This window comes from Hibiscus syriacus, unplaced genomic scaffold (genome assembly GCF_006381635.1).
Source record: "Hibiscus syriacus cultivar Baekdansim isolate YM2019G1 unplaced genomic scaffold, ASM638163v2 tig00110271_pilon, whole genome shotgun sequence".
Lineage (NCBI taxonomy): Eukaryota > Viridiplantae > Streptophyta > Magnoliopsida > Malvales > Malvaceae > Hibiscus > Hibiscus syriacus.
This window is the reverse complement of record NW_024062657.1, coordinates 143148-214721: the sequence shown is the minus strand read 5'-3', so window position 1 is coordinate 214721 and position 71574 is coordinate 143148. Positions and strand designations below refer to the sequence as shown.

General features: G+C 33.2%; 3 protein-coding genes and 1 pseudogene across 4 annotated transcripts; 1 reads left to right on the top strand and 3 right to left on the bottom strand.

The window, feature by feature from the left end:
• Positions 1 to 12477: 12477 nt before the first annotated feature.
• On the top strand, positions 12478 to 14368 carry LOC120115793 (plasmodesmata-located protein 2-like). 2 transcript variants are annotated; one of them, XM_039136399.1, is made up of 3 exons: positions 12478 to 13534; positions 13933 to 14043; positions 14142 to 14368. In XM_039136399.1, exons 1-3 carry the CDS (start codon positions 12742 to 12744, stop codon positions 14147 to 14149), a joined length of 912 nt encoding a protein of 303 aa, XP_038992330.1. In that variant the 5' UTR covers positions 12478 to 12741; the 3' UTR covers positions 14150 to 14368. The 2 variants fall into 2 exon arrangements, with proteins under 2 accessions (XP_038992330.1, XP_038992329.1); XM_039136398.1 differs by having other exon boundaries at positions 12494 to 13534; positions 13927 to 14043.
• A 24824-nt stretch (positions 14369 to 39192) lies between these two features.
• On the bottom strand, positions 39193 to 39648 carry LOC120115740 (mitochondrial import receptor subunit TOM9-2-like). The gene is made up of 2 exons (XM_039136356.1): positions 39618 to 39648; positions 39193 to 39533 (listed from the first exon to the last, which is right to left on the bottom strand). Exons 1-2 carry the CDS (start codon positions 39646 to 39648, stop codon positions 39256 to 39258), a joined length of 309 nt encoding a protein of 102 aa, XP_038992287.1. The 3' UTR covers positions 39193 to 39255.
• Positions 39649 to 41209: 1561 nt separating this feature from the next.
• On the bottom strand, positions 41210 to 43332 carry LOC120115795. The gene is made up of 4 exons (XM_039136400.1): positions 43078 to 43332; positions 42659 to 42887; positions 42179 to 42331; positions 41210 to 41981 (listed from the first exon to the last, which is right to left on the bottom strand). The coding sequence occupies exons 1-4, from the start codon at positions 43297 to 43299 to the stop codon at positions 41275 to 41277; spliced, it is 1311 nt and encodes a 436-aa protein (XP_038992331.1). The 5' UTR covers positions 43300 to 43332; the 3' UTR covers positions 41210 to 41274.
• A 1755-nt stretch (positions 43333 to 45087) lies between these two features.
• Positions 45088 to 47093, bottom strand: LOC120115787 (annotated as a pseudogene).
• Positions 47094 to 71574: the final 24481 nt, after the last annotated feature.

Sequence of the window (71574 nt, the reverse complement as noted above, 5' to 3'; positions counted from 1 at the left end):
GAAAACAAAATCTTATTAATATAATACATGTTACAAAAAGCTAAACTAGAGGACTACTAATATAGTCCTTTAAATCAATAACAAGGCCACCTTCCTTTAAAGAAATCTCCACATATGAATTTGAGGAAGAGCCTATATTAGTCTTATCTAGAAAATAGGGCTTCCAATGTTTCTTAAAATTTTCTCAAGTCGTCCCAGGCGTTACGGGATCAAAGGTTAAATTCATCTCATAAAATTGGATTAAAATAAAACAATAAGAAAGAGGAATGAAAAAGGGTGACCTAATTCACCCATTAAATAAATGAATAACCAAAGTCTATCAGTGGTCACAATTCATGCCTTCTAGTCCGTTAATCATGGGGTGACATCTAGGTAAATGCTCTGAAGATAGAAAAAATATTGATGACGACCTTTAATAAGTGCTCAAAAAATATTGATGACGACCTTTAATAAGTGCTCAAAAAATATTGATTAATGCTGCTCTGTTTAAGTCTCAAGTCAAGCTAATTTATGACACTCCCTGATCATGGGGGACAAAATGCTACAACTCCTTGGGAAATACAACTTCTCCATTCGTTTATGATGACCATCTTCGAAGAAACTCTCCCACAAGCTCTCTTATATATAAATCCTCTGGAGATATAACTCCCATGTCCACTTACTAAGATCACATCCGGAGGGACTCCCCCACAAAGGAAGCTCTTGGATCAACTAAAAACCCTTGAAAATATTTTTGGTGAAACTAAGAGAATTTTCAAGGCCAATTCAATTAACTGGCGAGTTTATTTATATATTTTATTGGCCTACGTCTAGGTAATGATGATTATAGGTCCGACATCAGCATGTAAGGTCATTATATAAATCTCTATACACCCAAAGAAGGCGACCTTCTTCGGATCAATTCACTCATTCTCTCTCAGATAATTTCTTTTCATCTTCTCTTTATTTACATCACCAATGAATCGCCGCAAACTCACACCTAAATCAGGGGAGTAAACCGCCAACATTCGACATAAACATCTTGTTCCATCAATAATTATATTAAAAATTAATCATGGAAACTTTATCGGAGAGGTGGAAAAATGTTTAGTAATTAAGCGACAGAACAATTATAAGAAAGCAAAAGGAATCACCAATCAATCGACTATATATGTTTGATAATTAACCTTAGAAAAGATGGAGAGGTTCTTAGCAGCGAAAAGACAAGAAGAGTAAGGAAGTTGCACGGATTTGTATAAAATCTTAATCACATGGAGAAGGCACTTATGCTTGTTGATCCATAAGAGACTTGGCTCTTCCTCTCCTATCACCCCTCTATGTGTTGCAACTTCATTTGTCGCTTCAAGGTACTTTGGTTCGCAGTACGGACAGAGGGAGGACTGCCTCATGATTCTATTATTCATTTCTATAAAGAAGGTTGAAGTCCTAAGAAAATATTTCAATTTTTAACTTATTAGATAATAATTCAAGTTCTTTTAATTTAATATTACGACACAAGGATTTTTCATCGCGATGGGTGTTAATGTTTTTCTTAAAGTATGTTGTTTCTCAAGAATGGAAGAGAAATAAAAAAATATTAAGATCCAACCTAATTTTTAAGTATCATGTATATAATTGTATATAATTAAAATTTAATATTTATCTTCGAAAAATTATAAATGTCTAAATTCCAACTTTAATTTTACTTTATATTATTAAGTAAAAATTAATATTTAATCTAATCGAATCAAAATTCAAATATTAGATATGTATAAAGATAAATGCATAATTTTATTTTAAGAGGTGAACTTATAAAATTTTAAAAGGAAACAATATATAAAATTATAGAAACAAAAGTAAATTATCGATAAAATATATTTATGTTATATAAAAATTAAAATTTTCAAGAGAATCCCTTTTGTTCCCTTCCGTCCATACGTGGATATGATAAAAACTCTAGGGATGGAGTGTAGAACTGAGATAAAAAGGGGGAAAATAAATACCTTTTCAACCATTAAAACATTATGGGAGTGAAGAAACATTCTTTCCCTATGTTTCTCTTTAAAGATTTAACAAAGAAAAATTACCGAAAAGTTAAATTCTTGAAAACCCTAGCTTTTGACTAAAATATAACATCTGCAACAGTGTTATAAAAGAAATGATAATTAAATAAATAAAAAGTTTGATATTCTTTTCCAACCAATGATTTCTCAACAGCCATTTTGCTGTCTCATCTCCCTATTCCTTAAAGCAGCACTTCCAAATCCCAAAACATCAATGGATTTGTTCCTCATTCCTTAGTTCAAACCAGTACTCATCACTGTTACAACTTAGATTCCGAAAGAATATATGTATGAGAATCTTTCAGTCAAACTTGTTCTTTAAGCATATATTGTTTTAACCTACATTTCCTTCAACTCTCCGCTTAATTTTGAACACCTGATTCTAGTTTTCCTTTCGCTATTGCATTGACTTGATGGTCGTGTTCATCGAGATTGCACAAAAAATAATGACCATAACCTCGGTTTATCAGTAATCCAATCTGTTGATTAATAAAAATTAGGGTAAAGTATATTATATAAATGATCTCAATTATAGGAGGTTGTTTTGTTGAGTCCCAAATTATTAATAGTTATAAAAAAATTCACGACTATAGTATTATTTTGTTAAGTCACGACAATTAAAAATTACAAAATAGTCACATGAATATTCATATGTTCTAAACTCAGCTTTTTTTCGTTAAAAAAATTATTGTCGTTTGAACTAGACGTTAACCTACTGACTGGGATATAGTAAAATTATATTTTGATGATGTCTACTGACGTTGTTGTTGCTTTCAAGCACTAACTCGACGGTATAATATTTTGAGCACTGGCTCGACGACATAATGTAAATGGAGGGTTGATCTACAAAATGCAACTCAAATGGTTTTACTATTATATTATATTATATCCTAGTCAACATGTTTACGTCTAGTTGAGACGATCACCAATTTTTTTTAATGAAAAAGGATAAGTTTGGAATATATAAATAGTCAAATGATAATTTTATAACTTTTAATAGTCAAATGACTCAACAAAGCAATATCTGGTATTTTACCCCTTAAAATTAAAGTGATTTATTCACTTGTAATCTTAAACTCCTTGAGCAATGCAAGGGAATCTACGGGTCAGATAAATCATCAGGCATCTGTATTATTTTGCAGACAATGTTCCATTTCTTATAAATCAGAATTCATACATACATATGCGCGAAGGAGACAGACATTGACATGCAATCTAAAATGTATATATACCAACTTAACATCATTTTTTTTGCAGGGAATAGTATATATTTGTGTTTTTTCTTAGCTTGATGACCAGACGAAAGTTGTGGGTTGAAAAGCAGTATATAGTCAAGATTCTGAATTTCTGATGAATTGGAATGTCTCACTTTTTTAATGCAAAGAAGTGAGGAAACTGGCCAATTCACCTTTAAAATATTCTTGTTTGTGTCTGTTCAATGTTGTTCCTGATGAGGGTAAATCCCCATATTCTCGAAGGAAATGACTTTGTAACCATCGCTAAGGGCACTCGGTTACCGAAAAACAAGTGGGGAAATTCAACCGCCATGTGCATAACCCACCTCAATCAGGAACCAATCTCATATCAATCCTTTAAGCCATCAACCTTAGCTACTGAAAACTCTAAATAAGCTATACATAGTGTTTAATCACGAGCTAGAGCTTAAAAGACACACATGTCTTTCTTATAATGAGCAAACTATTAAAACCCTAGGCTTGCGCTAGCCCATCATGATGCAACTCTCATACGTTACAACATAAGACAATAGTAGCTTCCTTCATTTAATTCTTGTATCCATGTCGTGGTGTCTCCTCGTCCCACTGTGGTGCACTCTGACAATAGTTATACTTCACTTTTCTCCTAATCGCATTAATGCCTAACTCATACTTACACTCCAAAGAGTTTATTTTGCCCAGGTTGATAAAATGCTACAAAATTGATATAAAACGCATTCTAATCCTGAAAAGTACATTTCCACGCCTTATGATGCATAATGATGTATAAACATGGCGCGTATTTAGGCCATGGCCCACCATCCTCAAAAAAAGATAAATTATTTATTTAGCCACCTACTTATTATTTAATTTCTATTTTGATCGTTCAACCATTATTTATTTTAAATTATACCTAACAGTATGTTTTGGTCACTCATTTTTTTTTTCAAAAATTAACGATGATATTGACGTTCATAAGATAATATCACATCAGGATTGAAAAAAAATTAGAAAATATTATGTTAGTATCGACATGTGATCAAAACAGAAACACAATGCTAAACATGATTTTGAAAAAAATAATAGTCGAATGATTAAAACATAAATCAAGTAATAGGTAAATGACCAAATAGTTACCCTAAACGAAAAAATGTATGAATTATGTTCAAAAAAAATTATATTGCTCCGGTTAATATTTTTTATAACTTTAATCTATGTATATATATATATATAATATTATATTTTAAATTTTAAAATATATAAATTATATTAGATAATTATTTTTATTATATTTATATTTACTCAACCCACAAAATTTGTCTGAATTCATCACTATGTGTAAATTTCTTAAGAATTAAAATTAATAAAAACTATTTAGGGAGTAAAATGAGTTTTTTTATTCGCCTGTCCCACCCCCACCCCCACATTCAAATATTTTCTTATCCTCAAGCAAATCAACTTTCCCACCCCCACCCCCACATTCAAATATTTTCTTATCCTCAAGCAAATCAACTTTAGTATGAAATGATTATAAGGTAATATCTGTTTGAAATACTCACAATCATTTGATAATAAAAAGTCAAACACCCCTATAAATAATGTGCTCAAATCCAAAACCTTTAGAAGTATAATAAACACTCTTTTAATCACTTACTAACGTCTTCTTATCCACCATCAGCAACCTTTGCTTCTTGTTTTATTTCTAGACCTTGAAATTTGATCCGAATCTGATTACTCGAATCGATTTATCTGGCTCGATATTAACCCGAGTATGATAATCAATTTGATCCGATACCTGATCCGAACCATACCCGGTCTAAAATTTAGCAAAATTGAAATCAACCAAAACCGAAATTAACCCGAACTAAAAGCAACCCGAACCGAATTTAATCTGACCCGAAGGCAACTCGAACATATTGAAATTGATAAAAGTTATTTTCAATAATAAATTAATTTAAATAAAAAATGATAATTTATTAAATTATTATATTTATAATAAAATAATAGAAAGTTTAAAAGGAATATAAAAGTAAGAATCTAATTGTAAGATTGAAAACAATAATAAATAAAGTTTACTTATCTTACTTGTTATAAAAATATTATATTTATAAATAATAGAAAACAACTAAAACTTAACAATATAAAGTTTACTTATGTTACGACTAAAACTTAACAAATAAAATTATGTATTATTTTTTAAATTTTAATAAAAATATTAAATTTATAATTGGATATAGAATTTTTAATAAAAATTATTTCTTTATCAAATAATTCTCATTATAAACTTTTCATATAAGATCAATATAAAATTTTGATAACAAATTCTAACACGTATTATAGGATCGTATTTGTGTCAAATTATCGATTTATCATATCTAAATGATGTTTAATTCAAAATATTGAACGATTGAGAATTGAAATTAAACCTAAATAATAAAATTAACAAATAAGGAGACATATTTTTACAAGTATATATCAATTATTCTATATATACTTGATTTTGATTAGATTCATAACCAATTCAACCCGAATTGACATGATCTAAAGTTTGACCTAAACCGAAAATCAACCGATCCGATATTGACCCGACCCCAAATCTAATCGATCTAGTATTAATCCGACCCAAAAATCAACCAACATGGTATTGACCCGACCCGATCCAAAAATCAACCGATCCGATATTGATCCGAACCGGAAAACAATCGATCCAATAATTACCTCTATTTATTTATTTCTTTGGTCTTCCGACCTCCAGGTGGGCCGTTGTTGTTCTCTTATTTGGGCCCCTTTGTTGACTTGGGATTCTTTTGGTCACTGCATGTTCTCTATGTATTTGTTTATTATGAATGAATGTATTGGATTTTGATATTATCTGCTTGCCATGTTGTTCGATTGTTATTACCGAGTTTGTTGCTGAACAACTCGGCTTTGGTTTTATTGATTTTACTTCACTTTTTAAAATTTTAAAACGATACACTAGAAAACATATTCTTATAAAAATAAATCGGAAATCAATAAACGAGACACAAAAAAGAGAGGAAATTTTCTATAATTTTTTTTCTGATCGAGAGAATATAAATTATTGTCTTAGATTAAGATAATTTTTCCCTCTTGAATCGTCGAAAATATCGTATCTGGTAGTTGGAAAAGTTCTTATAGTCCTACCGAGATTGTCCACGCAAGTTTACTAAGAATGTCTACCACCTTATTTCATTCTCTCATCACATGTGTTATCGAGACATGCAATTCCATTTTTAACTAAGAGAGCGTCAAGTTACTGTAGCAAGTGAGTCATCTTCCTCTAAAAGCCTCGACTACTTGACAACTTGATCATTGTCTGTTTCAAGTATATCTATCCTTTCTCCGAATTTTCATGTACCCCAGAGACCTTTGTATATTTCTCAAAGTTCTGCGTCAAGAATTGTACAAGAACCAATGTGTTTTTTCTTATAAAATTCCCACTTCCAGCAGTCATGGTTATCACAGATTACTCCTCTGTAGGTTGTGTTCTTTGTTGGGAGACAATGTGTTCTGTCAGTATTGAGCTTACACCGTCTTGAATTTTAAAATTATTGTTTTGATTACTAAGCTTTTAAAAGTTACAAAATGATCATCATGATGTTATAAATTTGATAATTTTAAATATCAGTTTATAATAATTTAATGGCCATTTATAACATTTGATAAATTCATTGATTATTTTATAACATTACAATATATTAGTGACAATTTTATAATTTTTACAACTTCAATGACTAAAACACCTATTTTTAACAAAGTTCAGTGACCTCTGATATATTGTATCCTTAAATAATTTGTAATGTTGATAAGATTTGAATCTGCACCTTATAACTTATTTATTAAGAAATAATATATCATCAATGTAATTTGACACTCAATTGATAAAAAACATTTAAACTTATTTTAATAATATTGGACAACGACAACAACAATTTTGTAGCCTGATTAATTTTAATATTTTCAAGAGGAAACTAGGCAGAACAACTTTCACATTCAAGTGACTTATATACTATTATAAATTCTTATTTGAAATTTTATCTATTTAATTTTTTTATTATACGAGCTATTGTTATTTTAATTTAATTTATATAATATAAAATTTTCATTTCTTTAAAATATTTTTATTATTATTACTACTAATTTTTAAACATTATATGTATTTTATCATTTTATATTTAACTTGAATTACAGTTTATATAAATTTAAATTATAGTCATTTATTTTTATATTATAAATAAATAGATAAATTTTAATAAATATCAAATTAAAATTTATATTCATTTTTTAAGTCTAATAAACACTACAGTGAGATAGGTTTTAACGGCGTTTTAAAATGAAACGCCACTAAATTTGAACATAACGCGACATTTACGGTTAGAACGCCACAAAACAAAGACATTATTGACGTTTACGATTTAGCGCCGCAATAGTAATGTACCTATGGAGTCATTTTTATTAAAAACGCCGCTATTGACTCTTATAAGGCGACAATTTTGGTAAACGCCTTATAAGGCGACAATTTTGGTAAACGCCACTACCGACGTGTATTTTAGTGGCGTTTGTGTAATAAATGCCACAATATGCATGTACCTGAGTGGCGTTTGTGGCCTATACAAAAGTTGTAAAATGTCCCACCTAGAATGCTCAGGTATCAATAGGAAGATGCAGTCAGGTTTTGAAGTTTAAAAAAAAGGAGAGGTATTATGAACTTTGAAAAGTAATATTATGTCACTATAATTTTGACTTTATAAGTCATGTAAATTCAAATTTTAGGACTGAGAGCACATTGGTATTGCTAGCAGACAACAACAAAAGTTTACTCACACAGTTGTATTAAAGAGCTTTGCTCATGTAGCTAATAAAGAGGTATTCTTTTTTAATTATAATTATTCACCTAGTGACGAATATTTTTCCTATTATTTATTACTTTTTTGTAAGTATTAATTTATATTATACATTGTATGAAATTACGTCTGGCAATAAAGTTGGACAAATAAAGTTATTCAAAATGACACTTACAAAAAAGAATGACTCTCCTATGACAATAAAGTTGGATAAATAAAGTTCTTCAAAATTTATATTATAATATTTTATTTTAAATAATATTAAAATTCATTCTAAATTCCTAACTGATTATTAAGAAAAATTGAGTGATAAAAGGATGAAGATGAAGCTATGGATTCATCTCATGATTCCATTAATGTGGACGAGATTGAAAAATAAGTTATTGAAAATGTTTTCGGTCCCAAAAGTTATGGTCGAGTTCATTGTCAGGGATCATTTGTTACTCCATCCAAATATTTTAAATATAGTTCGTCTCAGTACATGTCATCACAGAGCGAGTCTTCTCAATCAGAAGTATTCAATTAAAACAACAATTAGCTGAAGTGGATGAAAAATTTACTCAAATGAAAGTCGAAGCTGAATCGAGAGAAGCAGAGAAGCGGAGAGAGAAGTAACATATAAAAATACGATGAACTTCAAAAACAACTTGAAGCTGTGAAGCATATGATGCAGCAAAATCAAACCATTCACCACCTGTATGTACTTATTTTCGTCTGGGAACATTAAATAGTTATATAGGTCATATACATTTGAAATATATATAATGTATATTTTTTGAAACACGAGTTTTTAAAATATATATGTAATATATGGTTTTTAAAATATATACATTTGAAATTATACTTTATATATATAGTTTTGAAATTATAATATATATAGTTTTAAAACGTATATATAATATATAATTTTGATAAAAAAAAATATATATATAATATATTGTTTTGGAAATTATAATGGTTTTTGAAATTATAACATATAGTTTTTAAAACGCATATATATAATTTTTAAAACTTATATATTTTGTCAAACATATATCTATATTTTTATTTCTTTTTCATTTTATTTTTATTGTTATGTTGCAGGTCCAAATAATGTTTTGTCCAAAAGAAGTCCAGTATGGGTAATAGGTCAAATCCAATCTTCTTGACCCAGCAAATTAGGGTATGATATCATAAAGTCCAGCAATCAAGGAGCCCAAAACCTGCAAGGCAGCCTGATCCAACAAACCAAGGGGGCTATTAAGGTTTCCCATTTTAGTAGTGGCGTCGCACAAACAAGATCCATCATATCCGAGGGTGAATGAATGGTTCAAATTTCATCAGAGGATCACCAAACATCATCGGTCATTTGATTATCGGCACGTGGTCTTCATGCGTGTCGACGAAACAACACCATACGCACTGAATCAAAGCCATTTCCAGATTTTTGGCAAGAAATCAACACCAAACCGTGCCAAAATCACGGCTGAATCTCAAGAAAATAAAGCAACAATTAGACTAAAATAAATGGAAATAAATTGACATGTATCGCAACCAAATCCCAAAAGGCTAAATAAAAAAAAACAACAGAATAAAAAAAAGCAATATATCATTCTTTTGTGAAATCCATTAATTTCGAGATTGAGTGGGATTTTCAAAGATCCCATATTCGTAGGAGGGAGATTCCTTCACCAAGCCTATAAAAACCCGGTAAGATGAAAAAGAATGAGGATGAGTTTGAACCATTGAAAAATCGAGAAAATAAGAGGGAGAAACACTCGAAAATACCCATAAAAACACAAAAAAAAATTAAAAGGGAGGAGCACTTAGCTTTCGGATTCACAGGAAGGACAAACGACCGCCGATAAGTTAATGGAGCATCGATGAAAACAGTAAGTTTCGAATCATGCACAGTTAGATCCACTATATTTGAGTATGATCTACTATCTGTATTTGTAATTGTCGGTGAAATGGTAGAGACAACCATCAAACAAGGGAAGATCGAGGGAAGCAAGTCTCATAGGAGGCCATCCTTAAAGATTAAGGAATGGGAGGTCAACAATGTGAGCGTCATTAGTTCTGGAAAGGGTGTCACAGTCTCAAGGCCAAAGTCAACAGCACTATCAGGCCAGATTGACCCAATACAGCGGCCGGCGAGGCGGTAGCCGCCGGATTCTGGATTTTGGAGTGGCCGTGTTTGAAGAATGAGAGAATTTGGGGGGAGGGACCTTTCAATCGGTTTTGTGGGGTGAAATAAAATGAAATTGTGTTATAGGATTGGGTTTTATACCCAACCCGTGGAAGACCCGCCGACCCGATCCATAACACTCTGACCCGCGTGTTTTAAAAAAGGGTGAATTACATTTTTGGTCCCCCCGTTTTTTGAAGCTTTGATTTTGCCCTTTATATTTTTTATTTCATCTGTTTTTTATTCTTTATTTTATTTTATTTATTTTCATCACCTTTTTTTTCTAACACGTTTCTCGAATTTTTAAGAGTATACTTTCGAATCGATCAAAGGTAAGTAATTTGGATTGTTATTTTACCTTTTACTTTAACTTATCACTTTCTTAATTAAAGACAACTGAAAATTAAATAGTACTGAAAGGACAGTTTAAGGGTGCTAACCCTTCCTTGACTGTAATCGTCTCCCGAATCTGACATATCTTTGGTAAGATGTAGATCAGGTAAGAAATCGAGGTATCTGATCAACCTATTTGTTTTTAAAATAAATGATCGGTGGCGGCTTCAACACATTTCATTCAAGTCGAAGCCCAATTCCGGATCCACCCGAAAGACGGTTCCGACAATCCTAATACCTGAATTTCCGAACATATTAGGTGATATCTTGCATTGAGAAATAACAATGATTGTAAGAAATCTTTTTTTATTATCAAGTTAAAATTATATTTAAAAAATTTAAAATTAAAGAATCTAAAAATAAAAAAATTAACCAATTAAAACTTAATCAGACATAGAAGTAATTGCACCGGGAATTTATTAATGTCATCTAAATAGTACAAAATTATATCCTTAAATTTATTCGATTCTTATTGAACATTATAGAATGCTCTACTTGTAAAGGTTTCTTTTTGACGGTACGTTGATCATGTAAATTGTAAATTGTAAATTATAAACATTTAACTACATGTCGTGTCATAGCCTATTTTTGTTTACCATAATCTATATTTGATTACGTAAATTAAAAAAGAATTTTATATATAATCAATAACTAATTTTTAGTGTCTAAAGGAAAATAAACATTAAACTAATATACTTTAGTTATTACCCGAGGAGCTTGAGACCCGAGCTAACCTTGAAGATATCCTTGCTCACGAGGAGGTCCTATGGTAACAAAAATCTAGAAGCGATTTTCTTGATGCAGCTTGAGTTGTATCACCATAGAACCAGTAGTTTCCCTTCCCCCCACACCTATAAGAGATCTAACTAATATACTTGCATTCGCTTGACTGCTTTTTGGAAAACGTGATGCAGCTTGCTATGAGAGGAGACAAATGAAGAGGATCTACTCTCCCCTTTTGGAAGGAATATTGGCCTTTACCTGGGATTCGAATGGATCGAGGTAACATTGTTGTTGCATTATTGATGTAGTTGGAATATTCAACTAAACCATTTTTATAATAACTAAACCAATTTGGCATTTTCAAATGCTGCTACCACCTTGGACAGACAAACAAACAACATTCTTGCACCGATCAGCACACACGGCAAATACTCCGCCACCATACCTGGATATGGTCTTTAGAAGATACACGACCACCGGAAAAGGTTATGCTATTCAGTATGATCCTAACTGCTCTTGAGTAGCTATGCTTAGCAGCAAATCACTAACAGTTTAGAAGAAGAAAAGAGGACGACGAGTCAAACGGTCGGTCAAATATACTGAGTCAGCTGGTTTAACGTACCACGTCAGCATTTCGTTACTGCAGTAATGATTGTTAGCAGATGTTAACTTCAAGTGACTATTTTATAACAAACGATAACGTTAATGACCGATTTGTGACTTTTGAAACATCAGGGTGAAAACGAATTTTAACCTAAATATTAGTGACCATTGATGTAGTTTACCCTAATAAATTTTAATTTAATTCACTTATAATAATTTAATTACTTATTTTTATATTAAGACTTTTAAAAAATATTTTCAAAGCTGCGGTAAAGTGAAATGTGCTCGAGTCAATCTTCAATGCACTGTCCTGTTTCCTCACAAAATCATACTCCCACATTCATACCTCATCATCATTTTTTACACAAAGGGAATATTGTTAAGACCTTCTCTGCCTTTTTTTTTTTAAATGGTCATTTTGTTCTCGTTCTCTTCAAAATATTAAACACAGTTGTTTAATGACATGTCTCTCTCTCTCTCTCTCTGTTTTATCATTTCTTTTGTGCACTGTCCTCTCTCTCTTTATCTCTCATGTCTAGTGAATAGCAAAAGATAAACCTTTGTCTATCATCTCTCTCATTTGTTTGAGAAAAGTAAAGTTAGAAATCTCAAATCCCTTTTCTCAAAGGGTGAGTGATTCTGGGGGAAAAAAACCTCATCAAGCTCATTTAGATCCCTACCAAATCTGCAACCAAAAGACCATGATTTGATCCAAAAAAACCCACCCCAAAAAAATGGGTTTTGGTTTCTCTTCAAAACCCTTTTTCCTTTTCCTCTCATTCCTCCTTTTCTCTTCTCTTCTTCACCTTTTCCCCCCAGTCGAATCAGCTCCAGACTACACCACACTAGTCTACAAAGGCTGCGCAAAGCAGTCCTTCACAGATCCAGCCGGGATTTACTCCCAGGCCTTATCGGCCATGTTCCAAACCCTGGTTTCACAGTCCATGAAAGTGAAGTTCTACAAGACAACCACCGGCACTGGCCAAACCACAATCACCGGTCTCTTCCAATGCAGGGGAGACCTCAGCAACACCGACTGCTACAACTGCGCCAGCAGGCTCCCGACTTTAGCCGACAAGCTTTGCGGCAAGACATTAGCTTCAAGGATCCAACTTTACGGATGCTACATGCTGTACGAAGTCGCCGGCTTTACTCAAATCTCCGGCATGGAGATGCTATTCAAGACTTGCGGCGCCACCAACGTCGCCGGAACGGGCTTTGAAGAGAAGAGGGACTCCGCCTTCTCGGTGTTGCAAAGTGGGGTTGTCAGCAACCATGGATTTTACGCCACAAATTACCGATCTGTTTACCTCTTGGGGCAATGTGAAGGAGATGTGGGGGATTCGGATTGTGGGGAGTGTGTGAAAAGTGCTGTTCAGAGAGCTCAAGTAGAGTGTGGGAGTTCCATTTCAGGTCAAATTTATCTCCACAAGTGCTTTATTAGTTACAATTATTATCCTAATGGGGTCCCTAGAAGGTCATCATCTTCTTCTTATGCACATTCATCTTCATCTTCATCTTCATCAGGTAATTGTATTTCATTTCTTTTGAATACCGATGGATGCATAAATTTTGGGTATAAATTATTTTGGCACACCAAAAGTAGCCCCTAATGTTTACTAAAATAGTCATTTTGATCCTTATTTTTGGAGCATTTTAAAAATGCTCCTCCATGGATATAAACCATTAATTAACAATCATTAATTCTCCAAAATATGACATTTTTCCTCTAAAATGAAATTTTAGGACCATAATACTTCTGAATAAAAGAATAAGGTTCAAAATGACTATTTAATCAAATATTATGTACTTTTTAACCAAAAAAAATAAGATGTTGGGATCAGGATGCTCCATAAAAAAGAATAGGGTTCTGATAGTTTATTTTGAGATTGTGCCAATTATGTATTTGATTGGTGTAGGAACAGGGCAAAACACAGGGAGGACAGTGGCTATAATCTTAGGAGGGGCAGCAAGTGTGGGATTCCTTGTCATTTTGTTGATGCTTGCAAGGAATGTCATGAAGAAGAAACATGATGGTATGTGCAAACTTTGATCTCAATATTGAAAAAAAATTGTTTTTTGTGTGTGTGTGTGTGTGAGAGAGATTCATGATTTTTTTCTTCTTCTTCTTCAGATTATTGAATTTTGAAATGGGTTCCTCGTGAGGAAAAAGAAGCATATTAATTGGGGGTCTCACCTATCAAATTGAATTTGAAGATATGAAAATTTTTGTTATTTTCAATGAAAATGTAAACATGAATTTTTTTTCCACAAAATGTGAAAAAGAGAGGATATATCGTAAAACTACTGTTGTTTTGTTTTTCCTTCTTCCTAATTTAGCAGCTTTTTATTTCCTGGCCATGTGGGTGTTTGTTTTTTCTTTCCACCCTCCATTTTCTTCATGTCTTTATATGCTTTCCATGAAGTACTTTAGCCATGGTGCTTCCTTTTTATTTTGATTAAATTATACAATCTTTTCATGAAAATGTTGCCCTAGATTGAACCAGTATTTTTCTTTTCCTATTTAGACTGAAATATTTAATAGTACTGCTGCACTATATTTTACTTAATTTTGATAGTCATTTTCATATTGAAAATCTGAAGACTTCGAAAGGAATGGTAGTTGTGATTTGCAACCTTGTAATTTCTAAGAACTTAAATTTTACAAGTAAAGAGATGGCAGAACTGAAAACTTCAAAAACAATAAAAATTTAGATATGCGCTCAATTTCATAGTTGTGATAATTAATCTTATCATTGTTTTTATCTTTCTTTATTTAACTATTTGTATCTAATATATTATTCGATAAATAACCTTTCGAGAATAGAAAGTGTAACATCCTAATTCGATCTAACTTAAAATTCGAAGGATTTGAATTTTACACGAAATCATCGAGGTGACTAACCATTTTTTCTTTTAAAATCAATTAACATTGTAAATCATTCATCAAATAAAATGATAACGTAAACGTAGGTTTAAAGCATGTATTCGTACCGTTCACAAAATAGGAGCCCTAAATAGTATATTTAAAAATAAAAAAGATATAAAAATGTAGTTTACGACTCAAAATACATCACCAACCTTAATGGGTTTCAGCTTTTAAAATACTTTAGGGGATAATTACCTCTCCAATTCTCTATCTTTTAAATCCACTTCAAAAATACACTCTTTTAGGCCCAACTATGCCTAACAATTCTCAACAAGGACCCAAAGCTTTTAAATCCACTTCAAAAATACACTCTTTTAGGCCCAACTATGCCTAACAATTCTCAACAAGGACCCAAAGCATCTTGGTAGACACTTAGACTTACCTATACTAGCTTGGAATGACTCGAAACTACTAACTTGAAAATCGAGGCGTTACAGAAAGAAATTCGAAGTACTCACATTTGTGAGCTTACTCCACCTGCATAAACCCAAACTTCTTTTTATATTTTTGAACCATCTCGGTTTTATTTTTTTTTGAATTTGAGTGTCTTACTTATTATTTTTATATTTAACATTTCTTTATTTAATGGTTTAAATATAAATTAATTATGTGCAAAAAAACATTTGGTTAGTTGGTTAAATTGTTCATCTTTATTCTCTCATATTCCTTTAGGTCATAGGTTCTAAACCACTAGGAACACTCACCTTCCTTATCTTAAAGTCCTCTTTTCCTCTGCTCTAAGTAGGATTAGATTTAAAAATTGTCAAATAAAAAATATATATTAATTACGTAAACCCATATAATTTATAAGGGTGATAAAGTTCGTATTTAACGACATTAAAATCCTAAGGTTTTATACTTAACACTTTTTCATCAAATGAATGTTCTTTGGTAGAATAAAATTTTCAGCCCCTAATTTTATCAGTTTAACCATTTTAGCCTTTAAAGTTTTATTGTATCTCTTTCGGCATTGAACAGTTATTTTATTGCCAAATTGACCCAAATATGATAGGACAGTAACAACTTCGTTAGGATGATATTAGTTATTTTACTCATTCTTCTGTCAACAACAAATTTAAAAATAATTTTATAATCTTTATAACAATAAAAGTTTGAAGAAGCTTTTACATCGATGAGAATATCCTTTATGCTTAATTATACTACTAAATTGATATTAAAATATTATTTAATATACTTGTAATAACTATAAAATAAAAATAATATTAATTAAATTAATTAGATAAACAAAATAAAGTTTTTTTTTTAAATAACATCATTACAATGAAGTGCATCCGGAAAAAGAATATTAGAGATACACATTGGAAGTCATAAGCAAAAAAAAAAAAACATGACTAGATAAAGAAAAAGCATATTGTGCAATACCATGTGCTGCATTATTGGTCGAGAGACGGATGCAACGAACACTAGAATTACACTTTTATTTTAAGTTATTGAAATTTATAAACAAACAATATATTAATATAAAATGTATTAATTATTTTTAATTACAAGAAATAAACATATATATATATAATTAAATAAAGTAAAAATTAAATGTAAAAATACACGTGAAGTGCACGTGTCAAAAGAAATTAGGGTAAACTACCAAAATGGTCACTTGCCCTTTTACATTTATACACTTTTACTCATCAAATTTAAAAAAAATTAATTTTTGTTGAAGTATGAATAGCATGAATTGATGATGTCATGCTAAAGTCATTGGTGTGTGTAAGTAGTATTTGTTATAAAGCTTTTAGGATGTGTTTGGTTAGGGGAATGTGAGATTCTCATGGGAATGAAATCCATATTCTCCCGTTTGGTTGGCCGGGAATGTCATTCCCAGTAATATTACATTACCAATAGTGAATTTTTTGGGGGTATATTACCGGGAATGTCATTACCTCCATTTCCTTAGGTATTGTTGGATTACTGACGTTTTGGACTAAAATGCCCTTAAATATTTTTTCAAAAATATCCTTATTCTGTCATTGAATAATAAAAATTTTACGAAGGTTAAATTATAAATTTATCCTTAAACTATTTTAAATTTACAAAAAAAACTATAATTAAAATTTTATATGAAGTTTAGGGGTTAAAATAAAATTTTACCCTTAGATTAAACCTTTTTATATTTTCAATTTTGTAAAAAAAAATATAAATTTTATGAATTTAATTTTTTTAAAGAAAATATATAAATATTTTTCAACTTGTTAAAAAAACAAATATATAATAAGGACAATATGGTCAGATATAAATTCTAATAATCTTTTATTTCTTTAACCAAACACGGTAATTTTACATTTCTGCTAAACAACCAAACACAAAATACAACATTCCCATTAATCCTATTCCCTGATAATCTTACATTCTCACCGATAATCTTACATTCCGTGAACCAAACGTATGGTTTATTGTGTGACGTGTCCATGCAGTTACAATTCCTTTGTGTAGGCATGTGTGTTATAAATAGTTGGGTTTGTAGTCATCCTATTTACACCTTTTGCGTAAATAAAAGCTTCCTTATTTTTCATATTTTCTCTGTCTAACATGGTATTAGATGTCTATGATTATGTGGTATTGGTGTATGCGATGGTCACGGTTGTGTACACTTGATTAACAGACTACCCACTAGAGTGTTTCAAGGTGTTTCGACGTTTCAGTGGTTGTTTAAGCAGAGCCCATCGCATGGTTCGAATATTTGGTTGCAGGTGTTTTCCTCATTTACATGACTTTCAGTCTCATAAACTAGCTCATCGATCACAACATTATGTGTTTCTTGGGTACAGCACTCAGCACCATGGGTATCAATGCTTGGCGTCAGATGGGAAGGTATATGTCTCGAGGAATGTCATTTTTTATGAGCACGAGTTTCTTGCTATAGAATCATAGTGTCTTGAGTCTTTGAAAGATCCAGCGTATAAAGCAACATCAGTGTATATGGTTCCTGAAGCGAGTCAAGTGTGTGGTGCATCATCGGATATGCAAACTACTCTACGAGTGATGTAGGAAGAGACGCATCAGCACGAACCTGGTGCTAGTGTTAACTGCTCCAGTCTTGCCTAGCACTCAACCTGCTAGCAGTGGTAGGATTGTTCCTAGGTCTACGATGGGTGCATCAAATCAACTGGATGTTCTTGTTGATATAACTTTACCTGAGGTTGAGCATGATAATCCGGTTGCTAACTTGAAAGAACCAGCAGTTAATGCTGATGTTGTTTCTTCAACTGGGCATCCATTGGTTACTCGTAGTAAACGAGGTATTTATAAACCAAGGATTTTTATTGCTCAGAAGCAAGTTGATAGTGATGAACTAAGTACATTCGTTCAGGCTCTTTGGCATCCGCTTTGGAAGGAAGTCGTGTTAGCCGAATATGATGCTTTGGTACAAAATGGCATTAGGTGTTTGAGCCTCTATCACCAGGTCGCACAGTCATTGGGTGTAAGTGGTTGTTTAAAGTAAAACGCCATGTGGATGGGTCAATTGCGAGATACAAGGCTCGTCTTGTGGCACGAGGATTCTCTCAGGTTCTTGGTTCTGATTTTAAAGACACATTCAGTCCAGTGGTTAAGTTGACCACGATTAATGTTGTTCTTTCACTGGTTGTTGCTCACGAGTGGAATTTATGACAGGTCGATGTGAATTTTCTCAATAACGATCTCGGTGAGGAGGTGTTCATGACATAGCCACCAGGGTTTGAGCAAACAGCTACTGACGGTTCTCGTCTTGTAGTCCGTTATAGAAAGCGTTGTACGAATTATATCAAGCACCTCGTATGTGGTACTCTAAGCTTCGACAATCCTTGTTGAGTCTCGGGTTTGTTGGGGCCTCAACTGATACCTCTATTTTTGTTTGATTGAGTCAAGGAGCTCGCACGTTTGTGCTCGTGTACGTCAATGACATTATTGTCACAGGGGAATCTCAGGCTGCTATTGATGAAGTTGTTCGGTTATTGAGTCAGTGGTTTTCTCTGAAGGATCTCAGTGAGCTCAGTTATTTTCTGGGTATAGAGGTTCAACGAGGACCTGGACAACTTGTTTTACGCTAGAGGTAGTTTGTTCATGAACTTCTAGAGCGTACATGCATGGTTGGTGCAATGCCTACCCCAACTCCGATGGTTGTCCCACCAAACTTAACTCAAGATGTTGGGAAGCCACTTGTTGATGCATTAATCTATCGTAGTATTGTGGGATCGCTACTTTATCTGTGTCACACGAGGTCCGATATTGCGTTTAGTGTTAATCGAGTTGTGTAGTACATGCATTGTCCGTGTGAGGGATATTGGATCGCTATTAAGCGTATTTTAAGGTATCTTTTTGGCATCATTAATCATGGTCCGGTGTTTCGCTCAAATGCATCCACTGATATTTCATCTATCACTGCGTTTGTTGATGCAGATTGGGTTAGTAATGTCGATGATAGGCGATCAGTGTCCTGATGCTGTGTGTTTCTTGGTTCCGATCTGATCTCGTGGAGTTCTCAGAAAAAAAAACTGTTGCTAGGTCTACTACTGAGGCGGAACATTGCAGTGTTACGGATGCGGTGTCTGAAGTTGTCTGGGTCAAAACGTTGCTAACTGACATGGGTGAATCACTTAATTGTGTACCTATTGTCTGGAGTGACAATACGAGTGTGATTGCCATGAGTGTAAACCCGGTATTTCATACACGTTCTAAGCATATTGAGCTGGATATATATTTTGTTCGGGAGAAGGTTCAGGATGAAATTGTTCAAGTAAACTATGTTGTAGCAGAATATCAGGCAGCGGATGGGTTGACCAAACCTTTTTCGAGGTCATCTCATGAATTGTTTCAGCAAAAAGTTCTTTTTGCTGAGGTTGAAGAAGAACGGATCAAGAGGAGTCGAGAGAATGTTGGAGTATGAATAGCATGAATTGATGATGTCATACTGAGGTCATTGGCGTGTGTGAGTATCTTGTATTTGATTTACGTAATGTAAGATTATCATTGTGAATAAAATATTATCAGGGAATAAGATTACTGATAATGTTATATTTTGTGTTTGGTTCGTTCTAGGCCTATAAACGAACCGAATGCACACGAACGGAGGTATGTTCATGTTCGTTCATTTAATAAATAAACGAACATAAACGAACACGAACATAAACGAATAATTTTTTTTTGTTCATGTTCGTTTATTAAGGAATATAACTTGTTCATGTTCATAAATGAACACGAACATAAACGGACATAAACGTTGGAGACCCTACCTTCCATTGTTATTTCATGAAAAATAGTCGACAATGCAAATCAACCAAATCTACGTTATTATAATAAATTTGTCGGATAAAAGTTTTGTGACATCAATGTCATACTTTAGTGAGGTTTGTTAATAATGGTCATTTCCGTTGGCAGAGTAGAAAATTTAACAGCATGAAGATTTCGAACGGTACAAATTGGACTACAAGGCAATAACATAGATCCGAAATCCCTTCGACGCTACATATCGTGACTGATATTATTACTAAACCACCATTCAAAATTTTAACGTACCTAAAGTCTACTCCACAACTAAAGGTCATACAAAAACTATGAAAACAAAAGTTCATTGTCAAAGTGTATTTTCAACTTATTAATGAGTTCTTCCTGGAAAACTCATTACTTCCGCTATTACACTCTTTTTCAGAAATTGAATAGAAACCTTTGTTTTGTTTTCTGACAAATTCTATTATATTTTTCTCTTTACTGATTCTCATATACTTCCGATTGTTACCTTTATCTTCCCATCTAATTCTAGAAAGAAGTATGACGTTTTCTTGAGTTTTAGATGTGAAGATACCCACAATAAATTTACATATCAACTATTAAGCCAAATAAAACAGAGAAAGAGATGAAAACAGACCTGTAAACTTCAAATTGCACTATAATATAACTTGTTTTGAAGTTTTCAACGATCGTCTCTACTCTTTAGTGAATAGGGATGGCAACGGGCCGGGTTCGGGCCGGGTATTGGTCTCCCCATCTCCGTCCCCGTTTAAAAAACCGGTATCCGTCCCCGTTTAAAAAACCGCGGGGATTTAAACGGGGATCTCCGTCGGGTAATCGGGAAAAACCGCGGGGAAACGGGTATCCCTGTTTAGCACAAACGATTATTTAAACGGGTATTGGGCCAGATATTGGGTCGGGTATTGGGTCGGTATTGGGCTGGGAATCGGGCCGGGTATATATATATATATTTAAATTAAATATATATTTTTTATTTAAATTAAATTTATTAATATTATATATATATATATAAATAATTATTTTTAATATTTATCGGGTCGAGTATCGGGGCGGGTAATCGGGTAATCGGGGCGGGGATTACCAAACCCGTCCCCGTCCCCGTTTAAAATAAATGAGTTTTCCCCGTCCCCGTCCCCATCCCCGTCCCCGTCCCCGTCCCCGTTTATCATCCCCGAACCCGACCCGTTTAATTCGGTTTTCGATTTTCCCCGTCGGGTTCGGGTTTTTTTGCTATCCCTATTAGTGAATATTAGGGTTTGAGGAAAAAAAGGGGAAAATGAATATAGGTACGAGGTGCCTCACGGGTTGACATATTGGATTTGATCTCCAAATAAAATTGGGTTAATTATAGAGTTGGTCATGAGAATATCAGATTAATTAATATTTTTATGATAGTTACAAATTGGTCACCAAAATTGATTTAAGAAGATTGGGTTAAACATAAACGAACGAACATAAACGAACGAACATAAACGAACGAACATAAACGAACGAACATAACCGAACGTTCACGAACGTAAATGAATGAACGAGACCTATGTTCATGTTCGTTCATTTAATTAAACGAACACAAAATCTTGTTCATGTTCGTTCATTTAATAAATAAACGTACATAAACGAACTTCCCGTCGCACGGTTCATGAACGGTTCGCTGAACGTTCAGTTCATTTACAGGCCTAGTTCGTTCAACAAGAATATAAGATTATCGTGTTTGGTTAAAGAAATAAAAAATTATTGAAATGTATATTTTACCAAATTATCTTTATTTTATATTTGTTTTTTTAACAAGTTGAATTCTACTATAATTTTACTATAATTAATTTATATATTTTCTTTAAAAATTTTAAATTCATAAAATTTATATAATTTTTTTTTACAAAATTAAAAAGATAAATAGATTAAATGAAAGGCTAAAATTTTATCTTAACCCTTGAATTTTATATAAAATTCTAATTATGGACTTTTTTTTGGTAAATCTAAAATAGTTTAAGGATAAATTTGTAATTTAACTTTCGTAGAATTTTTTTATTCAACAATAGAAGAAATATATTTTTGGAAAAAAATTAAAGGCATTTTAGTCCAAAACGCCGATAATTCAACAATATCTAAGAGAATAGGGTAATCATATTCCTAATAATATAATACCTCACAAAATCCACTGTTAAGTCTAAAAAATTATCGAGAATAAGATTATCGATCAACCAGAAATAAGAATTTCATTTCCCCCGAAATCATGAATGCCGTGAATCAAATGGCTCTTTAGGGTTTGTTGTGTGACGTGTCCATGCAGTTACAATTCCTTTGTGTTGGCATGCGTGCTATAAATAGTTGGGTTTGTAGTCATTCTATTTACACCTTTTGCATAAATAAAAGCTTTCTTATTTTTCATATTTTCTCTCTGTCTAACAAGTGTTGATCACTTACGATAGCATTTTATTATTTTTTATCATTATTACATTGATTGTTATTAATAGGATGATATGACAAGTTAGTGAAAGAGTTTATTTTTTATTTTAACCGTTACACTTTAGATAAAATACTAACTATGAATCTTTTGGGATAAATATTTTATTTTAACTTTTTTCAATAAAAGTTTAAGTGTCAAAAAATATAATGAAAATTTAAGAGCTCAATTGATTAAATTGGTAGAGTTGGAGGACCAAAAAATTATTTTGCATTCTTTTATATTGAATGTCTCATTCATTCATCAAATTTGTATTGTTTCATCCCGAAACAAACACCAAATAATCTAGCATTTTGTCTCAAGCATTGTCTTAAAACTGCACATTTTTACCTTTTTTTTTTCTTCCAAAAGGAAAATTATCTCACTTTTCCCATTTTCCAGTTTCAACTGAAATTATTGAGTTAAAATGGGTAAGACTGTATTTTGAAAACATGAATATAATGAGATAGTCTTTTTTTCTTTTTCTTTTTTTTTTCTATTGGTGAAATTCCATTAAGCTCTAAGTTTAGGTATTAAATTTTTATGTGTGCATGGTGCTATTTGTTTTTGCAAAGGTAAAAGGTTTGCAGTCTGCGGACCACATCTGCAGCATCTACAGCAGAAGAAGTAGACCAAAAGTTTGCAGTTTGCAAGAAGAAGACTGTTTGTTTTTTAACGTCTACAAACTGCTAAAATAAACTGATTTTTTAAACTTAAAAGAGTTTTGCAATACTGAAATTTAAATCATTTTAGTTTTACAGCGATCAAGGTTTTTTTTAGGCGAGAGTTTTTGTTTTTAATGTTCTTTGAAGAGGTTGGAAGAGTTTTGAAGACACAAGGCTACGTCTGCGCCAAGAAGAGGACGCGCAGATGTTTTTAGAGCTACTGTCTTTTAAAAAACAAACGGTCTGTGAAGCCCAATGTCTGCGCGAAGCAGACATAAGAGCTTTGAAGACTTTTTTTTAGAAAAACAAACACCACATTAGTGAAGTGGTAGCTTCGAGTAGCCAATTGGAGAAACCACAATCACTGGTGTTTAGGGTTACACCTTAAATCAACCCTCTTTTAATATTAAAGTTTTATTTTAAGCCTTTAAATCCTTTATGGAAAATCGCATTCCCAACCCCTTCCAAAAAATAATTATTTAATTCGAGTCCTTTCAAACCAAATTTTTTAGCTTTGCCCCTTCCAAAATTTTATAATGAATGTGTTCTATGGGTAAGACCCCGTAGAGATAGGCTAAGTTGGGATTGCTTATTTATGTTCATTTGTATCAGCCAGTGTTCCATCTAAGATTCCGCCAATAGATAGCAACATACTTATCAACTAGACTGTAATTTCACAAGGAAAAAATCCATTATCTCGCGTGTTAAAATAGAAAATATGAAATACGACATGTAGTCTAGTTTTATTACGAGTGGTTAAAATAGTGACAACAACCCTGATCATTTTTTAAGAATTGGTTCAATTCTTCTTCTTCCTGCAATGTCTGAATTAAATGTTCATCCTTTTTTCACCTTTTTTTTTGGCTCCATTAAGGACGTATAACAACCAAATCTTGCTTCATCCTTGTACTTCATTTTTGGTTTATTTCACGGTTTTACACCATCCTACACATCATCAATAACATTTCCAAATGACGGCTTTTATGTAACCTAGATTCATGTTTCATATCAGAATTAGTTTTTGTACTATCTCGTAAATGTGAGACGAATAGTTTTCTTACGTCATTCGATTTTGATTTAAGATTTATCGGTGGTCTTTCATTAGTTTAATCTTCTTTTATGATTTTTTTGTCATTGTAATAAGATATGTTTGTATTTATCTTTTTGTTTGAGTTTTTATTTTTTTATTTTGTTAAGTCTTTTAACATTTTCCTTTGATGATCATTGTGTGATCTTATGTGAATAGTTTCTTGTGTTAATGATTATAAGAAAATATCCTTATTATGTGTTTAGCTTACGGTTATGATTATAAACCTTCATTGTAATTCTAGATATTTTCTCATATAAAAACTAGTAGCTTATAATAATAATAATAATAATAATAATAAAGAGAATGCTAGTTGGAGGTATAGAATTCACATTGGTGATTGAAGCAATAGATAGAGTAGTATTTTGAACAACTGATACTGATTCTAGAAATTCTGGGAATCCATGCTCCTGGATCATTTTTTTATCTTTAAAACTAACATTGGTTGACTCCATGAAAGTCCTTAATTATAAGAAGGTTGAACAAGCAATAGGTCTTACTACTATCCAAGGAAGATTCATTCATCACTATAGGTTTTGAATTTGTCTCTATACTCCATATCATTAAGAATAAAACATGTTGGCATAAAAGCAACATACAATGGTGTTCTTCCGTCTCCATAGCTCAGAAGGTGTGAACTTTGTTCTTGGTATGTGTAACACACGATTGATCATATAGCATCTACTTCTCATTACCTCTGCCTACAACTTGATTCTTTTTTATCTCATGAAATGTACAATTCTTCCTCTCTCCACTCCCACTTACCAATCAAGGAAGCCACGCTCCTCCCCCCTACCGCTCGTACGGCTCCACATCCACCGTACACGGGCAACAGAAAAAATGGCAGAAAGCAAGTAGATTAGAATTGTTTCGTACTCGTGTAAAAAAAATCGAAAATGGTTATATAAAAACCGAACCAACAGTTTGTAAAAAAAACTGTTAAAAATCGGTGCACATGACACCGAATTATTTTGTCAAAGGGGGCACCGAAAGGTGCAGCAATTATTGATTTTCAACAATGGTAGAATTTTAATTTTAGTCATTGTAATTTATGGTATTTACAAATTAGTCTTTAAGCTTCAACTATAAATACCCTAGCTCATTTAGTTTCATAACAATCCTAAATCATTCTAGCTTTCTCCAATACTAGAGAATTTAGAGAGTTTCTTGAGAGTTGTTTTCTCCTTTTTTATCAAGAGAGAATTATCATTGTTTTCTCCTTGGTAGATCGAGAGAAGTTGTAATTCCTATTTTCTCATAGTGAAATTCTTTTACCGTTGCCCATGGTTTTTACCCTATATTATTTAGGGGTTTTCCACGTAAATTTTGTGTCTCTTTTATCTTCATTTTTATTTTCTCAAATTATCAGTTGCGATAGTATTGCATAACAAGTAAGCAACACCGGTTGAAATTCATTACGTCAAATTCTAGAGGCAAAAGTGTTCTAGAATTGGTTCACTCTGACGTATGGCAAACACCATTTACATCCCTAGGTGGAGCAAAATACTTTGTCTCATTTATTGATGACTACTCCAGGAGATGTTGGGTGTACCCTATTAATAAGAAGTAAGATGTGTTTTCAACTTTCAAAAACTTCAAAACGCTGGTGGAACTTGATTCTGGAAATAAGATCAAGTGTTTCAAAACAGATAATGAAGGAGAATACACAAGCAAAGAATATGATGACTTTTGCAGGAAAGAAGGCATCAAAAGACAATTCACAGTGGCGAACACTCCTAAAAAAATGGAGTGGCAGAGCGGATGAACAGAACCTTGTTAGAAATAACAAGAGCATTGTTGAGGGATGCATGCCTAGAAAAATCATTCTGGGCAGAAGCAGTCAATACCACCTGTTATTTGGTGAATCGAGCTCCATAAACTGCAATAGAGCTGAAGACACCAATAGAGATGTGGACTGGTAAACAAGCTGATTATTCAAACCTCCATGTATTTGGAAGTATTGTGTACGTGATTTACAACTCCCAAGAAATTTCAAAGCTGAATCCAAAATCTAGGAAATGCAAATTCTTAGGGTATGCTGATGGTATAAAGGGGTATCGCTTGTGGGATCCCACTGTCCGCAAAGTGATCATCAGCAGGTTTGTTATCTTTGTAGAAGATAAACTACAAAGAAAAGAATACGATGATAGTGCTGAAAAAGTCAGAGACTACACAGATATATGTGGAAAAGGAGGTTGAACAAGGAAATTCTTCTGAAGTAGAACCAGCACATGATGAACAAGAACCAAAGAGTTCTGAAGCTCCAACAACTCATCAATCAGATCGTGTGAGAAGACGTTCCAATTGGCACTCAGATTATGTTATAGAAGGTAATATTGCATATTGTCTTTTAACAGAGGACGGTGAGCCATTAACATACCAGGAGGCAATAAACAACTCAGATGCTTCACTATGGATGATGACGATGCAAGAAGAAATTGAAGCCTTTCATAAAAATAATACATGGGACCTTGTGCCATTACTACAAGGAAGGAAGCCAATTAGTAACAAATAGGTCTTCAAAATCAAGCGAAATGGTGACGATCAAGTGAAGAAGTATTGTTGAGTTAATCGATCGATGGAATCGGCCAAGAGGGGGGGTGAATTGGCAATAAAAATTTTGGTGGAAGCTTTTGCAGAAAATTGAAAGTAATTGCACAACGATTTACAGTGGTTCGACTTTATCAACCAAAGTCTACGTCCACTACCTTAGCTATCCACACTAAGGATTTTCCAATAAATTCACTAATTTGTTCTTTCTTTTGAGGCCAAAGAGATAACCTTACAATTCCCTCAAGAATATACCTCAATTCTTGAGAACACTCTTTTCTCAAAGAGAAGATTACAAATTTGCAAACTTACAAGAAAAACCTCACAAGGAAAATATGTTTGCACAATTCTAGAACAAAGAAAGAACACTCAAGAATAAATACAATTGAGCACAATAAGTGTTCTTGAAAGTAAAATGAATATTGAATGAAAAATAGACTTGAAATGCTCAAACTTGAGGTTTGATGCTTTCTCTTTGATTCTCTCTTGATTCTAGTTGCTTGATGTTTCTTGTTGTTGATCAATGGCTTCTAAACTTGTTTAAATACACCTTGAATCACTTATGAACGTTGGGGATCATTAATGAAGTTATTGGAGCCGTTTAAGTGTGAAAACAATTAATATTTCTGCTTGGAGCGCGGGGGGAATCGGTTCCTTAAGTGTAAAATTCAAATATTCGACCATTGAACAGTGGGGGGAATCGGTTCCCTCCGAGCATACTGGAATTTCTCGAAGCAAAACCATTCAGGGGGAATCGGTACCCCCTTGGGGGAGAATCAGTTCCCTCTGGACAAACTCTAATTTTTGGCTTTGAAACGGTTTGAAATACTTTGTAAAATTGTTTTGAAATTATTTTAAGATTAAAACTTAATTTTACACTTTAGTAAGGATTTAAAATGAACTTTGAAATACTTTGAGTAATATTTTGATATTCAATTTAATATATCGAATATGCTTAGAAAAATCATTTTCAAAATTAAAATTCTTTTAATTTAATTTGTTATATCGAAACATCAAAATGTTTTCAACAATCTCCCCCTTTTTGATATAACAAAACATTTTAAGATTTTCTAATTTCAAAATAAATTTTGATTTTGAAAAATAATACTCCCCCTTACTTTAACACTTTCTCCCCCTTTTTGTTAAATCAAAAAGACCCTATAAAAACGTTTTAAACAAGAATTTTGAAAAACGTAAGCTAATTGATTTATTAATATAAAGCTTAAGCTGCTAAGATCATAATCAAAAGAGATGTTAGCCATTAGTTTTATAATCAATATTCATAAACATGTAATGGATAATTGGTCATATATGTCTAAAGATGCAAAATAAACACGAAATCCAAATCAAATGTATTAAATATAAGTTCGAACAACCAAAAATAAACAATCCAAAAGCATTCAAAATGTTTTAACAATAATGAAAATATCCAAGTTCAATCCAAACAAGCAAAGCAAAGATCAAAGTTCAAGCATCCGTAGGAGGATCGGGAGGTGGGAAATGAGCTCGCATAGCTGCCATTTCATGAGTGAGTGCATTAATACGAGCGTTGGTTGATTCATTGTTTGCACGCATCTCCCGGAGAATTTCCAATTGTTGAGCTCCCATTGTGGATAAATGGGACTCTATAGAAGTAAAGCGCGAATCTATGGTAGCATATCGGAAATCGAATGTCTCCATAAAAGATTGAAAATATGGAGGCATTTGATCTGTTTGTTGTGCTTGCTCCTCGGGCTGCTCAGGCTCATATTCGGCTTCATCGATATCTCGCATTAATTGTTCAAGATCAGGATCGTCGTCAGCTGCCGGTGGAGCTTGTGAAGAACTAGCTCCCGAAGTATGCTCAATGCTTCGAACCCATTCACCAGTTTGCTTATCCTTAATCCATCCCGATCTCGTTAAGGAAAAGATATTGATTTGTTTCTTTAGGGGAAAAGAGGCATCAAGACCAACTCCAAGCCCGGCTATAGAAAAGAGATTACTAAGAATACAACCGTAAACTAGAGAAGAACAAAGTTTCTTATTTGGAACTTGGTTTACGGTTTCAATAATTTCAGCAAAAATAATCTCAGGAAGATTTATTTTAATATTGTTTTGGAAACAATGTAACCACCAAAGATCTAAAGCACGAAGAGTAGAGTAACGACCTCCGGATGGTCGAAACCACCAAGTGATCCTTAGATGAAGAAAATGGTCATGAAGATCCAAGACACTCGCACTATCCCTTCTTTTATAACGAGAACCTAAAATTTGTTTTTCATTAGATAAACCATCATTATCTAATCCTAATGCATTAGCAATGTAAGCCGAATCAAGATGAAAGTATTGTCCTAGAAGATAAGAATGAACTGCTATTGTTTTGGTTTCAGCTTGATTTTTAATACACACGGCATTAGAATAAAAGATACGGACAAGTTGATGAAAAACTTGAGGTTCAAGGTTACAAAGTTTATCAAATTTCCATTCTCGTAGGAGAGGGAGATATCTAAAAAAGATATCAATCATAGCCTGAAGAGATGGGATGCGTTCTTCCCTAATTTTGTAAGATTCAAAATATTGATAATACCAAAAATGATGATTTCTAGGACCATGTTAATTGAAACACGGGTTTTGGATAGTCAAATTTGGATCAATGGGATTAGGATTAGAAATTGGAGGGATAGGTGGAGGATTTGGAGATGGGTTGGATTGACGGTTTGAGCGACTAGATGATGACCTAGCACGTTTAGGATTGGACATGGTTTAGGAAATCGGAATAGAATGGATAACCTGCAATTTAGAAAACACATGTATACAATTCAATCAATCCCAAAACTCAATTGAGTTCTCAATATTTCAAGATTAAAAAAAATCTTAATGGGCAAAGTTTTGAAAAACTATTGAAAATAATGTTTGAAAAACCATAGTATGTATAGTTTACATGTAAATAACATAACTAAATAAAAAAACATCAATTTTAAAATTAATTAAAGATTTTTCATTTTTTTTAATTTCAAAAATTCAAAAATTAATAGAAAATTTGTGAGATTTTGATGAAATTAGTTGCAAAAATTTAGTTTCTAAACACTAATAATCAATGCCTGATCACTATTTCTATCTAGAACTAATTGAAACTAGTCCTATGTTCAAAATTAATAAAATAGAGAGTTTAGAAAAAATTACCTTGAAATATGAGATTGAGTGGATTTTGATGTTGTTTGCACGATTTTAATGATGCTAGCAGGTTTAGGATTTGAAAAATGATGAAATTCTGACTAGAAATAGATGTTATAAAGCAAAGAGGAGATAGGGAGAGAGAGGAGAAGAGCATGGTGGCAATGGAAGAAGATAAAGAGGGTTTGAGAAAAATAGGGTGTTTTGCTCGTAAAAAACAAAACCCCAGGGAGATATCGATTCCCCTATAGGGGGAATCAATTCCCATTCAAAGGGGGAATCGGTTCCCTTATGGGGGTATCGATTCCCTCTACCAAATATTTAAAAAATATGTATTTTAAACATCCAATAGTGCTAAATTAATTAATCCTAGTGGTATTGGCAACTCATATTTCGAAAATTAACTATGTTCAAACAATCAAATTTGTCATTAAACATCATTTGAACAAATAGTTAATTTTCACTAATAATCATAAACTCCCCCTAACTAATAACAAGAATGCAATCAAAAATATTATTTTAAGCATTTTTCATTTATTCTTAAAAGTGCTAAAAATTATTTTTAAACACTAAGTGAAGATAGGTCAGTTAAACCTAATTTTCTCCTAAGTGTCCAAAATATTTCCTTATCTAAGGGTTTTGTAAAAATATCCGCTAATTGGTGCAAAGTATCAACAAATTCTAGAACTACATCTTCCTTAGCGACATGGTCTCTAATGAAGTGATGTCTAATTTCAATGTGCTTAGTTCTAGAGTGTTGGATGAGATTTTTAGTGAGACAAATAGATGAGATTTTTAGTGAGACAAATATCACTAGTATTATCACACTTAATAGGAATAGTACCTACTTCAATTCCATAATCAAAAAGTTGTTGTTTCATCCATAAAACTTGTGCACAACAACTACCGGCTAAAATGTATTCCGCTTCAGTGGTAGATAATGCAACACAATTTTGTTTCTTTGAAAACCAAGAAATCAGCATATTTCCAAAGAATTGGCAAGTACCGGAGGTGCTTTTCCTATCTAATTTGCATCCTCCATAACCCGCATCAGAAAAGGCATGCAAGCTAAAGCTAGAGTCTCTAGGATACCAAAGTCCTAAACTAGGAGTGTCCTTAAGGTATCTAAAGATTCTCTTAACAGCTAGTAAATGTGATTCCTTAGGGCATGATTGAAATCTAGCACATAAGCAAACACTAAACATAATGTTCGGTCTACTTGCGGTTAAATAAAGCAAAGAGCCAATCAGTGACCTATATAATTTAACATCCACACATTTACCTCCTTCATCTATGTCAAACTTTGTTGATGAGCTCATTGGAGTGTCATGAGGTTTCCCATTTTCCAGTCCAAACTTCTTGAGCATATCTTTGACGTACTTAGCTTGGTTGATGAAGATGTTATCTTTTCTTTGCTTGATTTGGGGTCCCAAGAAAAATGAGAGCTCCCCCATCATGCTCATTTCGAATTCGCTTTGCATTAGCTTAGAAAATGTTTGGCAAAGAACATCATTAGTAGAACCAAATATTATATCATCAACATAAATTTGAACTACTAATAAATCTTTACCTTTATGTTTTAAAAACAATGTAGTGTCAACCTTCCCTTTTGAAAAACCTTTTTCAATTAATAAGTTTGACAATCTTTCATACCAAGCTCTAGGAGATTGTTTTAAGCCATAAAGTGCTTTTGTCAATTTAAGAACATGATCCGGAAATTTTGAATCTTCAAAACCTGGAGGTTGTTCCACATACACTTCTTCTTTTATAAAACCATTTAAAAAATGTACTTTTAACATCCATTTGATATAATTTAAATTCATGAAAACATGCAAATGCTAATAGCATTCTAATTGCTTCCATCCTAGCTACGGGAGCGTATGTTTCATCATAGTCTATGCCTTCTTCTTGAGTATACCCTTGAGTAACAAGTCTAGCCTTGTTTCTCACTATATTACCACTCTCATCAAGCTTATTCCTAAATACCCATCTAGTACTTACAGTAGATTTATTACTAGGCTTTTTAACTAATGTCCATACTTTACTTCTCTTAAATTGATTTAACTCTTCTTGCATAGCCATAATCCAATGTTCATCATTTAATGCTTCTTTAATATTCTTAGGCTCTATGCATGAAACAAATGCAACATAATTATAAATATTTCTAAAAGAAGATCGAGTTGCTACCCCTTTGGATGGATCACCTATAATCTCACCATCCTTGACATAGTTGTACTCTCTTGGATAAGATACTTCCCTTTCTTTAATGGTTGGATTCTCGAGAGGATCATGAGTTTCCTCATCTTTCGTTTCTTCCTTTGATGATGATTCTCCAACGTCATGTCTAAAGTCATTTGTATTTATAATACCTACATCATCATTAACACAAGAATCCTTCCTCGAAAGGAGATTATCATCGAAAACAAAATGTATAGACTCTTCTACAACTAAAGTTCTTTTATTAAATACTCGATAAGCTTTAAAATTTAAGGAATAACCCAGAAAAATGCCTTCATCACTTTTAGCATCAAATTTGCCAAGGTTTTCTTTACCGTTGTTCAAAACAAAACATTTACATCCAAAAGGATGAAAATAGCTAATGTTAGGCTTTTTATTTTTGAAAATTTCATATGGAGTTTTCTTTAAAATTGACCTAATCATTACTCGATTTACAACATAACAAGCGGTATTTGTGGCTTCCGCCCAAAAATATTTTGGCAAATTATTTTCACAAAGCATGGTTCTAGCCATTTCTTCTAAAGTTCGATTTTTCCTCTCAATAACTCCATTTTGTTGAGGGGTTCTAGGTGCTGAAAAATTATGGCTAATACCATTAGAATTACAAAACTCATTAAATCCAAGATTTTCAAATTCAGTGCCATGATCACTTCTAACACTAGTAATAGAGTAACCTTTTTCGTTTTGGATTACTTTTGAAAATGTGATGAAATTTTCTAATGCTTCATCTTTAATACTTAAGAATAGAACCCAAGTATATCTAGAGTAGTCATCTACCAAGACAAATGCATATTGTTTTCCACCCAAGCTAGTAGTCCTAGTTGGCCCAAAAAGATCTATATGGATCAATTGTAATACTCTACTAGTTGACACATCATTAATGGATTTAAAAGAAACTCAATTTTGTTTTCATTTAGCACAAGCATCACATATTTTATCATTATCAAATTTTAGTTTAGGCAGCCCTCGAACTAACCGTTGCAAAACACTCATGCTAGTATGTCCTAGTCTCCTATGCCATAACCAACTATCATGCTCATCCTTAGCAACTAGGAACAAATTAGTCATATCAATAGAATCTAAATGCACCATGTATATGTTTCCTATTCTATGACCAACAAGCATAATCCGATTAGATGCAATGTCAATGACTTTACAACCATTAATTTCAAACATGACATTGAATCCCTTATCGCATAATTGACTAATACTCAATAGATTATGCTTTAATCCATTCACATATAATACATTTTTAATTTGTATGGAAGAGGTATTACCTATAGTACCAATACCTTCAATGTGACCTTTTGAATTATTACCAAAAGTCACTTCTCCTCTATTTTTGGCGTTAAGCTCTATGAACCAGCTTTTGTCTCCGGTCATGTGTCTCGAGCATCCATTATCAAGGTACCATGAATTTGGATTTGTTTCTCGTGCCTTGTAGCAATGCTCATTTTCCTACAAACATAGATTAATTTCTAATTTTTGGTACCCAAATTCTTTGGGGTTTATATTCATTAGTTTCTAAAATCCTTGTCCCCTTTAGTATCCATTTATGAAGGACATCCTTATCTTTAGTAGTAATGAATTCTTTAGGAACCCATATACTCCTAACAATTTTACCATTCAAGGTTCGTTGAGGACTTCTATGATTGTAGCTTCTAAAACTTTTCTTAACAAAGTTGGATTTTGAATCCTCACATTTTTCAAAACTTTTTATTCCAACATTATTAAAAGAAGTTTTAAGATTATCAATCTTCTTTTGATGACCATCATGAACTTTTGAAAGTAAGTTATGCAAATCAATATTTTTCTTTTCAAAATCATTAATTTTGATTTGTAATTCTTTGATCTTACTTTCAAGCTCATTGTTGGTCTTGGATATAAGACTATTTTTGTTTTTCAATTTTGAAATATCATTTTTGTATTTTGAAAATAGAGTCTTATAATCCGAAGCCAACTCATTATAATCATCTAATAACTCATCATAAGATAATTCATCCAAATTGAATGAGTTAGAGGTTACCTTAGAATCTTCCCCGATAGCATCAAGCACAAGTTTGCAACTTCTTGTTCCTCTTCATCGGAACCTTCTTCATCACTGCATGTAGCTACATGAGCCTTGTGCTTCTTTTTGGATTGACCCTTTTTCTTCAATTATGGGAAATCATATTTGACATGCCCCTGCTTTTTGCATTCATAGCAAATGATCGGGTCTTTCTCCTTCGATTCAGTTTTGAAGCCTTCATGACGTTTGAATTTTCTTCCTCGGTTGGGCATCATCAACTTTCTGAATCATTTGGCAAATAATGCCATTTCCTTGCCATCATGCCATCATCATCGTCATTCGAATCACTCTCATCTTTTGTGGATTTGAGAGCAACTCCAATGTTTTTCTTCTTCTCCATCTCCTTTGGTGTCTCGTCAATCTTATCGAGGTCCACTTCATCTTCAAGCATCGTTTTATGAGTGAGAAGGGAACCGATTAGTTCTTCAAGAGTTAAGAACGTTAGATCCTTAGACTCGATGATTGCCGTCTTCTTTGATTGCCACGATTTTAGAATGGAGTAGACTAACTTCCTCATAAGCTTTTCATTTGAAATGATCTCTCCATATGATTTGAGACCATTGACAATCGTTGAAAATCTATCCGTCATAGCTTTGATATCTTCATTTGGTTTCATCCTGAAATTTTCATAGTTATGCGTTAGAATACTAATTTTAGATTTCTTTACCTCATCGGTACCTTCATGAGTGACTTGAAGTTTGTCACATATTTCTTTGGCGGTTGTACAAGATGAAACTCTTCCGTATTCATCTGGTCCAAGAGCACAAAATATGATATGGATGGCTTTGGAGTTGAGCTGGAACATTCTTGTCTCTCCTTCACTCCACAATCATGGATGAGTGAGAGGCTTGATGTATCCTTCTTCTATGACATTCCATGCTCCCATGTCACTTGCTTTAATGAAGTGCATCATCCTATTTTTCCAATAGGCATAGTTAGCCCCATTGAAGAAAGAAGGCTTGTTGACGGGCATCGAATCGAGACCGGAGTCGAAGTTTGAAGTAGAGGCCATTGATGACTTTGATTATCGATGTAACTCTTCCCGAATCGACTCAAGAGGCGATTAAACCTTCAAATGAGTTAGGCTCTGATATCAATTGTTGAGTTAATCGATCGATGGAATCGGCCAAGAGGGGGTGAATTGGCAATAAAAATTTTGGTGGAAGCTTTTGTAGAAAATTGAAAGTAATTGCACAGCGATTTACAGTGGTTCGACTTTATCAACCAAAGTCTACGTCCACTACCTTAGCTATCCACACTAAGGATTTTCTAACAAATTCACTAATTTGTTCTTTCTTTTGAGGCCAAAGAGATAACCTTACAATTCCCTCAAGAATATACCCCAATTCTTGGGAACACTCTTTTCTCAAATAGGATATTACAAATTTGCAAGAAAAACCTCACAAGACAAATATGTTTGCACAATTCTAGAACAAAGAAAGAATACTCAAGAATAAATACAATTGAGCACAATAAGTGTTCTTGAAAGCAAAATGAATATTGAATGAAAAATAGACTTGAAATGCTCAAACTTGAGGTTTGATGCTTTCTCTTTGATTCTCTCTTGATTCTAGTTGCTTGATGTTTCTTGTTGTTGATCAATGGCTTCTAAGTTTGTTTAAATACACCTTGAATCACTTCTGAACATTGGGGATCATTAATGAATTTATTGGAGTTGTTTAAGTGTGAAAACAATTAATATTTCTGCTTAGAGCGTGGGGGGAATCGGTATCCCCTCATGGGGAATCGGTTCCCTAAGTGTAAAATTCAAATATTCGACTGTTGAACAGTGGGGGGAATCGGTTCCCTCCGAGCATACTGGAATTTCTCGGAGCAAAACCATTCAGGGGGAATCGGTACCCCCTTGGGGGGAATCGGTTCCCTCTGGACAAACTGTAATTTTTGGCTTTGAAACGGTTCGAAATATTTTGTAAAATTGTTTTGAAATTATTTTAGGATTAAAACTTAATTTTACACTTTGGTAAGGATTTAAAATGAACTTTGAAATACTTTGAGTAATATTTTGATATTCGATTTAATATATCGAATATGCTTAGAAAAATCATTTTCAAAATTAAAATTCTTTTAATTTAATTTGTTATATCGAAACATCAAAATGTTTTCAACAGGTATCGTGCAAGACTGGAGGTCAAAGGATATACTCAAAAATAAGGTATTGATTTCAATTAAATCTTTTCTCATGTGGTTCGACTAACAACAGTTCGAGTAATAATGTGTGCTATTTTGAACTTACATCTAGAGCATCTAGATGTTAAAATAGCTTTTCTTCATGGAAATCTTGAAGAAGAGATTTGCATGCTCCAACCTGAAGGTTTTGAAGAAAAAGAAAAGAAAAACTTGGTTTGCAGGTTGAACAAATCTCTGTACTGTCTAAAGTAGGCGCCGAGGTGTTGGTATAAGAGATTTGATTCCTTCATTATGCGCCTTGGATACAACAGACTTAATGCAGACCCTTGTGCTTATTTCAAGAGGTCTGGTGATAACGATTTTGTTATATTGTTGATGTATGTGGATGACATGTTGGTTGCAAGACCCAACAAAGATCATATTGAAGAATTGAAGGCACAACTGGCTATGGAATTTGAAATGAAGGACTTAGGATCAGCAAACAAGATTCTAAGGATGCAAATTCACCTAGATAAAAGTAATAGGAAGATTTGGCTTTCACAAAAGAATTACTTGAAGAAAATCTTGTCACGATTCAACATGCAAGATTGTAAGTCAATTTCTACCCCTCTTCATATTAACTTCAAATTATCCTCCAGTATGAGTCCTAGCAGTGAAGAAGAGATGATGTAGATGTCTCGAGTGCCGTATGTATCGGCAGTGGGAAGTTTAATGTTCTTTATGATATGCACAAGACCAAACATTGCACAAACAATGAGAGTGGTTAGTCGGTACATGGCGAATCCAGGCAAAGAGCATTGGAATATGGTGAAGAGGATCCTGAGATACATCAAAGGGACCTCAAATATTGTATTATGTTACGGAGGATCAAACTTACTAATTAATGGGTATATAGATTCTGACTATGCAAGGGATTTGGATAAAAGCAAATCTACTACAAGATATGTGTTCAAAATTGCTGGTAGAGCTGTAAGTTGGGTTTCAAAATTGTAGTCAGTTGTGGCTACATCCACAACAGAGGCATAATATGTAGCAGCTACACAAGCCAGTAAAGAAGCAATTTGGTTGAATATGCTATTGGAGGAGTTTGGGCACAATCAAGAGTATGTCTCTTTGTATTGTAACAGTCAAAGTGCCTTGCATTTAGCAAGGAATCCATCATTTCATTCAAGGACAAAGCACATACGAGTTCAGTACCATTTCATTCGTGAAAAGGTGGAAGAATTGACGGTAGATATGCAGAAGATTCATACCAAAGACAACATAACAGATTTCATGACGAATGCGATCAATGCTGATAAATTTATTTAGTGTCGATCCTCTTGTGGCCTGTCAGAGACATAAGCAACATGATGGTACAAGGTAGAAAGAATGGTGTGAAAATATGATTGTTCTAATTAAATCTTCAAGTGGGAGATTATTGAAAATCGATGCACATGGCATCGAATTATTTTGTCAAAGGGGGGCACCGAAAGGTGCAACAATTGTTGATTTTTCAACAATGGTAAAATCTCAATTTTAGTCATTGTAATTTAGGGTATTTACAAATTAGTCCTTAAGCTTCAACTATAAATACCCTAGCTCATTTAGCTTCAAAACTATCCCAAATCATTCTAGCTTTCTCCAATACTAGAGAATTTAGAGAGTTTCTTGAGAGTTGTTTTCTCATTTTTTATCAAGAGAGAATTATCATTGTTTTCTCCTTGGTAGATCGAGAGAAGTTGTAATTCCTATTTTCTCATAGTGAAATTCTTCTACCGTTGCCCGTGGTTTTTACCCTATATTGTTTAGGGGTTATCCACGTAAATTTTGTGTCTATTTTATCTTTATTTTTATTTTCTCAAATTATCAGTTGCGATTTTGCTATATCCGATAACCGTCTTCCGCAACAAAAACTACTCGGCCCTCATTTTCCTGAGAAAAAAAACTAGAAAGCCAATTTACATTTTCTTTGATTTGAGGTGGAAACAATAGTGAGTCGAGGGGAATTTCTTTTGTCTTAGACAATAGGTAAATTAAATTCTCTAGATTTTGACATGATTCATGAAAAAACGATGTATCTTCTTGAATGGGTTCAAATTTCAATACTCTTCTAGAAATTGATAAATATTTGAAATCACCCACGAAAAACTTCTTCTTCGAGCTTTTATTTTATTAATTTGTGAATTTTTAGGAATTTCGAGCATAATTTTAATTCTTTTATCCGTAAGAAAATTCAAAATTATTCTTAAGAATTTAAAATTTGAAATTCGAAATAAGTCAAGATAAAAATATCCGTAGTCAAATAAGCGCCGATTTTACGGGCGTATTTTCTAGTTTTCACATACCTAAATTTGATATTTTTAATAAAATAAAATATTTTATTAAAATTATCCGATTTTATAGGTTAGAATCACATTTTAAAAATAATTTGCAACGAGTGCTAACATTTAACAAATCTTTTCAAAGACTCCCTAAACATTTCTTTTAAGTACGAAACTTAAAATTTTTTATTCGTGGAAAAAATGGTGCGCACAGTCATTTACATAAATTAATGGCGACTCCGATCATAAATTAATGGTGAATTTGGTGAATTTCAGCACAACAAAATCATAAAGCTCAATACTTGTAAAACAATAAAATTCCATAATCTCCATATTCAATCTATTCCATTTAAAACAACTCCTCTGCAAATTTTCAAATACCCTTCAAACTCATCCATGGAAGCGATTTCTCTCATCATTTTACTTGGGAGGAGGGCGTGAGCCAAGGAGGCTCTGCTGCTGCAACTGAAGCTCACTGAATTGCTGGTCACGGTCCATCTCGATGATAAGTGGCACCACAAGTATAAGGATCGTTGTCCCCGCCAACCATGCCGCTTTTCCAGTGCTCTTCAACAGCTTCTTCGAGACGTAGGCGGCGTCGTTGGCGACCCTCTTGGTGGCGTTCGTGATTCCGGACTCGGATACTGCGCGGGATAGTCTAGCCACGATGCTCGTGCCGTCGTTGTTCCCGGTGGAGCCTTACCCGCAGACCGACATGCTTTCTTTATAAATGAAATCTTGAGGATAGAAAACCAAGTGAAGGCTTTTGTCCTAGAGAAAACGTTTTGTTTTAACACGGTTGGGGATTTTCATTTTTGTTTTGTTCACTGAGATAATTTTTCTTTTTGTACTTTAAAAAATGCCTATTATTATTTATCATGTATGTTGATAATGAAATTTAGAGGAAAAAAATTTTAGTGAATGAGTACTGTATTTTTTGAAGTGAGCTCGTTCTTGTATATGTAGTATTCGATTCGAATTAATCAATTAATAAATTAGATATCAATGGTTATAAAAGAATATTTTTTAAATTGTATTTTAAAAATAAATAAATATTTTTTTAAAAATTTTAATTAAAAAATCACTATCAATAAACCAAATTTGTTTTCGAAGTTCTATTGATAATGAAATTAAAAAAAAAATCCGAGAACGAATTTGAAAAATTATCCTTTATTAGATTTGTTACTAATTAAAATTTGTTTATCGGTTAAACAAAATTTTAATTAATTAAAAATATTATTTTTTATAAATTATCAACCGATCTAGTAAGACAAAATATTAATTTTTTTATTAGAAATATTAAATATTTTAAAGGTTTGGACATTATTTTTAAATAGTTAAAGGAATAGTTGTTATTCTCAGAGGTCTCAGACCTGAACGCTAGAGACTGTAGGGTATTTGAGTCATCACTATCAAATGATTAAAATGATGGTTATTATTCATAGAGATCTTATGTTCAAACACCAAAATTACAAGGTATTTGAAGGTTCATTGTTAAATAACTAAAGAAATGTATATTATTAATTAGTAAGTCTCAAATTGAAACATCAAATACTACAAGGTATTTAGATATATATTATCAAATGTTTAAGATTTTGAATCTTGAAAATTTATTAATAGAAAGATTTAAATTTAAAGAATTAATTTTATAATAAATTATATAATACATAAATCATAATTAATTAATTAATTAATTAATATATTAAATATTAAGGGATCATAGAACATTTGTATCTGTTTAAATTTAATTTAAAATAAGATATGAAAAAAATTATATAAGTTTGACCTGACGAAAAAAGTTGTATTAAATAAATATATATATTATGCATAAAAAGACAGACATGTTTTTTTTAGTAATTTATCTTGAGAAATTTAAAACATGCATTTAAAGTATTATTTGTTTACCAACTATCGGTTATTTTAACGTAATAAGACACTAGATTTTTTAAGTAATATTAACGGTTCAATTTTGATTAAACGATCGATTATTCTAACATGATGACACTAGATTTTTTAAGCAAGATCAATGGTTCAAATCTTGATTTTTGCGTATGGAGCAATCTGAGTTGAGGGAGTCACCCTCATAATGGTTCTCTACAAAACCTGATCTAGATAATCGATCAATAGATCAAATACCAATGATAAATTCAAAGAATATTAATCGGTCAAGAAATATAAAATTACTTGTTTAAGAAATATTTTATAAATGCTGCATAAAATTTATGAATTTAAGAACAAATAATTAAAAAATTCTCTTAAAATTCACAAATTAACAGGAAGAAGGATTCAACAGTGTCAGACTCAAAGCTGAATTCATTTTCATTTTTCAAATTTAATACTAAAATTTTTCATTCTAAACTTTAGGGCATTGATTCATCAAAGATATTACACAATTCTGTCAAAAAAAAAATACACAACTTCATCAATGAAACTGAAACATTAGTAAATAAGTGTAAGATCTCTCTTTATATACTGTAAGCATGAGAATGGTAAGTTTAACATATGATCTACTTTACCAGAATTGGATACGAGGGTATTCATTACCATTTCCCTGTTAACAAATCCGCTACTCCTCCCAAATCCTCTGCTCACAACTAATGATGTGTTGCACACCAAAGGTACTGATATGGTTAACCCTAAACCACACCCGGATTTCCAATAGCTCATGCACTCACTTCCGATGAGGACGTCTTTGTATGCTTTGCAAACGCTAGAGACATACTTTCCCAATGGCAGAGGTTGCTGGTACACGTACGAAACAGACTCGTCGGGGTTTGAAATATCGGAGTCTGCATGGAGGTTCACCACTACGGTGCCGTGTTCTGGATGGAGACGATCACTGAGAGAATTGAGAAATGGGGACTGTGGATCCCACAGTTTGTTAGGGAAGATGTCATCACCGTCGTAAGCATCGATGAAGATGATATCATACAGATTGTTGTTCTCTACAATGTACTTCTCGGCATCTGCTTCGTAGAGGTAGAGCCTCTCGTGGATGCCCTTCCACATTACTTCGTTGATGATATTGGATTCTAACAAGGCGCGACTGCCTGATGGTGTCATGACTGAGGAGGGTGGAAAGCCCATTGCTTGCACAGACGCTGAGATAACAACAGGGTCAATTTCGACAACATGGATCACGGCACCTGAAAGATGCAGAGAATCTATGGGTCAGTTGATTTGGATGCATATCGGGGGTAATATGTTGAGTACGAGGAACCCGTATCTTCAATCTATGGTGACATTAGCTGTTGAACTTTCTCTTGTTCAAAATGAGGACATAGTTTCAACCAATGACACTGAGCAAGCTAAAGAGATATAAAACCAATAACTAACTTCTAACCTTGAATTTTACTAGCCAGAAACAACGGCAAGCTCCCCCCGCCATGCCCGATGCATAAAATGTGCATCCTTTTCTTCCCGTGTACTGCCGCCATTAGATCATAGTTAGAAGATGCAATAGTAGACAGCCCAAGTGACAACATGCTTTTAACATCTGCAGAAGTACCATCAAACATATAATAAGACCAGAAAATGCAACGGGTATTTACAAATATATATATACACATATCTAAAGAAAACATATCGTCCGCCAACAATTTAATTTATGAAATACTGTGTAGTGTAGATGTGTATTGTGTTTTTGTGTGAAAATATGAGTTGATATGGTATTAGTGGTACAGTGTATACACTCGAATTATACTTACAAGCATATTTTTTTATCGATTTGAATGTTGAAAGAATGCAGCCATGCAGATATAGAATTGAAAGAAAAATCCTGCAAATGACTAAATTTGAGAAAAGAAATAGAGAAGCAATTTACATGGCATAGCCAGGCATTGAGGTTGCTGCATAATACATATAGAGCCAGGTTCAGTATCCCGATAAGCAGCCATTATTTTAGCTGTACTTTGGCGAGTATGATCGTTAAAACGAAGAACACGCCATTGATATCCAAGTATCTTAAAATTCCCACTCTGTTCATAACCTGGATATATCTCTTCGTACCTTTGCTGAAGCCATTTCTCTGTTTCTGCCCAATGAACTTTGTCCTATAAAAATAAACCAATTCATGATTCAGGAAAGAATTTCGCAGCAAAAGAAGGTTATCAATAAGAAAAACAAATAGTTACCCCAAATCTAAAACAACTGAAAAGCATATAATACTGTCAAAATAGATGAAGTTGAGTGATTTTACGATGCATAAATTTGAAAACAGAGTGGAATGCGAAGAAAACTAACGGGCCTAGAAGAAGGGTAAGCGAGGACGGAGACGACGCCATTCCCTTTATCGGAGACGGAGCGGAAGACGGTGTTTCCATTGGATTCGGATTCGGATTCTGATCCCCACCACTCGGGTGAGTAAAGCCAATCGCCTTCGTCGAATATCCGGCTCGGTGCGCCGCCGGTGAACAACCGCCGGCGCATGTTGCATATCCACCTCGAGCCTGCTCTGCTCCACATTTTTTTATGAAAAACCCTGACTTCGCGTATCCTTCTAAGGCCTTAAACCCTGAAGTTTCTAATGTTTGGTCTGAAATATACTTAGCTCCCTACAATTTAAAAAACATCCATCTAGCCCCCTATATTTGACGAAAATTTCATTTACCTTTTAATATTTTTATTTTATTATTAATTATAAAATAAAAATTAGTTACTTAAAAATTATATTGAAGTACACTATAAATATTCATTAATGTAAGTGATGATTGTAAATATGTGTTGTCATTGGATGAAAATTATTAAATAAAATTATCTAAAATAAATTTTATAATGAATTATTTTTTTGTTGACAATCATCATTTTTTGACAAGGACATACTACGTAAGTATTTTTATCCCTATATACTTGTTAAATCAACTCTAGACATTGATTGTTTGTTAAGTAATAATTTTTTATAAAGGAAATTTTTTACTTTAAAATAAAATATTAGAATCAAATGCTCCAAAAAAGAATAAAAATTAAAAGTGATTAAATCAATCATTAGAAACAATTTTAACATTATACCAAATTATAATTATACCACGATTATTTTCTTCCTTAAATTTAATATTAGCTCAATTTAATCTTGAATTTTCCATATTTTTCTATTTAATCCTTAAATTTCCTTAATTTTATCTATTTTAAAAAAAAGGAATACATGTAAATTTCTAACCTTATTTGAGGTGTGACAATCGACTGACTAATCATGTATCGATCTTAATATATAATTTTTGTTAGAGTTCACAATAGCACTTCTCAATATTTATTATTAAATAATTTATTTATATACATAAATTGAAAACGAAATGATAATGATATTATCTTTGATTAATAAAAACATGATAAAATATATTTATTATAATCATTTCTGATTAATTTTTAGACATATTTCAACACAAGAATCAAATAACTTCAACTAAATAATTTTCTGAACTCGTTTTCAAAATCAAGTCTCAACTACCCTTGAAATAGACAATATCCATCCAATATAAGTCTAAAAGATCCTTGGATCATTGTTCAATTAAGATAAGAATCAAATGATTTCTTAGTATTTGAGAAGCTTTCGTTGATCGCAATATCGAGTAGAAGGGTGAACATTGAAATCTAAATTTTTTATTGTTTATTCATTTTATTGATGATGTTTATCCTGAAATTTTATTTATGTCTATTCACATATAATTTTTTTATTTTATTAATATATGTGTCTAAAAAGTATTTATGAATCCGTAATTGTTTAAGAAGGAATAATTTTTAAAATCAAACAATTGGATGATGAAATCACTTTGATGATGACACAAATTGAAAGCCAAAGTGGAAATAAACAAACCCATGCACACGTAATTCAACAACAATCTCTTCAAGAAGGTGAAGTTTCTAACGAATTTGTTGAGGGACTTGGATTATTACTTCATATCAACAGGAGTTCATCAAAGAAGTTTAAGTCGAAAGTGTTGCTTTGTCGTTCAATGTATAATGGAGTTGAGTCAAACTTTTCACTTAAAAGAAATCAAATTCAACAACATTTAAAAACACATAAGAATGATGGTAAACAGGCGTTCTCAAACTTTTAAGAGGGTGTGTTATCTATCAGAAATTCATGGTAATAAACCCTTGAAGATCCTTGAGTGGGTGTTATCGACCTTCGAAGTTGCAACAGTTCTATCGTAAACATGTGTAGTTTGTGGAAATGTCTAGTAACATTGGCATTGATGGTGTTGTCGTGGTGAAGTAGTTTGTTCGGTCGAAAACGCCGTTGATTGGTACAATATTACTTCACCAACAATTAATCTCAGCTTAAAATTTGAGTATATAACTTCACTGTGCAGCAAGTCTTAGAATGCAAGAATCTGCAGAACAGGGCATCAACAACTAGCCGCTGTTGCCATCAACCCAACTACGCCCCTGTTGCTTCCTAACTCCCTTCTCCTCCATGCGAGCTCGAATAATCTCGGCATCGTCTCTTCGTCCACAAGAAAGATACATTTCGGCTAAAATTAAGTATATACCAGGGTTATGAGGCTCCATTTCCAAAACTCTCTCTGCAGCTATCACCCCCAATTCGATGTTATTATGGATTCTGCAGGCTCCAAGCAAAGCTCCCCAAACACTAGCCGGAGCTTCGATACCATTAGCTTTCATTTCATTAAGAAAACTCATTGCCTCGTCTATGCGTCCGGATCTCCCCAAAATATCCACAATACAAGTATAATGCTCAGTTGTAGGCTCAAGAGAGCATTTACTTTTCATATAATCAAAGTAGTATTTGCCTTTGTCAACCAGGCCAGCATGGCTGCAGGCCGATAATACACCAACAAAAGTTATGTGGTTAGGCTTAACATCAGTTAGTCTCATTCGCTCGAACATCTCGAGAGCTTTTTCAGCATTTCCATGGTGCGCGAATCCACATATTATAGAATTCCAAGAAATAACATCACGGTCGCTTGGCATGGAAAAGAACTCAATCAAAGCAGAGTGCATGTTGCCACATCTTTCGTACATAGTGACCAAAGCGTTTGAAACGGCAGTGAAACGATTTAAACTCGATTTAACAACTTGAGCATGAGTCTGGTATCCTAGGTCTAAGCTCGGCAAATTCGAACATATGGTGAGAACACTAGTAAATGTAGCTTCATCAGGGTGGAAACCTGATTCTTTCATTCTGATGAAAAACTTAAAACCTTCTTCCCCATAATCAGTTTCTCCAAGCCCACATATCATCACATTCCACACAGTCACATCTCGAATCCGCATTGATTCGAAAATTCTAGTTGCATTCCTAACCTCATCGATTCCGAAATACCCGACGATAACATCCGTCCATGAAACAACATTATTATATGGTTGTTTCTCCAAAAATGCATGAGCTTCCTTGACAAGTCCTTTTCTTATCAGCCCCAACAAGATTGAGTTCAATGTTTTACAACATTTGAAGGCATTTCCATGAAATAACCCAAAGCATCTGTAAATCTTCTACACATAATCAGCCCATTTATTAATAATTTCCAGGAATCCAAATCCTTCTCAGGCATTTCATGAAATAAATTTTGTGCCAAGTCAACACACTCAAGCCCTATATAGCCCTCTAACATTGCATTCCATGCACGAACATCCTTCACCGGCATCTGTTCAAAGTATTTACCAGCATCGGCAGTCCTTCCAGCTTTTGAAAGCCCTGAAATCATAACAGTCCAAGAAGCAACATCTCTATGACTCATTCTTTTAAAATACTCTTCGGCCAAGTCGAGTTTTCCACATTTTATAAGCCCTTCAATCGCTAAGTTCCGAGATATAACATCCTTGACAGGCATCTCCTCAAACAACTTCAAACCTTTGTCCGGCATTCCATTCATGAAATATCCTCCGATCATAGCATTCCATGTCACCACGTCTCTACAAACCATCCCTTCGAAAACCTCACATGCACCTTGCACATCACGGCCATGCATGAGCCCTGAAATCACTATGTTGTACGTGAAAATATCACGTTCTGGCATCTCCCGAAACATAGAAATGGCTTTACCGAAATACCCATTCAGAAAGTACCCACGAATTATGGTATTCCAGGTAACAACGTTTTTGTGAGGCATTTTGTCAAACAGATTCTGAGCTTCTTGGATAAGCCCATTTTTCATCAAAACAGAAATTTCGGAGTTGTGGGGTTTAAGGTTTGAGTTTGTTATGGATGTTTGATTGGTTTTCAAGAACGCTGGGGCTAAAAAAGATAGGTGTCTGCTGAATTTTGACGGAAAGCTTCGGGTTAGTTTAGGGAAAAACATGCCCAGGAGTGAAAAAAAGGTAAAGAAAGTTGTTAAGAGTGTGCAACAATTAGGCCGGCTGATGCTCAACTTCACGTGGAATCTCAGACCTGTCGAGCAGCAGTTATTAGAAATTTTCTTGAGACTTTTTGTCACATTTCCTAAGAATAATTTAGGGATACTACATTTAATTTGTCACCTTTTTATCTTGATGTTAGGTCAAAGTGTACATATCGATTGATTTTAGGCTTTCAATTTTAAAAAAAGAAACTAATGTTACATTTGAAGTTTTTTAACATTCATTGTAGTTCTTAAATTAAGAAAAAAAATTAATCATTTACTAACGGAAATAAACATTCATAATTATGATTTTGACGTGATAATTTATAACATTGATGAGATGATCCATAATAATAATATGATAATATGTGGTGTTAACATGATAGTCTACGATGACTAGTGACATGTAAGATGAACTAAATTAATTTTTTTATTGAATTCAAAGTAAAATTAGATTTTTTTTTTCAATAGTCTGGATGATCATAAAGTAATATCTATTCAAAAAAAATTAATCATTGACAACGTACAAACATCCTACAGATGCAACTAGGGGTGAGCGTTCGATCGAGTCGAATTGAGCCGAGTAAAAAAACCGAGTGGACGAGTCCTATTTTATAACTTGAAGATGACTTGAATTTTTTTTCGAGTCGAGTCAAATTTTAGATTTTATGCTAAAATTTAATTGTAAATATTTATAGTATTATGATATTATTTGATTCCAATTTAAATGGTTTTTATAACCATATACAATACATATATATTTCTTTAATTTTTTTCATATATGATATACATATATAATACCAAGGCAGAACTCATGAGAGGCTAGTGGGGGCCATACCCCCCAAATTTTAAAATTTTTAATTCAGACCCTTAACTTTTTTTAAAATTTAATTTAATCTCTCAAAAATGTTAGAAATTCATATTAAATTTTAGATTTTTTTAATATTCTTAATTAAATACTCTCCCATAATTTAAAAAAATTCTCATTAAGCCTCTCAAAATTTCAAAAAAATTAGTTAAACCCTAATTTAAAAAAACATAAATTAAACCCTTCAAAATTAAAAAAAATAAACTTCTATTTTTTTAAAAATTTTAAGTTGTACCCCTCAAACTCTATCACCAAGTTCTGTCACTCTGTCATACAAAATTGAGGAACTCAAATAAAACTTGAAAATCAATCAACTAATTACTAAAAATTTCAGGCTATTCGAGTTTCTATTCGAGCTATATTTTACAACTTGGTTTGAACTTGAATTTTTTTCAAATCGAATCGAATTTATGAAATTACAACTTGAAGACAATTCGAGTCATAAAATTCAGTTTTTTGAGTCTAGTCAAGTTTTTCTCACCCCTATTGTAGTTGTTTGAGCTCAAGACATCTAAGGAGAACAATACTCTCCTTAACAGCTGAGGTCACTTATTGGGTTTGCATAATTGATTTTTTTTTTAAGTTCAATAACTTATTTAATTTTTAAAAAATAAAAATTGTTTTAAATTTTAAAAATTAAATATAAAAATACTAAAAAACAAATTGCTACAAAATGCTAAAAACCTATTAAAAATTTAAAAATAAAAATATATGACACAATGTAGAATGATAAATTATTTTTTTGATAAAATAGTGAGCACATAGCTAAGCAGAGTTTTGTATATCTTGAAGCGAAGTAGGAGACAACTCCAATGGCGGCTCTATGAATGCAGGAACACCAATTGGGACGCCTCAAATTTAAGCAGCCAGTCTATCCGCAGCTCGACAAATATGTCCATCCTTTATAATCCAGTGAAGCTGTAACAGTTGATGAATTTTGGAGACTAACGCGTGGCCTGCTAACGCATCCGATAAATTGGTGCAGATCTTAGCAATCTCAAGAATATGGGTTTCAAGCTCGATAAAACAGAAGCCTAAATTCTAAGCATGCATCAAGAGATCATGAACAACCCAAAGCCTAGCAATAAGGAGTGAACAACGTCCTAGGCTGCACGTGAATCCGAATAACCAGTCACCCTCTAAATTTCGTAAAATACCTCCTGTAGCCGCCATGTTGTCGTTTTTTTCTAACTTTGCCTTAATCCAACCAAGCTATGGGAGTTGGAGGCAATGAAGGATTAGAGATTGTATTAGAGACATTAGCTGTTGCTGTCTCATCAACAAAACGATCACAGTGTAAGATGAAATCTTCCCTTTCAACATGACCAGAGTCGAAAAGAATACTACACCCACGCTTCCAAAGATTCCAACAGTAAACAGATAATGGATAGCCCAATCATCCTTCACCTGAGCAAACAAACATGTTTCTTTCAAATTGTAATCAATCCAAACATCGCCAAAAATGGATAACCCTTGCCCACACATATTTAGCCATACTACAATGACGCATAATGTGATCGGTGTCCTTCGTATCTCCCCCACATATCTGGCAGAGAGCTGTCGACGACTACACTCCACATTTGTAAGCAGTCCATCATGAAGTAATAACCATAAAAAAACTTTAATTCTTTACGGGACTCCTAGCTTCCAAATCAAGTTCCATAAGGACTCTTAACATCAGTTTTCATAATCAAGTTCCATAAAAATATTTTAAAAAAATCATATATTATATATAATATATATGTGAAACATATAGTCATATCATCAACACTTACACAAAGTATTCTCACTAGAGACTTGAAAATTTTGCATCTAAATATAATTAGAAAATATCATAAGTTTTTATATCAATACACACATCTAATCATATTTCGAATAATTTTAAAAGTTATTTATAAACCCTTACACATCATATAATAAGATAGTATGCATAATAATGCTTAAAAATTGTATGAAATAATATGAATCATAATAACTATTCAATCAAACAGAGATGTTTTCGACATTATGTCAATAATGTTTTTTTATGTAGCTTTCGTATTTAAAATTTGGGGATTATTGAATAAGACATGATTAAACTGGATTTTAAATCTGATAAACTATTATCTAGAAATAGAAAGTAAAACGATATTTGAATGAAAGTTTATATGTAATTGAGATTATGCTTCACAATAACAAAGTTAAACTTTTTGTATTACTGAAACTCTTAATATATGGTATGTTGGATTAAGATATATAAATTTTCAATCATTAAAAAGATTTATAAAAAAATGAATTTACTCCTTAATTTAGATAGATGAAGCTTCAATAAATGTAAAGTATGAGTTGATGCTAAAAATCAAGGCTTATTTTACTTCTATAGTTAGTACATACTGATTAACAAACTTTAAAAGAAAAAAGAGCTGAAGAGGAAAGCATTATTACACCGTATTTGTGTATGATTTCTCTAAATATTAAAAGTTTATTTCTTAAGATAAAAATGATGAAATTAAAAAAAATCCTTTTAATTAATAAAATATAAATAAAAATCAGTTTGACAGAAGAATAAATTGGATTAGATATGATAATATTGAGAAATGTGGTTTTAATTTTACAAAATAGATACGTGAAAAGAATGACATAACATGTTACACCTTAAAGTCGATTTTAATTTTCTATTGAAGTCATGAGTGACACTTTAAACACTGAAATAAATCTAACTTTTCAAACAATTATGACTAGTGGCGGATGCACTAAGCCCCCATAGGTGCCAAGTGCATCTCATTATTTTAGAAAAAGTGGTTAAATTTAATTTAATGTGTTAAGGATAAAAGAAAAAAATTATAATTTTTGAATATCCATTATTTTTTTAAAAAAAAATTAAAATTTTGAACCCCATTTTTTAATTTCTGGATTCGCCACTGATTGTGACATTTACTTTTTCAAAATTAAATAAGAAGTCGAAAGATTTAAAATTTTATTGAAAATTTTCTTTTTGGAGGGAAAATCAAGTACATCAAATAACTTTATTATTTGACTTACAATGGTAATAAGTGATATATTCATGCAAGGCATAAATTTGTGAGGCATTTAAAAAAGAATGGAGTACTTTTTGAAGTTCGCGAAGTATGGGAAGAAACCTAGCTAATCCACAGATCAAAGAGTTAAGTAAAAAATTGACTCTGAATTCATCGAATGGTTGTGTCCTAAGTCTATTAGTTGAGAAATTTATAGTGGGTATTTGATTTAGTTTTTTAAATTTCATGTAGTAAAATGAAGTCATACAAATACTTATAATGTATACTTTTACCTGTCTTATGTCAAACAATGCACATATACAAGGTTGGGCTTTTACTCTTACTAAATTCTTATATGAAATTTTAAGTGGTCCTAATAATAAGGATTTGATAAATTCATGGACGTAAAATAATGTATATTTGATAACTCCGTAAAAAGACTATATCTTAGGTCTTTTTACTTAAGTTATTGTTTGCCTAAAAGCCATTGTCATCGCATTTATGACATTACTTGAATGTGGCGGAAAAATTTTGCCTCGGTTAGTTTTTCTTTATAAAACTGATGCTGCTAATGAGAAGAGTTGTGTGTTGGATGTGATGATGCATGTGATAGAAAATAACCAAGGAGGAAATTATTTGTCGAGACAAGGCCAGAGGAACTGAAGATGATGACTGTGAGGAATTTTTCGCCATGACAAGCTTTATCTTGCAATTCTGACGCATTACGAGACAAAATTACTGACGTCGCGTGTCCAGTTGTCCAATGCACCTCACGTGAACCTCTGTCCCTGCCAAAGATTTAGGACTACTGCAAGTTGACATATCATTCATGAAATGGGCATGAATTCAAGGGTAGTTGGAGAAATTTCAAGGGCATTAAACCCTAGAAATTCTCCACTATAAATAGCACATTATGCCTACCATTTAGAGGATCCCACTCTCACCTACCCTAAAAGCTTTTAAAAATGCGACTGCAACAACTTCTCCACCGTTACCCTCTCATCCTTCATTGGTGTCCTCCATAGTCGGACTTTGCTGGATTAACGGCTAGGCCCTCGAGAGAGGCTAGCGCACTGGAGCAGTCATGGTGATGGTCTGATGTCACAACAACAACTCTATTTTTTGGAGTTTTCTTCTCCTTGTTCATCATTTCTTATCTTTTAATAGCTTGTACTTAATGAATATTTTGGGATGATTTTAGCCACACTATGAACTGTTTTATTTGGTGTTGGAGTTGTTTGGATGACTCTTTATTTTATGTTTAATGGATGATAAGTATATTTATGTTTATTGTTGTTTTGTTCACTGTTTTAATCTTATGCCTTAGCAATGTAAGAGCTTTTGGGAGATTGTCTGGTGCCTTGACATAATACTCCTAGTCTTTGTAAGAGTTGTTGAGAGATACTCATTTTTCTAGGAGTTGATACCTAATATCGAGAGAGTTAGGTTAGATCTACGTGAACAAGGGAACTAATCTGGGATGGTCAGGTTCTAATTTGTCTTAGAGATAAGGAGAGGGTTTCAAACGACTAAAAAGGATAGTACTCAATCGATAGGCTTGGGTCACTGTTTACTCTAAGAGGTATTGTCATGGCAATAGTTGTATCAGTTTCTTTACTAGAGATAGTTTAGGTACACTTTAGTAAATCCTGTCGGGCAGCATAGGCACAACATACTTAGTTCATCCTACGCATAGAATAATTTCTCATCGTAGCAAATCCAACCCAAGTGCTCCATTAGAAGATTGATTGTGTGAGGTTGTTAGTCTTTATTTAGAACTCGAACATTTTTCACCTTAGCAACTTTTATTTACTAACTCTTGCAATTAATTTTTTGAATTAGCAATTTTTATTTGTTTACTCTTGCATATTTTTCTTGCAACGACAAAAAAATTATCTGTTCACTTCACTTTACACAACTCTTGCCTCAACAAAACTTTTTTTTATATGTTCATACCGTCTGGCATAGTTCTTTTCTCATTTGTTTATATCATTAGATTTAGGCATTTAAGATTAGTTAGTGACACATATTCCTAGGTGTAGCAATCTTTAAAGAATCCCCTCAATCCCTATAGAGACGATACTCACTCACTACTGTATTACTTGCATCGATTGTGTATACTTGCATAGATTTGTGTGCCATATCACACACATTTACACGCGATCAAATTTTTGGCACTGTTGCCGAGGATTAGTTAGTTTTACTTGCATCGATTGTGTATACTTGCATAAATTTACTTGCATACCACTATTACCCGTTGAACCTAAAATCGAGCAATTTTTCAGACAAAGGCGAAGTGTTCAACGTGCCCGACGAAACATATATTGATTACCAGATCAGGCTGGTGACCTAGTGGATGACTAGTCGTATCCAAATGTCGCGGTAAATAGTATTCCCAGAAATGCCAAAAGACCACGAGCTATACAAAATCACTTAACCCCTATCCTTGATGATCTAAATCCTAGAATCGTGGCACCGAAAATTCAAGCATCCCATTTTGAGCTCAATATGGTAATGTTCAACATGTTAATTTCCATCGGTCAATTTAGTGGCTCACTTAATGAAGATGCTAGGCAATATGTTAGTGTTTTCCTTGAAGTGTGTAACTCATTCAGGCAACAAGGAGTGTATGAATATGTGCTAAAGATAAAATTATTCCCTACTCTTTGCATGACATAGCAAGAGCTTGGCTTAATGAAATCTCATCCAGCTCAATAGAGTCTTGGGATTACTTGTGCAATTTTTTTTTTTGCTAAGGTATAATCAACCCAACATGCACATGAAACTTCGCAACGACATCATAAGTTTTTGTCAGGACGATGAAGAATCTATGTATGAGTGTTGAGACCGATACAAGAGTTTGCTTCACAAATGTATCAACCACGAATTCCATGATTGGACATAAATCGTGATGTTCTATAATGGAGTCAATGCACCTACTCGCATGATGTTGGATGCCTCAACAAATGGTACTTTGCTTGATAAGTCACCCGAGGAAGCTTTTAATATCCTTGATAGGATAACCAACAACAATTATCAATTCTCGTCTACAAGGCTTGGAACTGGAAGGAATGTATCTGGGGCATTTGAACTAGATGCCAAAGATTATATGTCTGCCCAACTTTCTGCCATAACAAATATATTGAAAAATCTGCAACGTTCTAATGAGGTAAAGGAATTCAAAGAAACCAGCTCGGCGTGTATTTTTTGCAGTGACAACCACCATGAGAGTGAATGCCCCAACAATAAGGAGTCTATCAATTTTGTGGGCAATTTCAATAGAAACACCAACAACCCCTACTCTAACACCTAGAATTTTGGATGGCGTCATCATCTTAGCTTTTCTTGGGGTAATCAAGCGGCTCACAATAACTATGATGGCAACTTAAATAGTCAACAACAAAATATTTCTGAACCTTCAAATTTTTTAGCATCAACAGATCTCGTGGCAAAATATCAACAAATGTTCAACATCTTCTTAAAATGCTAACTCTCTTGAAGTTTCTCTGCAATAATTTATGGCTTCGACAAAAGATTTCATGGCTTCAATTAAGGCCTTGATGCATGAACATTCGTCAACAATTAAGTCAATGTATACTTTTGTAAAGTCAAACAACTTTATTGCAAAGTTATAGCTCATCTTTGAGAGTTTTGGAGAACCAAGTGGGCCAAATTGTCACACTATTACATACTCGACCACAAGAAAGCCTCCTAGTGATACTGAGGTCACTAAGCCTCACGAAAAGGAGCAATGCAGTGCACTTAGATTGAGGAGTGATGCCCAAATTAATCAAGAATACAAGTTTAGGGTGCAGAAGCAAGAAATTTCTCGCAACAACATTGTACAAGACTCAAAAGGTCAAGTTAAACTTGTTGAACAAGAAGAATTGCCTATGGAGAATGACAAGGATGAGGGTCCAACAGTCATCCTAGTGATGTGGAAATTTTAATGCTATGAAAAAAGTTTCACCTCCACATGCAGCAGTTGAAGTCAGACCCCCTCCACCTTTCCCTCAACGGTTGAAAAAGCACAACGATGAGATACAATTCAAAAAGTTTGTTGATGTCCTTGATAAGTTATATATCAATGTTCCACTACTCGAGGCCATTGATAAGATGCCTACCTATGCGAAATTCTTGACAGAAATAGTCACAAAAAAGAGAAAGATGGAAAGATTGGAAAATATTGCCACGGTAAAAGAATATTGTTATGCACTAAGAAAACTTTTGCCAAAGCAAAAGATCCTAGCAGCATTGTTATACCTTATTCCATCAGTAAAAACTATGTTGGAAGAGCCCTATGTGACTTGGGATCAATTGTGAAACTTATACCCAAGTCCATATTTTTTTAAGCTTGGAATGGGTAATGCTCGACTGTGATCTTACAAATAGCTAATCGATAACATGTCTGTCTCGAGTACAGGATTTAAGATGTCATTGTGAAAGTGAACAAGTTTGTTTTTCCAGCAGACTTCCTCATTCTAGACAGTGAGGCCGATAACAATGCACCTATTATTCTGAGGCGTTCATTCTTAGCAACTGGATTCAGATTAATAGATTGAGAGAATGGAGAGTTCAGGATGAGGGTGGCTGATCCGAGTATCACAATCAATGTCTTCAACACTCTAAAACATATTAACGGTTTTGAAGAATGTCAATGCATTGAAGACATGGATTCAATAGAGAAAGCCGAAGTAGACGTTTTTTGCCATGACAAATTTTTACATCTGGTATAGTATGATAATTTTTATCATGGTAATATTTTTCAGCTAAATAAGTATGACAACTTTGGCCACGACGATATTTTACAGCCTGAGGAGCATGACAAATTTTTGCCAAGACAATTTGTTTTTGACTAACGCAAAAGACAGACTTATTGAAGATGAAGCAAGTGCGGAGATTGAGGAATATTCATCAGAGGTGGAACAGTCTAGCTTGCTTCAAGTTAGACCAGGTATAAGATTCGAACACCTTGACTTTGATGAATTCATTCCTCTAAAACATTCGTTGTTGCATGCACCTACCTTGGAACTTAAACCCTTGCCATCACATTTAAAATATGTTTCTCTAGGTAGTAATGATACTTTGCTAGTTATTATATATGATAGTCTAACCCCCGAGCAAGAGTACAGTTTGTTGAATGTTTTGTCGTAACATAAAAAGCTCTCGGGTGGACTATGTCAGACTTGAAGGGAATCAACCCTACCATATGCATGTACAAGATCCAGTTAGACGATTGCCATGGTAATTCTGTGGAACCTTAAAGGAGACTCAACCCGATAATGAAGAAAGTGATAATGAAGGAAACCATCAAATGACTAGATGCTAGGGTGATATATCACATATTCGATAGCTCTTAGGTTAGCCAAATTCAATGAGTGCCGAAGAAAGGTGGTGTGATAGTGATGAAAAATCAGGATAATGACTCTTAACGACGAGGACTATCATGGGTTGAAGGATTTGCATGGACTATCGAAAACTCAATAAGGCAACGAAGAAGAACCATTTCCCCATCCCATTCATCAATCAAATGCTTGATCGTTTGGCAGGAAAGGTATTTTATTGCTTCCTCGATAGATATTTTAGGTATAATCAGATTGCCATAGCATTGTCATATCAGGAGAAGACCACCTTCACATGCCCATATGGCATCTATGGCTTTAGAAGGATGTCGTTCGGATTATGTAATGCCCCAACAATTTTTCAGATGTATATGATAGCCATTTTTTCATACGTTGTGAAGGACTTCTTGGAGATTTTCAAGGATGATTTTTTTGTATCGAGCGATGACTTTGATAGATGCCTCAAGAATTTATCTAAAGTGTTGAAGCGATGCAATGTGGCCAACCTTGTTCTTAACTGGGAAAAGTGTCACTTTATGGTGACAGGGAAATTGTGTTAGGCTACAAAATTTATTGTCGCGACATCGAAGTTGAAAAGGCCAAGGTGAAAGTAATTGAGAAGTTTCCTCCACTCACCACTATGAAGGGCATAAGAAGTTTCCTGGGACATGTGGGGTTCTATAAGCATTTCCTCAAAGATTTTTCAAGGATTTCTAAGCTTCTTTGTCTTTTGCTGCAGCAAAATCAGCCATTCGTGTTCAATGACGACTGATTTAGAGCATTCAATGAGTTCAAAGAAAATCTTTTTACGGCACCAATTATTATTCCACCTGGCTGATATGCCCCTCTCGAGTTGATGTGCGATACGAGTGACTATGTAGTAAGGGCGATGCTAGGGCAAAGAAAAGGTAGAATCTTTCATGTCATTTATTTTGCTAGCCATACCCTAAATAATGCACAACTGAACTATACCAGCACTGAAAAAGAATTGCTTGTCGTGATATTCGCGTTTGATAAGTTTAGGACATGCCTTATAGGCAGTAAAGTTATTTTACACACCGATCACTTGACCATTAAATACTTTGTGAATAAAAAGGATGATAAGCCTAGGCTTATTAGATGGATACTATTGTTGCAAGAATTTGATTTAGAGGTGAATGATAGGAAGGGTACCAAGAACCAAGTAGAAGATCACTTATATAGGATAGAGAAAAAAAGTGGAGACAATGTTAAATCTAACCCTAAGAAAAAATAAATGAAAAATGACCATATGACTGATAAAGAAGACCAAAAATATGCCAAAAGACAAAGAAAAATGTACTATAAAAGCAAAGTTATTAAAAACTAAAAAAAATGAGAAACAACGATATGATATAAAAAGTATAGGAAAAAATAAAAAAAATTGATGGTTGACGATTAATACCAAGGCTGGTGCAGTTATCACCCATACAAAGATAAAAAAAAGTAAACGATGCTTGTGGAGACAAAAACCTAACTAATAGTCGTTTTTGAATCATCTATTCTCCTTTCTCTATTTGTGAGAGTAATCATTAATATTTAAAGAATTTTAGTGGTATCATTTGTTCATTCATATTAGTCAAAACATTGAATTTGAAGAAATCATCAATATTTTTATTTACTATGACCAACAAACTTATAAGATTATCAAATTTTATTTTTAACTTTTTCTGTAACACCCTAAATCTTAGGTTAGTAGTTTCGAGTTAAACCGAGAGTGTTTTGGATAAGTTCTTTATCCTTGTATGAAAGATTAACCCAAATGGGTGTTGGTTTAGTATTGGTTGGGCTAAATAATTGATGAAAAAGTAGTATTTTTAAGTGGTGGCCAAAGTTAGGAGGACCAAGGAAGTAATTTACCCCTTATCTCTCCCGAAGGCTAAATCTTTTTAATGAATGATGATGTCAATGAGGGGGAAAGTTCTCATATCTCATTCTCCCCAAACCTTTTGTCTTTTCCCTCACCATTTCAAACTCCCTTTGTTCCCTAACATCTTAAAAAATGTGGAAACTTTACTTCATTAACCTTGCCAGCAACATTAAGGTAAGAACCTTAATCTTCTCTTCTCAAACTTTCATTCAAGCCTTCCTTTGTACGTAGCTTATGACTAGGTAACACACTTTTAACTCAATTCTACCATATGTGATCATTAGATGTGTTTTGGTAGGTTGCATTAGTTACGAAGCATGTTCATGGTAGATTTCAACATTTGATATTTTTCAACTTGTTTATAGATCTATTATGACCCCTCTTATCATACATAAAACTTTAATAATGTTTGGGAACCTTAGTAGGGCTTTTGGGTGAAATGGGGAGTGATTTTCGTGTCTAAATAGGGTATTTATGGGTTTGAGTATCGATATTGGAAGAGCAATATCGACATTACTCGTTAGAGGGTTTAAATCAAGGAAGTTTTGGGCTAGAAGTATTTATACCCATTCATAGGGTATCAATACTGCTGCTTGGGTATTGATACTCGCCGGAGGGATATCGATACCGAGTTTATTTAACATATTCTAGTAGTCAATTTTGGTATCGATACTCATGTGAGTATCAATACTAGGAGTAGGATATCAATACTCCCAGTAGGGGTATCAATACTAAGGTATTTTTCAAAACATTGAAGCCATTTTTTATATCAGTACTTGGGATAGTATCGATACCCTAGTGTAGACACCCATTTTCTTAAAAGATAGAACTAGCAAGAGTTCATCTCCTAAAAGGACTCTTCCACCACCATATCTTTTAAAGCAACAACCACACCAACAAACGTGCAACAACCGAGCAAGGAGTCTAGTTGCATTATGATTCTATTGTTAATAGGATTCTAAAAATAGTTAGTTTTTTTTCACTATAAATACATGTAATCCTCCCCATTTGTAACACACGATTTACATACAAGATACAGAGGAAAGCACGAAAAAATACAAAGGCAAAGCTATTGTAAACGATTCGAAAAGGAAATAAAAGGTAGCATCTTCTTTTACATTGATTCGTTCATTTCTCGCATATGCATGTTATTTTTCTTGAGATTTGGTTTGAATAACCCAAAGCGTGGGTTGCGCCGATGACCAAAAAGGGGTGGGGTTTCAAAGTTTCAAACCTAGATCTACTCCCGAGGCATTTCATTTTTTAAAGTATTTAATATTCCCCCTAATCAATCTTAATCTTTAATTTACCTTTAAATTTACCCTTTAATTTTACTTTTATATTAATTTCATCCCCTATATATATATTTTTAATTATATTTTTTTATTTATTTACTATATTCCTTGTTTTATTTATATTATATTATTTTTATTATATATATCTTATATCATTATATATATATATGTATAGATGTATTAATTTTTCTCCATTTACTATGTATATATATTTTTTCTTAATATTATATTTTATACGTTTTTATATATATTTTTTCTTAATATTCTATTTTTATTTTTATTTATTTATATATATATTATATTTTTACTTTATTTTTATTTATTTTATTATTTTTTTTAATATCATGTATATCTTTAGTTTTTATTTGTTTTACTTAGTATTATATATTTATTATTTTTATTTGTTTTAGTAAATACTACTTTATATGTACACATTATTTTTATTCCTTTTTAATTTCTTTTACCTTTTTTATTTTTTTACTCCATTAATATTTTCCCTTTATATGTGTCTTTGTTTTTTAACATTTTATTCATTTTGTTTATTTTTATTATTTTTTACGTGTTTTTTTATTTTCCATTTTTTCTTGTTTTATTTATTATTCTCACGTTTTCACACTTGCTATCCTAATTTGATTTTATACTCCGCTACGAGTCAAATGTTTTTATCTTTTAAGGGTATTCAAATCAATCAATTGTAAGTAATTTGAATCGGGTCTGTTAAATTTTAATTTAAAATTTGAATTTTCGCAACTAAGACAACCGGCAAATTAATTGGTACCGAAAGGGTGGTTCAAGGGTGCTAATCCTTCCCTGACTGTAACCGACTCCCGATCCCGACACATTTCAGGTAAAAACACAGATCATGTAAGATGGTATCCGACCCACCTAATTTCATTTTAAAATGGTCGGTGGCGGCTCCAATCCACATTTTTCAAGTCGAAGCCCAATTTCGGGGCCCAACCGAAAAACAGTTACGACAGCTTGGCGACTCTGCTGGGGAAAGGTAAATGAGTCAGGCCGAAATTAATTTTTGGTTGTCTTTTTTTAGCAAAAATTACAAGTTTAAATTTTAATTTATTTATTCAATTCCGATTATTTATCTTTGATTATTTTTTTTCAAGTAAATAGTTGTACTAACCGTTTTCTAATGATTTCATCCCTTAAAGATTTTTCGTCTAAGGCTCTATACCCGAGCTCCGAACCCTATTTAAGTGGGGGTGAAAGCGACGCCTTCGTGTGAATATATTCACTATGCGGGCCTAGCAAGCTGCCTTCGGGATTCATATACCTTATGTCTTCGTGTGAATTTAATCTCTGTATGGACATAAGGGAATGTTTCCTCTCGAGTTTAACTTAGTCCACACAAGCCTGTGATGGGTTTAGGACTAAGGGACTGGTAAGCCCAAGGGGGCACCAGCAAAGAGAACTCGGGTACTGTTTTTAGAACCTAAACTGGGAGACTTTGAATGAGTTAGAGCCCACCCCAAAACCTCATTTCAAACCCTAGGATGCCGAAATTATTTCCTGCTTTACTTTATGTTCAAAGCATGTGAACTAGAAATTTATGCGGTTAGGACTTGTTCAAAATCAACTTGCGGGATAGAGATCATGTCCGAGTAGAAATAATAAGCATGTGGGGTAGGACTTTTATTTTAATGATTGTTTTTTTCACCTCACTAACCTTTTTCATTTTTGTTCTCTTTTATTTTATTTTCATCATTTGCATCATTTAAAAGAGGTATTGATCCACCAAAAACGTGTTTGTTAAAACATAAATAATTCGTATTAATGGACAAAGGGGTTGTAATACAAGAGGAAAAACGCAGGGGTCCGACTATGGTCAAAAAAGACTCAGAAAGAAAATGAGGACAATTTGCAAGACAACTATGTGTCACATTCGATCAAGAAGACATGGCGCCCACAATCAAATACATCAAAAGTTAACTTTTCAAAAATGGGTTGACAAAGGTGGAAGGTGCAAGACGAGAAAAAGGTTACTAACCTCAAGATTCCATTCAAAGACGACAAAAACAAGATGGCAAAACGATAGCTGAATTGGAAGTTATTGTCGACAAATCAAGAAACATGCAAATTAATTTTGGATAATCCCTTTTATGGAGGATTTCAATGGAGTTTCCGATTCAGCAAATGATGAAATCCAGAGATGCAGTCATTTGATACTTTTGGGAACAAGTACAAAAAACAGCTCGTCACTTGCACGGTTTAGCCAGAGAAGCCGGAGCGGTTCGGCATGGTATTCGACCGGTGGCACACGAAGGTATAAGACTAGTCAACTTGTTTTAGGGTCTAGAGGATTTAGTCCGGATGTACCTTTAAATATGTTTATTGTCTCTTAAAAGATAAAACACTTTTGTCCCAATAAAGATTATTTATAATAACAGACATGTTTTTGGATCAATGCCTCGAACATTTCATGCATTTTTACATTTTGCATTTTGCATTTACATTTCATTTTTAAGCATTTTCATAAACATGAAATTTCTTCATGGAGAATTCGATAAAGTGGTTTTAACCATATGACACCACATGGAAGAAAGATTGTAACATCAAAAGAAAAAACTGAAATCATAACAAATGAGTTCGATCAGCTGGTTGTACGACTAAGCCTGCCAAGATGATCTGAGAAAAGAGTCCATATATCCTGAGGGCTACGATGTTGAAGCTGTTTGCAGTTGCCACATAGGATGCTCCAAATATTCCTCTGAGAACTATAAGGCGCTGAAGTGCAAGATCCAAAACCTGATGGATTCAGGGGCATGAACAGCCGAAGAAGGGGGAATTGCATATACCATTTGCACCTAGAGGATTGTTTTGTTTGAACACGTCTTTGATCTTTTGCTTAATCTTTTAAACGATTGAATTTATGTTACTTTCTAAGGTGGAGCAATTGAAAAAATTTTAATCTTTAGTTCTTCGAATATTAAATGAATTAAGGATTCTTTTAATTCTTCAAGAATTATAGATTTTTGACATATGGCAAGATTAGACCTTTCTTATCCTGTCTCAAACCCCAAAATAAAATACATTGATTCTTTACCCAAAATAACTCATGGTCATTACCAAAAAGACCAAGTTTTGACGTTACCACCCCTTTGAAACTTTTTCATACCATACACTTTCTTTGAGCCGATATAGTCACACCATTGTCTTTTTAGACTCAAAGTTGACATTTTTATGCCGTCAAAACCCAAGGCATTGAGTTGTTCATTTGAACATGAGCATTCTTCTAAGACACAACTTGGGGCATCTCGCAGGGAGCCTGAACATTGAGACATGTTGAGGGCAAGAAGCAGAAAGAAGAATTCACTCGAAATAATTCTATCATGCATTAATTACACTGTTTTCATGTGAATAAAATTAATCCTGAAAATCTATCCCCCTGGGGATACCTTTTCTGTGAAAGTTTCTATGTATGAAATGATGAACGACTTTCTTTACCCCTTCACAACAGGAGAAAATATATATCCCTTGTGTCCCCTTTTGAGCCTATAGTATTTTTCTTCTGATTCAACCCTAACCAAGGATCACCCTCCACACTGGGGAGCAAGGTGGAGAAAATCTGCTCGCATGAGTGGAGACATTGATTCAAATGAGATACCGAAAGGTGAACCAAATGCCAAGTGCGAAGATTAAACCAGAACAACAAGAGAAAAAAAGAGAAAATAAAAAGAGAAAAAACAAAGGAAAATTGAAGAATAAAGAAAACAAGATGCATATGCAAAGGTTATCTCGATTCAAACGACGCATCGAGATTCAAACTATGAGATTGATCAAGCACAATCATTTCTGAATCACTGAACCACTTCACTCGAAGATCATAGAGCAACAAATGAGATTTATCAAGCACAATCATTTCTGAATCACTGAATCACTCCACTCGAAGATCATAGAGCATCAAGAGAGAGACACATACGAGCAGATTCAAATTGAGCAAGATATGATTGAAGACATCATAATGAATTGATCTGTGGTTCAATCACCCTTAAACACTTGTTTGGGCCTTTTATCCATTTCTTTCATAACCATGAACCATGACCTACATTACGTGCCTTAAAAGTCCCTTCTAATCATACATAAAGTTCTGAACAGAAGAGACTATCTTCAGATTTCATCCCACACATCAGGATTAATCTTTATTTGCAAAAAACTGTGTAATTAATGCATAATAGAGAAAAAAACAAAGGGGGGTTCAAGACGTAAATTCTGAATGACGTATTGAAACCAAAGGAGGATTCGAGTTGAAAACCTGAAAAGGCGGCTCGAATACAAAAATTGGGTAGCTGAGGCGATCGCACAAATTCCTTGATAAGGCATCGCACAATCCGAGCGTGACCATGAAAGCTGGGAGTCGGAGAACACTTCCATTAGACGAGCATACACGCTACCACATCAAACCTTTGAGCATCAAATAAACAAAAATGCCAAACCTTTGACCAAATACAATAACCTAAGACTTTTTTTATCCTTTCCTTACTTAACCATTTCCCAAGGATAGCTTTGATCTTGACACTTTCGAATAGCTAGAATTTATTGAAGGATTAACAATTTAATCAATTCTTTGATATCCAATGAACTCTAGTTTTATGATTTGTTTCAATTGTAAAACCGTGAAAGGGGCAATATTTTCAAAACTTTTTTAATTGATATTTTCATAACTTTGAAAATAAAAGAGAAACATTTTTTCAAACAATATAATCTCTCTAGAGTGAATCTTGGTAAATGACATGTGCCTCTCAGACAATAATCTCATCCTTAGAATTAATGTTGAAGAAAGAAATGAGGAACAATAGGGGCACTTTTAATGTTGGGGAATTTTTGGAGATTCAACATTGAATATTGGGGCATCTCCGGGGATTCAAAATCCTGATGTGAACGATCAGATCTTCCGAAGGCTTTTCCTCACATCTTTATAGTCAAGTTTCAACTTCAAGGCGAAAGATACTTGATTCAAAAGAGTTTGTAAAAATCGATGGTGGTTGCTTAACTCAGCAGCAAGAAGTCACACTTCAACCAACTCGACAGATTAAAAGATCGACATTCATCTTCATATTCAACATATCCAATATAAATATTTTCTCGCTTGAGACAGTCTCATTTAATGTAGATGATTATCTCACTTGAGATTTCTTTTCTTAAAACAGACTTTGTCTCACTTGAGACTGTTTCGCTCGAAAGAAGGCATTTTATTTCACTCAAGACTGTTTTTAAAAAGAAGATTTTATCTCCTTGAGATAGTTTCCCTTGAAACAAAATTTGTCTCCCTTGAGACAGTTTCTCTTGAAACATAAACATTGAAAACATTTCCCTTGAAATGAATTTTTCTCTCTTGAGATAGTTTCCCATGAAACAAATTTCGTCTCTCTTGAGACAGTTTCCCTTGAAACAAAATCTTTGAATTTATTTCTCCTAAAACAAATTTTGTCTCACTTGAGACAGTTTCTCTTGAAACACAAAATCTTCAAATTTATTTCCCTTAAAACAAAATTTTGTTTTCCTTGAGACCGTTTTCATGAAACAACAGATATCTTTGAGATCGTTTTCCTTGAAACGAATTTTATCTTTCGAGACAACTTCTCTTGAAACATCATCTGAACCGTTACACTCAGCTCAGACACATACTTGAGATGGTCGAGAAGCATTTCTCAAATCAAAAATAGAATGTGCACATCAGATTTGAATATTTGAAGAATTCAAGATCAGGGATCAAAACTTGAAGATTCAAGAATCAAGATTCCAGACAGGCAACCGGAGATCGAGATTTCTCTCCAGAGCCCCAAGATAACATATGTTGCATATGCATTTTAGGCACACCTAAGAGCATTGCATCCATAGCATCACATATATGCATAACATTTTAAGGTTTTAGCTAGAGTCAATTTCAACTTCGCGGCGAAGGATATTGAACTCAAAGCGACACAATTTGCTCGATAGTAGATTTCAACTTCACGACGAAGAATATCTAACTCGAAGGCAAACTTCATAATAAAGGGGTCATCCACGGTTTTAACTTCACGGCGAAGGGAATTGTGTCCACCCGCAACATACAATACTTGGATTTCAACTTCACGACGTAGGATATTCAAGTCAAGGCTCAACTTCACGATGAAGGAGCCATCCGCGATTTCAACTCCACGACGGAGGATATCGTACCCGCATATCCACGATTTCAACCCTACGACGGAGGATATCGTGCCATTTGAGGCTCAACTTCACGATGAAGGGGCTTCCCAGTTTTAGAGCCAATTTCAACTTCACAGTGAGTGATATTGGACTCAAGACAACACAAGCTCAACTTCACAACGAATGGGCGACTGATTGTCAACAAACAACTTTTCAGTTTTATTCAGAGTCAATTTCAACTTCACAGCGAAGGATATTGAACTCGAGACAACACAAACTCAACTTCACAGCGAAGGGGCGGCTGCTATCAACAAACAATTTCCCAGTTCCAGAGCCAATTTCAACTTCACGACGGAGGATATTGGACTCGAAACAATACTACCCACTTGGATTTCAACTTCACGATGAAGGATATCCAATTACCAGGCTCAACTTCACTACGAAGAGGCCACCCGCGGTTTCAACTTCATTACAAAGGGGAATCGTGCACACAAGTAGCATCCATCTCTAGATTAGATTTCAACTTCATGACGAAGGATATCCAACTCAAAGAAGGGTTATCTATCACCAAAGACCTTCGAGTTCGATTACATTCAACTCAGAGGTAAATCAAATTTACAGCATAACTCAAGGCAAGAGGGCTATCTGTCAACGAAAATTATCGAGTTCGATTCCATTCAGCTCAATGACACCTTAATCACACTATTATTTGGCTGTAATCGAGGTTTTCAAGCCGAGAAGAAGATCTCGGTTAGCCGTGCCTTAGTAGCAAGAAGCCTTTTTTCCGTCAGCATAGCTCAATTCGAGAAAAGCTATCTGTCAATGAAGACTTTTCGAGTTCGGTTTCATTCAGCTCGAGAGCATATAAACCACATTATGGAGTCAAGGGATTACTTTCCACTCGAATTTTTAGCCAAGGTCTTTAAACCGAGAAGAAGACCAAAGTGGACTACAACGAGAAACCACATTCTAATTCAAATCATTTCAAGATGGACTCGACTTCGCGACAGATGAGCCATCCGCAACTCAATTCGACAGGGAGTTATTCTTCAACTCCACTGAACGAAAATTTGTGCCTTTTTATCTTTGTCCTATTTTTCGTTCCACGAAAAATGACAAAGAGGGGCAGCTGTAGACACCCATTTTCTTAAAAGATAGAACTAGAAAGAGTTCATCTCCTAAGAGGATTCTTCCACCACCATACCTTTTAAAGCAACAACCACACCAACAAACGTGCAACAACCGAGCAAGGAGTCTAGTTGTATTAGGATTCTATTGTTAATAGGATTCTAAAAATAGTTAGTTTTTTTCACTATAAATACATGTAATCCTCCCTATTTGTAACACACGATTTACATACAAGACAGAGGAAAGCACGAAAAAATACAAAGGCAAAACTATTGTAAACGATTCGAAAAGGAAATAAAAGGTAGCATCTTTTTTACATTGATTCGTTCATTTCTCGCATGTGCATGTTATTTTTCTTGAGATTTGGTTTGAATAACCCAAAGCGTGGGTTGCGCCGATGACCAAAAAGGGGTGGGGTTTCGATGTTTCGAACCTAGATCTACTCTCGAGGCACGTTCATTTTTTAAAGTATTTACTATTCCCCATAAGTCAATCTTAATCTTTAATTTACCTTGAAATTTACCCTTTAATTTTACTTTTATATTAATTTCGTCCCCTATATATATATTTTTTAATTATATTTTTTTATTTATTTACTATATTCCTTTTTTTATTTATATTATATTATTTATATTATATATATCTTATATCATTATATATATATATGCATAAATGTATTAATTTTTCTCCATTTACTATGTATATATATTTTTTCTTAATATTATATTTTATACGTTTTTATATATATTTTCTTAATATTCTATTTTTGTTTCTATTTATTTATATATATTATATTTTTACTTTATTTAATTTTTTTCTATTATTTTTTTCTTAATATCATGTATATCTTTATTTTTTATTTGTTTTACTTAGTATTATATATTTATTATTTTTATTTGTTTTAGTAAATACTACTTTATATGTACACATTATTTTTATTCCTTTTTAATTTCTTTACCTTTTTTATTTTTTTTACTCCATTAATATTTTCCCTTTATATGTGTCTTTGTTTTTTTAACATTTTATTTATTTTGTTTATTTTTATTATTTTTTACGTGTTTTGTTATTTTCCATTTTTTCTTGTTTTATTTATTATTCTCACGTTTGCACACTTGCTATCCTAATTCGATTTTATACTCCGCTACGAGTCAAACGTTTTTATCTTTTAAGGGTATTCAAATCAATCAATTGTAAGTAATTTGAATCGGGTCTGTTAAATTTTAATTTAAATTTCGAATTTTCGCAACTAAGACAACCAAATTAATTGGTACCGAAAGGGCGGTTCAAGGGTGCTAATTCTTCCTTGACCGTAACCGACTCTCGAACTCGACACATTTATGGTAAAAACGCAGATCAGGTAAAATGGTATCCGACCAACCTAAATTCATTTTAAAATGTCGGTGGCAACTCCAATCCACATTTTTCAAGTCGAAGCCTAATTCTGGGGCCCAACCGAAAAACGGTTACGACAACTAGTACAGAAGTATCGATACTTAGTCCAAGAGTATCAATATTACCTTTCCTTCTTAGCTTATAATAGTCATTTCATTATCGGTACCATAAGGTGGATATCAATACACAGGGGTCAGTACAGATACCGAAGAGCTTAGTATCAGTACCACCTTACAATCTTGGGTAAAAAATTCAATTAGTTAAGGGTTGAACGTAAGGGGCTCAATAACATTAGAATGTCATCAAATAAAACTACAAGTGAGAAAAGAAATAAACGTGGAACAACTAAAAATGATAACATCTAGGATGTCAAAAAACTAATCTTATTTGATACCCGAGAAATAACGAGGACACTCGAGTTAATTTAGTAGATGACGATCATCTTGTCTGGATATCCCAATTAGTGTTAGGGCACTTCAGTTTCTAACTGGGTGTAAATGCACCAAGACTCAATAGAGTGAGTTGGTCGGGTGTATGTTTTCGATGCAGTTTCGGATCTCACTCCAGATATCCTAAGGTATCTTACGTAGGCTAGAGGGATGTATGCCCCGAGATGCAGAACCCTCGACTGCACCATGATGCCTAACTCAACATTTCATGTTTGTATTCTGATATAGGAGACCATTTCCCTCATTGAGGTTGGAAAGAAGATTTTGATTTAAGGAAGGATTTAGAGTGTAAATTATTCGTTAAAGAAAACTAGGCAATATTTACCTTAATTTTTTCTATGTGTAGCATTAGAAGAGTTAGTTAATGATTTTGATATAGGAGACTATTTCCCTCATTTATTATTCTTCCTTCATTTGCACATTTTCTTCCTCTTTGTTTTCTTCTTCTTCTACCAAAAAACTTAAAATAAATATCTTTCAAAAGAATTGTTTTTCTCAAGAAAAATATCCTTCTGGATTTTTAGAATGTAAGATCATTTTATGCTATACTTGAAAATAATGAGAGTTTTTAGGGTTTCAGCCAGAGTATTAGTTATGAGATTTCAAATCTCGTTTTTATATCAAGATTCATTTTTCTGCATCTTTTATGTTTAAATGATGATTTTAACTCCCTTTAATTATTTGTTGAAGTGTGAGAAGTTGGAGAGCCCTCTAAACTAGAAAGAAATGAGACAAAACCTCATAATTGAATAAATAAGTCCCATTTCGATACTTTGTGTAAGGTAGTACAATTCCACCCTTTTATACTTCATGATTTTTATGATATATTGCTTTGTGTGTTGAGTTTGTGAATGTTGAGTGATGTTATTCATAACATGGTTCAATAAGTCAAACTTTAAGTGTTGTAGTAAAATAAAAAAATCATATCTTATACTCATAGGACATAAAAATAATTACTAAACTGCTTGGTGGAAGACTTTCTGATGAAAGATCCTAACGGAGGATTTGGAAAAAGAAATCTGATTGAAAACATTGACAAATGACCTTGATAGTGGACTCTGATAAAGGACTCTGATATAGGGATATTGATGGAGGATCTGATAGAGAACTATCCAACGAAGGATTCTAATGAAGGATATTGACAGAGAACACTATCAAAGGACGTTGTCGAAAAATTCATGTAGGATACCATGATAAAGAGTTAGGTGTATTACTCGATGATTGTTAGCGTAGTTGCATGGACCTTATCTGATACCCAACCATGCATGGTGTAGGGTAAATGATTGCATATCTATAATTCATGATACTTAATGTTATATAAATCAAGTTATCACCTTGTGAAGAGTCGTATGATGATTGTTTGAGACTATATAGACCAGATACCATATACTCTAGTGTATTAAGGTATGCGAGACAAACATCATATCGTTCTAATGTCTGATATTATCTAACTGGGTATGGTATTGATTATAGGTTTGATATTTAGTGGATTAGATCCTATGAGCAAATAATTCTATATGATGTTGTGTAATATTCATATTAGTAGTGGTGTCTAATTTGTTATTATCATAGACATATGTCGAGATGATGCAAACTTGTTGTTTCTCATATATTCATACTTATACTTGTATTGCATGTTTATATTATGAATGACATAAATTATTATAGCGTAGTTATGTATCATTGAGCTTGTCAAGAGTAGTGTTTAGATGTTTTTCGTTCATAGGTGACTAGACATCATTCAAGAAGTTTCATCAAAGAGTGATTCTCATACCAAGTAGTTTTCAGAGTATAATGCCTTATTTCTTATATGGGATATATATTCATTGGACCTTATATAATTTGTAAATGGTTTGTAGTCCTATTATTTTGATATATTTTTTTAAATTATGGAGCTCATATTTTATATAACTTAATTAATACTTATTTTATTTATTATAATGAAAAGATTATGTTTTAAAGGTTTTGAGTAATGAGGTTTCAAAAAAATTGATTAGTTAATTTAGGTATTTCACGTGACACTCAGATTTTCTATATTTGAGTCAGTCAGGTTTAGGGTGTTACATGATTAAGAGGAGTAGTGACCAAAATCTGAGAAGATAAAGAGAAAAGAGGACAAAGAGAAGAAGAAGAATAAATCAAAATAGGGAAAATGAAGAAAATGGGGGAAATTAGTTTTTTTATAGATTTAAAATGACGTCATTTTAATATGAATTTATCTTTTTCAAAACGATGTTGTTTATGTCATCTTTCACATCATAATATCATTAACTATTTAACGGTAAAAAGATCAAAACAAGTGTAATTCGAAAGTTTAATGATTAAATTAAAAAAAATTAAGCTTAGTCATCAAAATAAGAGTGAGAAGAAAGTTGGATGATGAAACTTATAATTTACCCTTAAATGATTTCTTAATGTGATTCTTAATTTTTATTTAAATTATTTATCATTTTAGTCATTCATGGTTAATTTCTATTAACATCCTTTCATTATACATGTTATCAAAAAATGGTGAAAAATCACCAAGTTCTAGTTGTAAGACATAAAATTCAATAACAAATCCAAACTTTTACCAAATCACCGAACTTCCGCTTCCAACTCCTACATCCACTTAATGACTAATTCAAATCAACTTTTGTTTTAGTTGGATTCCTTCTATCCTTTATGTTTATTTATTTACTTTGTTACACTTGTTAATCCTAACTATTGTCTTTTATCTCAAATTGATTTAAATTCTACCTCTAAAAATTCAATATTAGATTATTGTATTCTACACCATTTAGTATAAGAGCCTAGTTTCCAATGTTTTTATATGTTTGTTTTCATCTAATTTATTAGATATATTTTCATAAAGTAATATCGCTGATGGGAACAAATAGATCACAATGACTACGGATGGTTCACCTCTTTTGATTTTAACGGAGAGCCGCAATCAGTATTGAA

Coding starts and splice junctions, on each gene's coding strand:
- LOC120115795 (XM_039136400.1), bottom strand. CDS start 43,299: ATGTGGAGCAGAGCAGGCTCGAGGTGGATATGCAACATGCGCCGGCGG. Junction 42,332..42,658: donor TCAATGCCTGGCTATGCCAT/GTAAATTGCTTC, acceptor GTACTTCTGCAG/ATGTTAAAAGCATGTTGTCA. Junction 41,982..42,178: donor TCTGGCTAGTAAAATTCAAG/GTTAGAAGTTAG, acceptor TGCATCTTTCAG/GTGCCGTGATCCATGTTGTC.
- LOC120115793 (XM_039136398.1), top strand. CDS start 12,742: ATGGGTTTTGGTTTCTCTTCAAAACCCTTTTTCCTTTTCCTCTCATTC. Junction 13,535..13,926: donor TTCATCTTCATCTTCATCAG/GTAATTGTATTT, acceptor TGATTGGTGTAG/GAACAGGGCAAAACACAGGG.
- LOC120115740 (XM_039136356.1), bottom strand. CDS start 39,648: ATGAAAATCCCCAACCGTGTTAAAACAAAAC. Junction 39,534..39,617: donor CAACCGTGTTAAAACAAAAC/GTTTTCTCTAGG, acceptor TCTGCGGGTAAG/GCTCCACCGGGAACAACGAC.